At 43.0% G+C, this 71,834-nt stretch overlaps 2 protein-coding genes across 7 annotated transcripts in view; both read left to right on the plus strand.

The window, feature by feature from the left end:
• The first annotated feature begins 11,236 nt into the window (after nt 1-11,236).
• MSANTD3 (Myb/SANT DNA binding domain containing 3) lies at nt 11,237-36,923 on the plus strand. Of its 2 annotated transcripts, none has more exons than XM_032419065.1 (3): nt 11,237-11,274; nt 24,256-24,706; nt 32,584-36,923. In XM_032419065.1, exons 2-3 carry the CDS (start codon nt 24,289-24,291, stop codon nt 32,991-32,993), a joined length of 828 nt encoding a protein of 275 aa, XP_032274956.1. In that variant the 5' UTR covers nt 11,237-11,274; nt 24,256-24,288; the 3' UTR covers nt 32,994-36,923. The 2 variants fall into 2 exon arrangements, with proteins under 2 accessions (XP_032274956.1, XP_032274955.1); XM_032419064.1 differs by lacking the exon at nt 11,237-11,274 and adding an exon at nt 11,341-11,432.
• A 17,220-nt stretch (nt 36,924-54,143) lies between these two features.
• TMEFF1 (transmembrane protein with EGF like and two follistatin like domains 1) overlaps nt 54,144-71,834 on the plus strand; it is an 87,663-nt gene continuing 69,972 nt past the window's right edge. Inside the window, exon 1 of one of the 5 annotated variants that reach the window (XM_032419059.1) lies at nt 54,144-54,543. In XM_032419059.1, coding sequence (XP_032274950.1) covers nt 54,348-54,543 — 196 coding nt within the window. In that variant the 5' untranslated portion in view covers nt 54,144-54,347. Of the gene's footprint in view, nt 54,544-54,639; nt 54,804-58,583; nt 58,795-65,927; nt 66,094-71,834 lie in introns of those variants that run through there. The other 4 variants (XM_032419058.1, XM_032419060.1, XM_032419062.1 and 1 more) reach the window with 4 other exon arrangements.

The raw sequence follows: 71,834 nt of genomic DNA on the forward strand, positions 1-71,834 counted from the left end.
CGGTGGTAGATGGGGATGGTGAGACAAAGAAAAGTTTGAGAAATATGGGGAACATAAAATTGAGAAAACTTAATATATCCAATATGGTGGTGTGGGAGTGGGGCCAGTGTCAAGGAATCTGAGATTTCTTATTTGTAAAACTAAATGGATGGAAAGCTTTTTGGAATTGGGAAATTATAAAATAGTCATAGGGTGTCTGGCTGGCTCAGTCAGTAGAACATGTGACTCTTGATCTTGGGGTCATGAGTTTGAGCCCCACATTGGGTGTAGAGCTCACTAAAAAAAACCCAAATAAAATAGTCAATAAAGTAAAAAAAAAAAAAAAAAGATTTGGCTGTTTCTTTTAATGAGTTAAAGCCTGGATATACTCTGGATATAAAGGAAAATGGTTTAGAAGCTGAACAATGGGAGCAGAAACTATTTCTACAATTTAGGATTTGTTAATTATTAGGGGAAGGTGATAGGCATGGGGAGGAAGAACTGGGAGGGAGGGCAGAGGGGTGACACCAAGTAGACAATGAGGAAATAGGAACTTATGCAAAAATAGCTCAGGTTGCTGCAGATTTGAGAAGCTATAAAACTCTGGAGGATATAGAACTGCAATAAAAATAGTTTTTCACAAAAATACAAATAAGCAAGCAAAACAAAATTAATAATTTTTTACCCATTATTTACTAATTTTGCTTTTTCCTAGTTAACAGCACAGCCTACTGTTTCCATTCTTTAATTTTTTAAAAGATTTTATTTATTTATTTAAGAGAGAGAGAAGGAGCAGGGAGAGAGGCAGAGGGGAGGGAGAAGCAGACAGACTCCCCACAGAGCAGGGAGCAGGAAGTGGGGCTGGAGACTTCAGGATCATGACCTGAGCCAAAGGCAGATGCTTAACTGACTGAGCCACCAAGGCACCCCAAATTTTTAAGATTGTGAGCTTCCTGACGGAGGACCCTCACTTTCTCAAGTATTTTGAATATGTCAGGACTGTCATTACCTAGTTACTTTGAACCACAGTGATAATCCTGGGGACCAGTGTGAGGATTAATTGTCTGTCTTCTACAAACCCTCCCCAGCTATTTGCCCCTCTATTGAGGGCAGCGTTTCCTCATATTACACTACAGTGTAAGCTTCTGGAAAGCAAGACTGACGTTAAGTGCGGATGGGGTAAGTACAAGTGCTTTGAAGACTAGAAGAGGATGGAAAGGCAAGTGTAGAGGCAATCTGGGTGCCATTTACCTGGTAGGTGTGGACATGAACCCTAACTCCGGCCCATATTTCCTCCTACTGCATTAAGTATTCTCATGCATGGATGTTAACGGGGTAGGGGGTTTCAAGGAACATCTCTCACATCTCCTAGTCCGTCCCTCTCACATGTTCTATCGGTCAAGTGCGGGAGCCCAGGGAGGACAGTCTCCATGCCAGGTGGGTTCCTGCACAGAGTAGTCACTAATACATATTTCTGGAATAAATGCATGGGTGATGAAACTCTCGCGCAATGGAAACTTCTTGCGGTTCTTCCCCCCGCAAGCCTACTAACCCCCCTCGCCCCCATTCCTTCCGCAAGCCCAAAGCCCGCGCCACCCACAATTTATACAGAGGCCCCGCCCACCTCCAGGCGCGGCCGGGCACCTGTCCCCCTGACTCCGGGATGCGCGGAACCGTGGGATGCGCGGAACCGTGGTCAAGTTCCAGGCCACAGTGCGCTTGCGCAGGAGGCGCTACCGGCTGGAGGGAGGCGGAGCCTGCAGTGCTTAGACCGCGGTGATAAGGAAAACACGGAAAGGATCAGAAAGGGAGTAGACTCTGGCTCCGAGGGGTTAGTGACGGTGGGGCCGTTTAGAGGGTGTCGGGCGTGTACTCAAAGAGAACCTGTTGGAGACTGACCTGAGTTTACACGCGATGCACCTTTTACCGCTCACAGTAGAAGTTATTGATTTTGCCTTTTTTTCAGTTAAATTTAGTGGTCAAGACCTGGTGCTTTGCAGGTTCCAATCCAGTATGACTTGGTGTGACTCTGTGGACTTAGGCAGGTTACCTGCCCAAGCTTCAGTGTTTACCTGTATAAAATGGAGTTGGTAATAGTCATTGACCGCACGGGGCTCTTGTGGAGATTAAATGAGACTGCGCAATAAGTGATAACTGCTATTATTATCATTATCATTATTAATAGCGTAATAATTGTCATACTGTATTGTTTTTGGTGTGTGTGTGTGTGTGTGTGTGTGCGCGCGCGCGCGCGAGCGCGCGCCAGGATCTTTTGTATGTAACCTTTATGCTGGTAATCCTTGAAAAATATCAAAGTATGTAAGAAGTAACAGGAAATTCAAGACTGGGAAATGTTCTGATTTTAAAAAGGAGAAAAAGTAGATCTTGAAAAATGCGGTCTAGTAATCTTGACTTTTACTGAGCACCAATACAAACCCAGGATGGATCATATCAAAGGTCATTTGTGAGCATTTAGAAAAATAACTGGTGTCCATTATGAGACAATCTGCAGTAAGAACAAATAAGTCAACCCAGACTAACCTCTTTGAATGGTAGTAAACTGATACCTCAGTGGAAAAATCTTTTTGTCTTTCTGGACTTAAGTCATCTGAAAAATATCTTAGCCTGAGGTGCTGCCCCATTGTAAGTTTCTTTTCTTTTCTTTTCTTTTCTTTCTTTCTTTCTTTCTTTCTTTTAAGATTTTATTTATTTATTTGACAGAGAGAGAGAGCACAAGTGAGGGGAGCTGCAGGCAGAGGGAGAGGGAGAAGCTGAGCAGGGAGGCCCATGCAACCTGGGATCATGACATGAGCTGAAGGCAGCCGCTTAATGACTGAGCCACCCAGGCGCCCCTAATTTATTTTTTTTTTAAGTAAGCTCTACACCCAACATGGGGCTTGAACTCACAACCCTGAGATTAAGAGTTGCATGCTCTACCTACTGAGCCAGCCAGGTTCCCTCCATTTGACATCAATCTTACAAAGAAATATTCTTTTAGTTTCACAGGTAATAATGTATATACCTTTATGTTGTAAGTAATTCAGAAAGTCAAAATAAAGCTAAAGCCTCCCAATGTCCCCTCCCAATTCTACTCCCACCTCCAGTTATCTTCTTTTATCTGTTTAGTGTACACTTTGTCCAGATATTGTTAAATCTATCTATCTCTATATATGTATGACTTGTAGCTGTTAGGACTTTATTCAGCCAAATGAATACCCAACAAAAGAAAGCAGTTAATTAGTGTCATTCAGAAAGAAGCTTAGGGGCAGGCTACACATAGCCAGCAGTGCAGGGCTGCCCTGTGATATCATTTGACACCATCAGGAGCCCAGGCTTTTTTTTCATTTCCACCATCCACAAAAGCATCTGGATTTGTCCTCATGGTCACAAGGTGATTGCTGCTCCTCTAAGAATATATCCACACACTAGACAGGAAAGGACAAAAGTCCTCTTCTTGTGAAGTCATCTTCTTGGGAAGCCTACCAGAACATCTGCCTACAATTCATTGGCCAGAGCTCTCTCTCTATATATGACTCTTCTATCAACAAGGGAGTCTAGGAAAGTAATTTACCTTTCAAGTATCTATAAAGTATAGACTGGCACAGTAAAAGCAAGTTGTGAATATCTTTTGGGCGACCCACTTTTCAGTGTCTGCTATAGAAATATTGAGGTTGGTTTTGCTTTTTCCATAAATGAGCTCATACTGTATATATTTTTTGCAACTAGCTGTTTTTCCTTAGTAATATGAATTAGAACTTTGCATGTGGCATATATGAAACTTCCTTAGTTCCTTTAGCTGCTGCCTGTTACCCTCGTTTCATTATTCTAAGGCACACTTTTTCATTCACATTTTATGATCTTGAAAATTGGTATGCACCTTACAATTGCTGTCGGCTAGGCAGCATTAGCGATGGAGCTGTCATTGCCTGCTGGATGGGCTTCACAACTTGCCGAATGGATGTTAGCAGCCTGGAATATTGATGATTCTGAGTCTAAACATGATTCAGAAGGTTCAGACTCTCAGAAAAGATTTAGACATGCCTTAATTTATTTCATGAATACTTCCCTTTTAATGTATGCACAAGGATGATATGGAATTAAAAAAACCCATGTCTTAAGTCTCAGTTGGCTTTTCGAATAAGTATGAAATAAAAATTATAAGTGATAAGAAAGCTTGGTGTCATAGTTTAATTAGGAACATTTTTCTTAGTGATACATAAAATAATGATGTCTGTAATTGATGACTTCCTGAAGTCAATGAAATATGGTGTTCAACACTATGGCTATTCCAGAGTTTATCTAATTGTTTCCCTATCAATAGACGTTTTTCCTTTTTTTCACATAATGCTCCAGTAAACCCTTGTCCGTGCCTTTTTCCATATGTGCAAGTAGTATTTTTCTAGATACCTAGAATTTCACAATTAAAAATTCTAATAGTTACTGCCCTCCCCCAAATCGATAACCCCCATCAAATATTGAGAAAAACTGAGGGACATCCCATAAAATCCCTGACTAATACTCCTTGAAACTGTCAAGGACATTCTAAACTAAAGACAGTGTACTATGTTCACATATACCCCCACATCCAGTGTCTCCTATTGTTAACCTTGTATATTAGCCTGGAGACTTTTTTAAAAAGAATTTTTAAAAAATATTTTTATTTATTTATTTGACAGAGAGAGAGACAGCGAGAGAAGGAACACAAGCAGGGGGAGCGGGAGAGGGAGAAGCAGACTCCCCGCAGAGCAGGGAGCCCGATGCGGGTCTCAATCCCAGGACCCTGGGATCATGACCTGAGCCAAAGACAGACGCTTAACCGACTGAGCCACCCAGGAGCCCCGAAATTTTTCTATTTTCTATTTAATTGATCAGCTTTTTTGCCATTTTGAGTTCTAGTTTGTATTTCTCCTAAGTCCTGTCTTCCCAAGTCAAAGTTAGCAGATCTGACATTTGCCATGTGCAGCTTTAGCCACTGTCAATTTAATTTTGTATTATTTCCACCAGAAATATTTATTATGAATTGGGTTACATACTGATAGCTTATACTAATTCTTAGTTAATTTATGAGAATACTGTAAGGAAATCCTTTTAGATGCTCCAGAGGAGTAAAATTTTCTTCTACCTTTATCGTCTTCTTTCCTCCTCCTCCTTGTTCTTCCTTTCTCTCTCTCTCTGCCTCCTTCCCTCCTGCCTTCATTTACTTTCCATCATCAAAGTTGCAATGAACATGCCTCTTTGTAGCCACAGGCAAATATTTTTCCAGAAGAGTTACTTAGAATTGGAATTGCTGTGTTAGAAATTGGATAATGAAAGGAAAAAAGGAGTGGCAACGAAAGCTGTTCATGGCCATCGAGGATCAAAACCAAACTCTTCATTCTGGGCACCTGGGTGGCACAGTTGGCTAAGTGTCCGTCTTTCGGTTTCAGCTCAGATCCTGACTGTAGGGTCCTGGGATAGAGCCCTGCACCAGGCTCCACGCTCAGCGCAGAGTCTGCTTGCGATTCTCTCTCTCTCCCCCTCTGCCCCTCCCACTTGTGCGCTCTTTCTCTCTCTCTTACTCTCTCTCAAATAAATAAATAAATAAATAAATCTTACAAAAAACCCCAAACTCTTCATTTTTCAGTCGCTAAACCTCTTTCCCAAGGTTTCGCAGCCTATTCGTGGCAGAGCAGGTCTAGAAATACAGAACAGTGTCAAGCAGTTTTATGAAAAGTAATGCAAGCTTGCCTCCGTGTCTTTAGACATTTTCAAGGGTTTAGACCTGGCGCAATTGTCGCAGCTGGTGGAACAGTGTGTGCAGGCTGCCGTTGCCTGGGGTCTGGTGTTGAGCGTGGATGTAGATGAGCTCAAGGACAAATGCGCACCTGTGAGCACAAATTTGGGTCTACGAAGAACACTGGAACACTGGATTTCACTCTGGCCTCTTCCCCCATCACTTTCTGAGCTGACACTCCTCTGGATTGTTCCACCAGCACTGGCTTTTGTTCTTAACAACTCCACCTGTAGTCTCTTGTTCAGCGCTCCCCACTCCTGGCCCCTCATTCCTTCCCTGCACAGGCAGATCCCGCAGACTGAGGCATTTTCGTTTGTCTCAGGGCTCATGTCTTATGAAAGATACTTGGATATATTTGGCCATTGAAGAATAGCCTACCTTTCTCCAACTTAGGAAAGGAGATGTTCAGATAGAAAATTAACTCAAGGGGTGCCTGGGTAGCTCAGTTGGTTAAGTGTTTGCCTTCGGCTCAGGTCATGATCCCAGGGTCCTGGGATTGAGCCCTGCATCAGGCTCCCTGCTGGGCAGGAAGCCTGCTTCTCCCTCTCCCACTCCCCCTGCTTGTCTTCCCTCTCTCGCTGTCTCTCTGTCAAATAAATAAATACAATCTTAAAAAAAAAAAATTAACTCAAATGCACTCAGTGGTTAGATCCTAGGAGGAATATCTGAACTTCCTAAAAACTAGCTTCCTGCTTCATCTGTGCTTGATATTGTATTTAAAGAGAAAGGTGCAAAGAGACAGATTGACTAGCAGTCAGAGATTGCCTGACAGGATAGTTGTACCTTAGTGGGGTCACCACAGATCAGTCTTCCTCTATGTGATAATAATAGTTTATATTATAGGGGAACTACTAAAGAGCTTTTTATATAACTACCTCATTTAATCCTCTCAACAATTCTATGCTGTATGTATTCTGCTTTATAAAATCACTCACCATCTTTTTTTTTTTTTAAGATTTTATTTATTTATTTGACACAGAGAGAGAGAGAGCAGCAGAGGGAGAGGGAGAAGCAGACTCCCCACTGAGCAGGGAGCCTGATGCAGAACTCGATCCCAGGACCCTGAGATCATGACATGAGCCAAAGGCAGATGCTTAACCGACTGAGCCACCCGGGTGTCCTGATCACTCAACATCTTATAGTGACTACGATTTTCCAGAAGAGTCTCAATTTCAAAAATCTTGGTCCATAATTGTCATTAGCTATCAAAATGCTTCAAAAGTTTTGATAGTTCAGCATCTGAACTATAACTCCCAGACAACCTCTACCATCAGAGAGTGGACTACAAATACTTGTAATACAATTTATCCTGATATTTGGTTCAGAAAGTATGATTTCAGTGCATCTACCCACCCATGCTAGCTTCCAGCAAATACCCCCAGTTCCTGCTGTGCTGGGTGGTTATTTTTGTACTGGATGATACCTCCCTTGCATCCCATAACTGCTGATTGAGTTAGAAGTAGACTTCTAGTCCGAAAGCAGTCAATTCATAAGCTTCCAGCTTGTGTCCTGGCATGAAATGATGAGATGGGCCAATCACATTTTTTGTGTGGGTAAATATGAACCAAGAGACAAGGAGGAGGTTTCTACCCTAGGCCTGGGTATCCATGATGGTCAAGTGCAGGTGAATAAGCAGAGAGAGCAGTCTGGGAGATAGGGGAGAAGGAGCACAGGGACAGAGGGAGACAAAGATGGACCAAGACAAAGAGAAGGGACTGAGAGAGAAGAAAAAGTCAGAGAGGCAGAGACATAGAAAGACACACCTCAAATAAGAGAGAGAAAAATTTGGTTCCTATTGGCTTTTAAGTTCCTGTGAGGCCCTGCTCAACTTAGGTTCCTGCCCCAAAAAGCCAGATGAAAGTAGTTTCTATGTCTACACTCAACTAGATTTTAGGGGGGTGCCTGGGTGGCTCAGTCAGTTAAGTGTCTGCCTTCGGCTCAGGTCACAATCTCAGGGTCCTGGGATGGAGCCCCATCATGGGGCTCCCAGCTCGGTGGGGAGCCTGCTTCTCCCTCTGCCTCTCACCCCCCATTCTCTCTCTCTCTCTCCATCTCAAATAAATAAATAAAATCTTTTAAAAAATTGGATTTTAGGGAGACTGGATCTGGCCAGTCAAAATCATAACAGGCACATGGATAAACTAAAAACCAGTGTATTAATTTGCAAAGAGAATTGTACTTTCTCAGAACTCTGGAGTGTTCAGGTTGGATGATCAGTCTATTTTTCCTCCCGTAAGAAAACTTTTGTAGAAACCAACTCTTATGTCAAGACTGCTTGGTGAGACTGGACCTGAGCAAAGGGTAGACCATTGTCAGAGTTGCTCTCAACATGAAATCAGAGTGCAATGCATCGTGCATCTCCAATGTGGGGATGGACTGCCTGAGGCAACCATAGGGAAGGGATGAGTCACATGGATATGTTCTTTCTCTATAGCTTCCTATTATTAGACTCTATGTGGACTCCACCCTTTTGTTAACAGTTTCTTCTTTTTTTTTTTTAAGATTTTATTTATTTGACAGAGATAGACACAGCGAGAGAGGGAACACCAGCAGGGGGAGAGGGAGAGGGAGAAGCAGGCTTCCCGCCCAGCAGGAATCCCGATGTGGGGCTCCATCCCAGGACCCCGGGATCACGACCTGAGCCAGAGGCAGACGCTCAACGACTGAGCCACCCAGGCACCCCTTGTTAACAGTTTCTACAGAGAAGTTATAACAACTTTATTATTAATAAGGAAGTAATAGCTAACATTTATTGAGTATTTTCTTTGAAACTTGCATTGTGCTAAGCCCTTTACAAATACAATTCGTTACTGAATCATCAAACAACCCTATTAAGTAGGTATTGCTACTCTACTTTTCAGAGAATGTTCAGATAGGTTAAGAAGCTGGTTCAAGGGCAAGGAACATGGAGAGCTAAGTTAGGAACAAAGAGAGAGATGGGAGGGCAATGACCACATTACAAGTCTGAGTAGATACCCTGGTCACGTTAGTTTTGGAGATCATTTACTCTCTTGATTCGAGAAGGAGACACATGATTAAATGTGAATTTTTCTGTGTTTCCTTAGCAGCGTTTTGGCATGTGGCTCATGTCAATCACCATTATTTTATTTTATTTTTTTAAGATTTATTTATTTATTTATTAGAGAGAGCATGGGGGGGGGGAAGGGCAGAGGGAGAAGCAGACTCCCCGCCGAGCAGGGAGCCCGATGTGGGACTTGATCCCGGGACTCCAGGATCATGACCTGAGCTGAAGGCAGTCGCTTAACCAACTGAGCCACCCAGGTGCCCATCCATTATTTTAAATAAACAAAAATAACAATAGTGATACTGGTCATTTACTGAAGTGAGGACTAGCCAGTTCATCTACCCTGCCAGGTAGGTATTATTATTCCTACCTTAGAATGAGAAAACTGAGATTCAAGGAGTGTAACTTAGTTCACGAAGATATAGGCAGTAAAGTCAGGATTCAGACAGATCTATCCATTAAATCCACTGCTTTTCCCATACTGTACCCTGTATCAATCACATTTCTAACCTCAGTCGGCTTTCTATTTTCACACACCAATAGTTTCCTCTGGACTATATCCTCATTTAAGAAGGAAATATTCATGGATGTCTTACGTGGCCCTGGGGAGGAAAGCTATAGGTAGAAATGGTGTATTGCCTTGGGTTCCAGTGAGGTGATCGTCATAAAGTTTGTCAATAGCAACCCCCTCAAGATGGTCTTAGTTTACAGGGTCTCTGGACAATTTCAAAGCCACTTGGACACAAAACAAATTATTGTTAAGATGACTAAAAAGGAGCAGGTAAAACTCTTAGTTATAGTGTCTTTATTTTTTTTTTGGTGCTCCTGATCCTGGGAAGTGTTTGGGTATTTCTTTGTAGTCAAAAGACCTGGCTCAGTCTCTGTTCTAGGGCTGTAGGTGATGGGAGCTAGGAGGGCAGCAATAGCCTCAAATCTGTAATACAAAAATGAAAAATAGGGCAGGTTGGTGGTGGGGTGGAGAATACGAATCCCCGTACTTTGCTGGGCGGAATGTAAAATCATTCATTAGGCCACTAGGAAAAGCTTTTTGGCCGTTTCTTTTTGGCAGGTAAACACAGAATCACCATAGGACCCAGCAATCTCACTCCTAGGTATATATCTCAAAGAATTGAAAACAGGTACTCAGACAAATACATTCACAGGCATGTTAAGGGCGGCACTATTCACAAAGGTTGGAAATAATGCAAATATCCAGCAATGGATGAATGTATAAACAAACTGTGGTACACATACAATGGCATATTATTCAGCCATAAAAAGGAATGAAGTACTGATAGTACCGATAGATACATGCTACAAGAGGCATGAACCTAAAAATATCAAGCTAAGTGAAAGAAGCCAGACATAGAAGGCCACATACTGTGATTCCATTTATATGAAACGTCCAGAAGAGGTAGATCCAAAGAGAAAATAGATTAGTAGTTGCCAGAGGTTGGGGGGAGGAGGGAATGGGGAGTGACTGCTTAATGCCGCCAGTTTTCCTTTTGGGGTGATAAAAATATTTCAGAGCTAGATAAAGATATTGGTTGCTCAACATCGTAAATGTAATACATGCCACTAAATTATTCATTTTAAAGTGGTTAATGTTATGTTATGTGAATTTCACCTTAATTAAAACAAAAAAGTTCAACAGCCGTTTCCGCCCTTCTGAGCTTGAAATCTTCCCAAAAGATACAGGGCATAAGAAACACATGGCCACCATCCTTGTCCTACAGTTCGATCTGTTGTACATTCATTGATCCGCTCATGAATTTCCACTTACTCAGCACCAAGTGTCTGAGCCAGGTCCTGGGCTCCAGAGGGCACAGTCCCTGCCCTAGGTGCGCGCAGCCTAGGGGGAGACACATCCCGTAAATTAAAAAAACAAAACAAAACTCCGTGAAGAACCCAGCACATGAGGGTTGGTTGTTCCAAGTAACGGGGAATCCCCAAAGAATAGGGGGCCCTTTTCAGACAGAGGACTTAGACGGAGCTAACTCGTGTCCATGGCCGCCAAATCCCTTGTGGCAAATGCATTCTTTTGTTGTTCCCGGAGATGAAACAGTTTCTCGGACCCTCCAAGAGCTCCTCTGCAGAGGTGGCAAGAGGGAACTCAATCAGCACCGCGCCGGCCGCACGGAGGAAGAGGGTCGGGTAGGCGGGGGCCATCCCGCGCCCCGCCCCGCGCCTCAGGGGGAGCCCGGCGGCCGCAGCTTGGGGAGGTGGGGACTGCGCGGGGCCGCGCTCCCGCCCTGCTCCGCGCCGACGGACCCGCAGCCGCCGGTCGGCCCACGAGGGGGCGGCGGCTCCCGGGCTTTGTGGCCGCGGCGCGCACGGCGGGGCCTGGCCGGCCGGGGGCGCGCCGCCACCGCCACCCGGCGCTCCGGAGCCCGCGGCCCTCCCGGCCGCCCCGCCTGCGAGAGGAGCCGAGGCCGCCCGCGCTCGCGCCTCGCCGGCCCCTCCCCCGGTCGCCGCGGCCGCCGCGCCGCCGCTGCAGGTAGGAGGCTCCCCCGGCGGGCGGGCCGCAGCGGGGCGGGGGTGGGGGGGGCCGGCGTGCGGGGGCCGCGGACGGGCATGGCGGGCTTTCGGGCCGAGCCGCCGAGACCCCTGCCCCGGAGGCTGGCCGGCAGCCTCTGCGCGCCGCGATGGGACTCGGTGAGTGGGGCTGGCCTGCGGCGTACAAAGCCTCAGGGCGCGGACCTCGGGGAGATTCGGCGGCTCACCCGGGGCTGGGGGGACTCTGGCCGTACCCCCCCCACCCCCCGGGCCGGGGGAGCCGCTGGGGAGGAGTCCAGGCGCCCGCAGTGCCCGGGTCTTCCCATCCCAGGGTCCGCGCTGTTTGCCAGGCACTGTGCTCGGCGCTTTTCCATACTTGTCTCCTTTAAGACGCCCCAATGCCCCGTCCGAGGGTGTAATGGGAGGGGTCCCTCAGTCAGAGGCCGAGGGCCGAGCCTCATCACATCGGTGCCCGCCTGACCTTGGGAAAGCTTCTTTACTCCGATCCTGGGCTGCTGCTACTGTAAATGGGGGTACGGTGGAGGGGGTGTTGCGGGGGAGTGCCTGCTCTAATACTACCCCCTGGTACTGTTGTGAGAGATAATGTACATAAATGATCATAGCTAAATTTTGAGCACTTTCTCTCTACCAGGCCCCAGGTACTAAACAGTTGGCGTGAGTTATCTAAATCATCACACCGGCGCTATGAGGGAGCTACTGTAAATTGCCCGAATAATCTTTATTTAGGAGTAGGAAACAGTGAAGGATTTATTTAGCCTCCCTCTTCCGATCCAGGAGATTGGTTGTTTCTTAGATGTGGTAACATTTAAGATTACAAATGTTTCTGCAGTACAGGAGAGAGGTTATAGGATGCAGGGATCTATTTGTCACGCATTTAAAATGAGATAGAAAAATATCAGGGTCAGGGGTGTGGATTTCAGCGTGTCAGATGGGAGGCTGTGTTACCAAGGAAATTGTTAAATATGAATTCAAAACCATAGTTCCTGAGCTATGATTGAGGACTGTTAGGGGAGTTTGGGATGACAGAGAGAAAGGGGGAGGACTGGGGAGGGGGAGAGAGAGGCAAGAATTCTGAAGCTCTGGAAGGTGTTGAGGAAGAGACCAGGGTTCACCACCCCAGAAGCCTTCTGGACCAGGATTCCATCCTGCCCTTAGAGACCAGGCTTCCTGCTGGGATCAGATCACAGGTTGTCTTTTCTTACTCCCAGGCCACCCCAAAAATATTCAGATGGGTTGAGAGCCAGACTCTTCCCAAAATGTCATTGTCCCTTCTTGTGATTCCTGAAATTCTTTTCATGTGTTTGAGGAGATTGGGGTACTCACGGACCCTAAAGGTTGATAAGACACTTAAGATACAAAGGCCTACCTGATGTAATGAAGGAGTGTGTTTTGAACACAGTTCACTTGGTTAGAGAGCTGTGGGCATAAGGAGATTATTTGGGGGTTCAGTTTGGAATGGGGAGAATGGAAGGCTTTGGACCCTGAAGAAGGCAGAGAAAGGCAGGAAGGCCTAGGGGCTGTGCCCCCAGGAAAGGGACTAGTGATGGTGAAGGCAGGGAGCAGTGTGCATAGTGGAAAGCGCAGTTGCTTTGGAGAGATAGACAGTTTGGGGTTCAAATCCTGGCTCTGCCATTTATCAGCCGTGTAATTTTTTATGAGGATAAAACAATGTTTTTTTCAAAGGCCTGGTAGGGAGCTCAGCCAACACTAGTACCTTCTTCCCTGTCCATGGTGACATTCCTTCAACAAGTATCTGCTGAGCACCAGCTGTCTGCTGAGTCCTAGGTTTCCTGCTGGGGATACAGAGATGAGTCAGAAATTACGGATTCCCTTATGAATTTCCCAGTCCAGTGAGGGAGATGGACACAAAGAGCACATTACAAAAAATATGGGAAGTGCTACAGTATAGTCATATACAACTGGCAGTGAGCTCACAGAGGGGTAACTAATTCACTCTGGATAGAAAACTCAGGGCCAAATTACCTCTAACAAGAGGAGTGTGAGACTTTGTGATGGAGATTTCGAATGCTACGCCACCTCCTAACTTCTGTCTTTTTTTTTTTTTTTTTACCTTTGCCTTGTCTTTGCCCTGATATCTTTCTCTTAAAAAAGAAGTCTAGTTGCAGTGTGTGCATACTTTATAAGCTACCTCAGACTCATTTTAGAAAGAAGCTATTTTTTTTTTTTAAGATTTTATTTATTTGACAGAGAGAGACACAGCGAGAGAGGGAACACAAGCAGGGGGAGTGGGGGAGGGAGAAGCTGGCTTCCCGCAGAGCAGGGAGCCCGATGCGGGGCTCGATCCCAGGACCCCGGGACCATGACCCGAGCCGAAGGCAGACGCTCAATGACTGAGCCACCCAGGTGCCCCAGAGGCTGTTGTAAATATAACAGCCCAGGCATTAATTGAGGAGCCATCACAAAAATGTCACAAGAGTTGGACCTTGAGGGATGAAAATGAGCCCTTGGTGGGGCACATATGACTCTTGATCTCAGGGTTGTGGGTTCGAGCCCTATGTTGGGTATAGAGATTACTTAAATATAAAATTGTTTAAAAAAAAAAAAAAGGAAGAAAGAAAATGAGCCCTTGGTGGACCTTGGAGTAAAGCATTCCAGCCAGAGGAAGCCCTGTGTACAGAGTCATGAAAACACAGCAGGTTCAAGGGCATGAAGTTGAGTTTGGTTTGCTGCGTTGAAAAATATATGGAAAGAGGGGGTTGGCATGCGGTGGCAGGGGCACAGATCTGGAAAGGCCTCGAATGCTATGTGCAGAGTTTGGACTTGATCACTGAGGAATGTGGGAGATATAAGAGGTTTACACGCAGGACTGGGGCATGATCACTGTGTTTTAGGAAGAGCCCTCTGGTAGTTGTGTGGAAGAGGGGCTGGAAGTTGGGAGATCATTTTGGGAGACCAGGGCCTGACCTCAGAAATATAAGGCAATAAGGATGAGAGAGGAGGTAATAAATACTGAGGTAAAACGTATAGGGGGTGTTAGTGATTGGTTACCTGTGATGGAAGAGCATGCTGAGTTTTCTGCTTTGGGTCACATTAAGGTGGCTGAAATCATCAGAAATCAGGAGGTTTGAGAGTAGGGGAATAATTTGTTTGCTTTTGTCCATGAATAATTGGAGATTTCGGGGCGCCTGGGTGGCTCAGTCGGTTAAGCAACCAACTCTTGGTTTTGGCTCAGGTCATGATGTCGGGGTTGTGAGATCGAGCCCCAGGTCGGGCCCTGCGCTCAGCGGGGAATCTGCTTGAGATTCTCCCCCTCTGTTTCTCCCTTCCCCTCTCTCAAATGAATAAATAAATCTTTAAAAAAAAAGAATTGGGGATTTCTGAGGTGCCCACACGGACAGCTAAACAAGTGGGGATGTGTGTGGTGCTGAGGAGAGAGAATGGGGCTGGGGAGAGAGGATCTCCCTGACACCCTTACTTTCTTTTGAACAAACACTGAAAATCTACTATGTGCTAAAAATACAAATAAAATGTAGTTCCAAGCCTCAGGAATTCACCCTCAGACAGTGGCAAGCACTTGAGAATATGGATAGATTTCGGTACAGGGTAATTCTGAGTGCTGCAGGAGGGGTAAATACTTGGGACCCCTGGGCCAGAGATGGGAGTGAGCGCCCCTGATTGTTCTGAAACAGTGGGAGGGGAGGAGCGAGCACTCATAGGCAAGGAGTGGGCTGGAGTGGGAAAGCACTTTCTGTAGAGGATACTTAAAAAATGATTCCAAGGGAATCTCAGGGAGCTTGGGGTAGGGGTGGGGAGATGGTTTAGGAAGGAGCCATGGGAAGGGAAAGGAGGGGCTGGGACTTTTAAGAACCTTCTCTAGAAGAGAGTGTGAGGGTGGAAGGACGGGAGGTGGGAGCTCTTGCCTTAAACACAAGGCTGGTTCTGCTCACAGTCATACTCAGACACAGATGGTAAAAATAAACACTTCCAAGTTACAAGGCCGCCTGGGGTGGGGGGGAGAGCATTAGAGGGAGCAAGTTCATCTCAAGGTTTAAGACTGCAGAGCCCTCTGAGGGAAGGAGAGATGATGGAGAGGGCACAGGTGAGTGGCCATCCTGGGTGGTCAGCTCTGAACTTTCGAGAGCAGGTATACGGGAAGGTGGGCACAGGCACAGTAAAGTCTGATTACTCCTACCTCTGGATAAAATGAAATCATGAAGCCGTCATTGTCATAGTGTGGCTCTTAAAAATTTGGCAGACAAGGGCGCTTGGGTGGTTCAGTTGGTTAAGCCTCCGACTCTTGGTTTCAGCTCAGGACACAATCTTGAGGTCGTGGGGTCGAGCCCCACATTGGGCTCTGTCGCAGTCTGCTTCAGATTCTCTCTCCCTCTCCCTCCTGCTCACTCACTCTCTATCTCTCTCTATCAAATAAATACATGAAACCTTTAAAAAAATTTTTGGCATACAGTACAATAGCATTTACAAGAAGCAGCCAGAAGTAATTTCTGTTATAAACCCTCTGTCAAAGGAGAAGTTTTAGATAGTAGAACAACTAGATGTAATCAGTAAAAAATGCAAACGGCAAGCAGGTTAGTTTCAACATATATTCCACAAATATGTATCAAATGCCTTCTGTGTACCAGGCCCTCTTCAGTTTGCTGGGGCTACAGTAATGACGAGATCCCATCATCTGCTTTCGACATTTCACCTGGAACTACTTAACCTCTAGGTTAAACCTGTGTGTGCTCCTTACGTGGTCTGATGTGCTGAGATCACTTTATTCTGTTTCAGTGTTCTCTCTCATTGGCCAGTTGCGCCACCAGCTTCATAAATAATCAGGAGATACCATCTATGCGTATTTGGCAGAGAACTGTGGAAATCAGGTTGCAGGAAAACCATCATAGCCGCAGAGCTATCATGGACGGCCAGCGCTGGATGGGACTTTAGAGAATACCCACTTTAGCTTTATAATTTGAGAGGAGAAACCAACAGGGAGGAAAGGGGACTTGGCTAATGTCACACATTTGATGTCAGAGTTGAGAGCAGTGCCCTTCGAGTTCCTAGATGGGATAGTGGGGAAGGCTTGAGGGCACCTCACAAAAGAGCCTCTTGACCATGAGAAGGTTCCGAAGAGATGTTGAAAGCAAATGAGGAAGCTTTGCTTTTAGGTCCTCCTGTGTTATTGGAAACCCAGGAAGCCCCCACTTTTGCTCTGAGCCGCAGTTTCCTCATCTGTAAGAGGATTGGACTTTTAGTTCTTTTTTAAGATTTTATTTATTTGAGAGTGAGCGAGAGCATGGGGGGGAGGGGCAGTGGGAGAAGCAGACTCCCTGCTGTGCAGGGAGCCCGAGGTGGGGCTTGATTCCAGGACCCTGGGATCATGACCTGAGCCCAAGGCAGACGCTTAACCAACTGAGCCACCCAGGCGCCCCCTGGACTTTTCATTTTAACATGTTAGGATCAATGTCGCTTTGAGAAAATGTTGTTTTGGGGATGCTGAGTCAGGGGACTGTCAACAGGCCAGAATAAGAAATGGCTTTTCACCTCTTGAGAGCAAAATGGGTCACCCATAACGTGTTGCCTTCGGCTTCAAATTTCCTTCAGCTCACTCACACACTGCTATGCGTTCTTTCCACCTTTCCCAAGTCCTGGTCTTCCTTTGCTCCAATGCTAAGTCTAATTCCAGTCTATTCTAATGGGAATTAAGGTTCTTAATCTAGATCCCCCCAATCCTGGAGTAGTGTCCCTGGGCACATCTCTGTCACGATGCTTATCACCCTGCCTTGTCACCAGCCTGCCTTCCAAGATGCTGTATTATGTTAGGTCTTCATTGGACTGTGACCTCCTTGATCCTAAGGAATACCCCTCTCTCTGGTTCCTGCGCAGGGTGGGAGCTCCTGGATCCTCTGCTTCCTTTGGATGCCCGCCCCCCCACACGTGGACACATACACACGTCCTCGTAATTCCTCGATTTGAAATAGTCTCTGGTGTGCTCCTCCTGTCCGTTAACATTGCCACCACTCAGCATCGAGGCCCTTCTCAATTATTTATCTGAACGATCTCCTTCAACTCTGTGTTCATATCCTATACATTCTTAAAGATCTAGCTCAGATGTCCTCTTGTTCACGAAGAATGCAAATTAAGCTCTTCCTGCTCTGCCCAAGGTGCTTTGTCCTCTTTTGTGGTGTCTGTTTCAGCGTGCTTTCCTTGTAGTTAGCAGTGTGTGCAGGCCAGCTCGCTTTCCAGGCTATCACGTTCAGCTCGTTTTTGTGTCTCCCACACAGTCTAGGACAGTACAGAGCCTTTGGCAGTTTCATGACACATCCGTTGAATTGTGCGTCTATGCAGCGAGAGCCAGTAAGTATCTGAGTATGTCTTGTAGACTGACCACTAGTGTATTTTTGGAAGTGATTTATTTTTTTTTAAGATTTTTATTTATTTATTTGAGAGAGAGAGGGAGAGAGAGAGAGCACGAGCGGAGGGAAAGGCAGAGGGAGAGGGACAGGCTGACTCCACACTGAGCGTGGATCCTGACGCGGGGCCAATCCCAGGACCCCGAGGTCGTGACCTGAGCCGAAATCAAGAGTCGGACGCTTAACCAGCTGAGCCACCCAGGCGCCCCTGGAAGCTGTTTAATATGGGTGGGAGGGGTAGGAAGAACTAAAATTTATTGAAGCTTTAGTCTGTGCTTCTTCTTTACTCAAATTGCAGGGTAGTTGTGCAGATGGAGTAAGGCAGAGAAGGAGGTTGTAGCCTTATTTTACAGATGAAGCACTGGAAGTTAATTGACTTGGCCAAAGTCACAAGGCTCGGTGAGTGCTGAAGTCAGGATTTGAGCCCAGGTTTTCCGCATTTCTTGGTTCATTTCACTTCACTTCATGAGCAGGAATTCATTAAGGTTTAAAAGATCCTGATACCTGCCCCAGGTCTCAGCACTACCCATCTCCAGTCATGGTTCCTGTTCTGAGTACTGACTTCAAAGAACTCCCCTTTCCATGAAAGGCAATAAAAGTAAAATCTGGCCAAGTTGCTCTAGTCTTTGCTCAAATTTTAGGACTTAGATTGACCCTTGGTGGACTTAAAATATCATTAGATGGTGTATTAGTCAGCCTGGGCTGCCATAATAAAATACCACAGACTAGATGGCTTAAACATCAGAAGTGCATTCCTCTTAGTTCTGGAGGCTGGGAAGTCCAAGATCAAGGTGCCGGCAAGGTAAGTTTCATTCTGAGTGAAGCTGCCTCTCTAGCCTTGTAGCTGCTGCCGGCCCTCTGTGTGCTCACGTGACCTCTTTGTGAGCCCTTGGGAAGACAGGGAGAGGGGAGAGATGAAGGGAAAGGGAATGTTCTCTGATGTCTCTTATAAGGACACTAAATCTCCTTGAATCAGGGCCCCACCTTCATCACCTGATTTAACCTTAATTACTTCCTTAAAGGCCCAGTCTCTAAATACAGTTATCCCAGGGATTAGGACTTCAACATATGAATTTTGGGGGTGTGCAGACATTCAGTCCATAATAGATGGATTTTTGTTTTAAAGTGATATCAAATGTACTTACTACAATCTCTGGTGGTTTAGTCAGTGTTAGTGTTTGGGGAATTGTGCTGTTTCCTCTATTCTTTTTTGGTATTGGATTCATGCTCTTATTTAGTCCTGTCTGTGAGTCTTTGCCTGGCCCAAGGGGAGTTTTCATTGCATTTGGATTTTTTTTTTTTTTTTTACCATTTTTACTTTAATGCAGCTTTTGATGTACAGACTGTTATCAGGTATGATACTCATTCTGTGCACGATAGGCAGTCTGATGCCTATATCAGAATGTATTCATTCATTAAATGTTTAATGAAGGTCCATGACGATTGTGAGGGTCACTGGGCTGTTAGTTGAACCACAACTTGCCTTAGGACCGGTAGCACTGTTGTCTAGCACAACAGTGGACAGAAAAGATGACCTGTGTTGAACAGAGTTGAGGGGCGGGGAAGGCCCGTCTTTCTCTAACAAAAGCTGATGCAGCAGGAAAGGCTTATTATGTTGTCATCTATAACCAGTTATGGACATTGCTGGGTAGTTTTAAGCTAGAATGTGCTTTCTGGCCTCAAAGTTTCTATTAACAAGCTTCGCCTGGAGATCTTACTTTGAGAAGTGTTTGTTTACTTAGGACTGTCAGGTGCTCAAGCAGAATGTCAGGGTTCCCCTGAGGCGTGGACCATCTTGAAGCTACCTATCATCTCAACAGTTACTTTTCAAACATACATTCTTATCAGATCAACAGCAGAAATTATTTCAGAGCTCTGGTTAGAATGAGAGTGGTTCACCTTGGGGCGGGGTGGCTGTGGGCCCTAGGTTTGAGACATGGAGGCCGAGGTGATGGGGGGAGGCGAAGAGAAGAGCCAAGAGCCGCCAAAAGGAGATGGACAGAAGCAGGAACAGCTCCTCCTGAGTAGCTCTACCCTAGGAACTTTCCCTGCTGACAGATTGCTAATTGACATGTAATTTGACATGTAATTTGAGCAGGGACAGGAGCGGCAACCAGGTCTGAAAGAGGAGAGCTAAGCAGGGTGAGGACATTGGATCTGGGTTTGAATCCTGGTTCTGCCACTTACGTTTTGTGTGGCCACAGGCAGGTTACCGAGCCTCACTTTTCTGATCTGAGAAATGGAATTGGTTGGTGGGAATGAACAGCTTACTTCATGAGGCTGTTGGGAATCCATAGGGGACCTTTCGGGTACACTGTGTCATACCAGAATTCCTTTACAGCCCTGCAGAATGCAACCACATGGCCCAGCGACACCTGCTGTTCTACAAAATTAAGCAAAGTAAATTGGTAACTCTGGATTTACTTAGCTAGTGATTAAATAACAGTTTAGTTAATAGGCTATTAATGGTCCCCAGGTGTTGGTAATTCTGAGTATTTGCTTTTGAGAGCAGTCCGGTACTTTAATAAAGTTTTTTTTTTTTTAACAGAAAATACTGTAGTGTAACAAATGGGGTCTCAGGGACTATTTTTGGGAGGATTAAATGATATAGTGCATGTTAAGCACTTAGTATAGCGTCTGACCCACAGTAAGGACTCAGTAAAGGTTATCTGCTATTGTTAACGGCAGTTACTAGAGACTCAACTGGTTACGCGGGTCAATATACTCCCCACGAGGTCACCACCACCTGGTGGCAGCGAGCGGTACTGCATACATTGTAAGGTAGAATCATTTAATTGCTTGAAATTAATTCCATGGAATTTCAGCTCCACCAAGTATCACAGGGACTTTGTTCAAAATGTGACTTATTTGCCTGAGAGTAGGAATTCATATTTCATTAAACAGTGAAGTGACATTTTTCACCTCCATAGTTGGCATAGAATTAAAAAAATGTTAATGGCACCAGTAAATGAAGTAGGGAAACAGAAGTGCTCATGTGCTATTAGTAGGAATGTGAATTGGTACACCATTTCTGGAGGACAGATGGTGATGTAACAGAAGTCTTAAGTGTTTTCGTCTTTTGTGGCAACCATTCCTTTTCTAGGAATTTATCTTGAAGAAGTAAAGTTAGGAAAAAAATCTATTTAGAAAGAAAAAGTATATAAATAAATACATAGAAATAGCATTGCCTATATCGGAAAAACATAGGGAACAATTCCTTTTTCATTTGCGAATGATAGCAATGTTTTTTTTTTTTAAAGATTTTATTTATTTGTCAGAGAGAGAGAGAAAGAGAGAGCACAAGCAGAGGGAGTGGCAGAGGGAGAAGCAGGCTCCCCGCGGAGCAGGGAGCCCGATGCGGGACTCGATCCCAGGACCCTGGGATCATGACCTGAGCCGAAGGCAGACGCTTAACAACTGAGCCACCCAGGCATCCCGATTCTTTTTTTTTTTTTTTAAGATTTTATTTATTTAAGGGGGGGAGAGAGAGAGCACACGAGTGGAGGAGGAGGGGTGAGGGGCAGGGGGAGAAGCAGACTCCCTGCTGAGCAGGGAGCCCGATGTGGGGCTCTATCCCAGGACCCAGAGATCAAGACCTGAGCGGAAGGCAGACCCTTAACTGACTGAGCCACCCAGGTGCCCCTTTATAGCAATGATTCTTAAAAAGAGTGAGAGTGTAAGGGAAGGTAGGCATATTGACATCTCCTGGTGCGGAGGAGCTGGGATGGGAGGATCAGAATTTGCTCTAGGATCTGTGTCGTTTAAAACATTCAGTTGGGCATAGATGTCTTGGTAGTTAGAAATAGTACAGAAGAGCTATATTGTAGCAGGTGTATATTAATAAATTTCTGTTTAGGGAATGTTGATTTATAGGGAATAGGAATATTGATGAATGCAAAAAATTTTGGACCTTTGGGGAGGAAGGGGCCTGGATTGGGTTATTGCAGGGACATTAGACCAATATGATTGAAATACAGGCCTGGGACTCTAGGGGTGCAGAGATATATCCCTAAAGATAAATTTCTCCTTGTTTAGCTTTGTCCAAGACCTGAGGGTCAAAGAGCCTTGGCATATATCTAAATCTCTTGATCTCTGATAACTGATATTCCCCACAGTGAGTGTGGGGCAGGGTACCTGGTATGTGGAGACACTAGTCACATGAGTACTTCATTCTAACCTTAACTTTGGGGATGAGGCGGTGCACAGTGAGAGACCCTAATCGGGTTCTGTTGCCTTCATGGAAAGCCCATGCTCCTTGGCCTCAATCTCAAGGCTCTCTGATATGGCCTGGTCCTCTCCAGCCTCAGGTCTAACAGATTTCAGCTCTTCACAACTATAGTAACCCCTCCCTGGGCATAGTATGTGAATAGCTGGCTTGTAATAGTGTGATTTTAAATTAATATACCATTTATTTAAAAGTCACAGCCTTTTCCCCTAACTTTTTATGGTGGAACTTTTCAAACATATGCAGAGATGGAGAGAATAATTTAATGAATGTTTGTGTACCTGTCACCCTTGTTGATGTTCAAATGTTTCATTCCTTTCAAGTTGGTTCCTAATTCTTTTGATATGAGTTGATCAGTTTTAAATGGACTATATCATCAGTATCTTGATGCTTGCCTGTTATTCCAAAAAATCAGAAGTTTGGAAAATATAAGGACTGAGGTGTGTTGGCCCTTTCCACAAAGGGAAACATGCAACACTCATTTTATTGCTGTATTCAGTGTTGCTTAGTGACATTCTTGCCAGAATGTTTTTGAGAGGTTAATTGCATAGGAAACTTCCTGGTATTAAGAGATGTGGGAAACACGTGGGGTCACAAAACGCACATAGGTTCAAGGGAGTAAGACATCTACTAAGCACGTTTTGTGTGAAAGATGCTGGCTCAGTACTGGGGAGGATGGTAAGATGACCTAAGGAAGTCATGGTTGTTGAGTAGTTTGGAATCACCCAAGGTGAGAGCCCAAGAGATAGTTGTGAAATGATACTAAGAATACTAGGGTATTTGAACTGCTAGCGGCAGCAGATTGTAGAACACAGGTTACCAGAGAGTGAGGACAGAGGTGGGGGAAATGGGAAGATAATAGACAAAGTGTCCAAAGTTGCAGTTATGTAGGATGAACAAGTCTATGTCTATAGAGAATAATACTTTATCGAATACTGGAAATATGCTGAGAGAGTAGGTTCCAGGTGCTCTTAGCACACACACAAAGATGGGAACTATGTTGGGGTACTTGGCAGCTCATCGGTAGAACATGTGATTTTTGATCTTGGGGTTGTAAGTTCAAGCCCCATGTTAGGTGTAGAGATTACTTAAAAAATAAAATCTTTAAAAAGAAAAAAGGTAACTGTGTGAGGAGATGATATGTTAATTAGCTTGACTGTAGTAATCATTTCATTATGTATATGGCTATCAAATTAAATTTATGTATATTAAATGTATTTTTTCTTTTTTTAAAGATTTATTTATTTATTTTAGAGAGAGGGTGGGCAGAGGGAGAGGGAGAGGGAGAGAGAATCCCAAGCAGACTCCCCACTGAGCAGGGAGCCTGACATGGGGCTTGATCTCATGATCCTGAAATCACGACCTGAGCGGAAATCAAGAGTTGGATCTCAACCGACTGAGCCACCCAGGCGCCCTTAAATATATATTTTTAAACTAAATATATAAAAAGGTATGTAGACTTATTCTTAAAAGAAAATGGAGGAACAGAGTATTTCAAAAATTATAATATATAATTGATAACTGTTATTATATGCGAACAAAGACTTTAAAGGAATATCCATAATAAAAATGAATATTTGGTGTGTTAAAAAAAATATCAGATTATAGGGACAGTCTAGATTCTTGACTCCCCAAGGTGCCATCTTTGTGATCTTGGAAAGTCCACTTACTGGCCCTTAGTTCCCTCAATTGAGAAAAGGGCTGTTGGCCCTTTCACCTCTGAAATTATATGAATTATTTACATAGGACTGTACACTTAAAAGTGGCCCTCAGACCTTAGGGATCACAGACTCCAAGCCCTCATTTTAAAGATGAAGAAACAGGTTCCTCTAGGAGCATGGCCCTGTCCAAGGTCACAGACATAGTGATGGAAATGTCTGGTCTTTTGGGGTGATTTCTTGATGATTCTGAAATCTCAGGGCTTATGTTATCCATTCCATTGGGTTACACTGGCTTTTCTCATCTTCAGCTGTGACAAAACTTTGAGAAAGCTGTTTAGTTGAAAAGCTGCCTAACATTATGAATGTGGGGAATGATCAGTTCCCTGACATTGAGCAGAAATAAATGAACAAAGTAAGAGTTCCATGTAGATGTTCAACTTTTCTTCTTTGCCGTTACATACAAGATATTCTCAGAATGTCCAAGACGTACAATAAAGGACCTACTTGAAAATCTTCTTTGAAGTAAAACCCCACTTCTAGTGACCTTCTGAACGTTTTTCCTGAGACTATCCTAATTCAACATTAATGGGACAGAAAGTCCTGCGTTTCAGGCAAGGGAATCATGTCAGGGATTAAGCTGACGTGATCTGTGGCCATTTTCCTTGCTGGAGTTAGTAATGATTGTTTCAAACTTCCTTTTACAGGATCGCTAACAGCCAGGAGAAATAGAGTGGAAAATGCAAAACAACGAAATCATAAAACCTGCCAAATACTTCTCGGAATTGGAAAAGAGCATCCTGCTTGCTTTGGTAGAAAAGTACAAATATGTGCTGGAATGCAAGAAAAGCGACGCGCGAACTATTGCACTCAAGCAGCGCACCTGGCAGGCGCTTGCGCACGAATACAACTCTCAGCCGAGCGTGTCACTGCGGGATTTCAAGCAGCTGAAGAAGTGCTGGGAGAACATCAAGGCTCGGACCAAAAAGATTATGGCCCATGAGAGGAGAGAGAAGGTGAAACGGAGCGTCAGCCCTCTTCTGAGCACCCACGTCCTGGGGAAGGAGAAGATCGCCAGCATGCTGCCGGAGCAGCTCTACTTCCTGCAGAGCCCTCCCGAAGAGGAGCCCGAATACCACCCTGACAGCGCGGCCCCAGGTACTGGTTCCTGAGGCCAGCCTGCGTGCGTGTTCTCACCGGGTGCCTGCTGGGCGTGTTCGTTTTACAGTCTCTTAATTCTGAGGGTGTTTATCAAAGAGAAGCGCTCATGTCAAACTTGATTCTTCCCAATTCAAAATCTGCAGGTTATACAGAACAGGCAAGTCCTAGAAGTACAGAACGACAAAAGGACTTGTTGCTGTCCTTGTGCTCGAGGTCTCTCTTGCCTTTATCATGAAGAATAAAGGAAAGATAAGGGGCTATGCTAATATAGTTATGAATGAAGTACCTCAGTTGCTTATCTCAACCTATGTCATCTCTATTAAAGAGAATTTCTTTGAGAATTTATATTCATTCATTCAATCTTATTATTTTTAAGACTTTATTTATTTGACAGGAAGAGAGAGAGCACACAAGCAGGGGGAGCGGCAGAGGGAGAGGGGAAGCAGACTCTGTGCTGAGCAGGGAGCCCGATGCGGGGCTCGATCCCAGGACCCTGAGATCATGACCTAAGCCGAAATCAAGAGTCGGATGCTTAACTGAGCCACCCAGGCGCCCCGTCACTCAAACTTATTTTTTACAAAAACGATTTTTTAGGACCTATTAGGCGCACATTACTGCATTAGGTCACTCAGAGGCCACATTAAAATAGTGAACTATTTCAAACTTGAGAATTAAGTACTAAGACAAATATAGCAAACATCTGTTAGCATTCACCCAGATTAAAAACCAGCATTTCGACCCATTATAATATTGTGATCCACAGTTTTGGTTTGTGGCACTCGAGCAAAGTTGAGAAATTCTGGGAAAAATTCATTTTAGTTTTAATATACTTTCATTGAAAACAAGAAAAAATACAGAATTTTTAGGGAAGGAAAAGACTGTCATGGAATCAAAGGTGTTGTGTGTCATATGATTATCATAGCTTGAAAAGGTTGGAATGAAGGGGCTGTTGAAATGTCTCTAGGCAAGGGGAGGGTGGTAATGCGTATAGATAAATTGCCAATAATTCTTGCCTCCTTTAAGATAGGAATGGCCAGTTTACATAATGATTCATTGCAGTTTGCAGAAGACACCCCTTAAAGCAGAGGAATATTCCTGGGGAGGCCCGAGGGCTGCTCCAAGGACCCAGCAAGCATTTGCTTAGGAAAACCATGAACTTTGGCTTGCAGGAGGAGAAATTAGTGTGCCCAGACTAGATTGAGCTCTGTGGGAGTGGTTAGTTATAAATCACAAGAAACTATCTAAAACCAAGAATGTTATCCATATAGAGTGAAAAAGATAATAATAATAACCAAGTGAACCAATTACATGTTTTCAATTAGCACATTTTTTCGCACTGTAGGCAGATCATCCTAGGAAGCGACATTGTAATCAAAAATCTGTTTGCTGATCATTTGACCAAGATTAAGCGCAGGGAGCCAGTTGGATGACCATAGTGTCATGAGCCTCACGTATTGTTTTCCAGTGTGGAAACCCTGCGTGAGTTTTGATTCTTGAGTTCCCAAGCCAGGGTACCTCCCAGTAGACAGTGTTGATATGGACACTGTTCCCTCTCTCTCTTACCCTTCCTTGTTAACTTCTGTTGTGGATGGGACCCTCTGCTAATTGACAGCATCCATCTCCTGGCCTCAGAGCCATTCATGCTTCGTGGGCAGTGAAGAGAGCAGTGCTGAGGGAGCGAGGCAGGTGAATCAGCAGGGCGGTTTTTCACATTGCTTTGTTCCCTGGGAGATGTTGCCAAGGAAGATGCTGGGATAGACTGCTTTCAGTTAACATTGCAAATCTTTGATCTGGATTATTGTGTATCAGTTTCATAGGGTTATTCTAAGGGGACAGTCTTATTTCCCCATTTTCAACTTCTAGAGTAGGATCGAGCAAGTTCATTCCAAAAACCTTTTTCTTTCTTTTCAGAGGAAATGATGTAATTCATCTACTCATAAACACAATTATAATTTCCAGCAAGAAGGGAATAAATATGGATTCTCAGTGTCCTTCTGTGGTGACATTTCTAGAGACTCATACTTGTAAAAGAGATTGATTTTAAATTGAGTGTGTGTACCTATATGACATGGGAGACTTCTCTTTTTGCTGGTGATGACCAAAGTACAGCCTATGCTGACTATTCCTGTTTCTAGGTCACATCTGGAGGGCGGTGGAGAACCGTGGTGCTTTGTCAGTTGGGAAGTGTGTCCAAAGTAATCTGTTAACATTAGTAGTTAAGGTACTGGAACTCTCTTTATACATTAAAACAGCCTTGAGGGTACCTCATTTTGTATTTCAACTTACTTTCGAGAAAGAGGAAGAAAGCTGTAATTGTCAGTTATCCCTTCCGGGTCTTGGTGGGGGAAAAAGCTGAAAAGTTGCAATAGGATATGGCTTTCATTTTGTGGTGTGTATTTTGTTTGACACATAGACTGTGTGTGTGTGTGTGCGCGCGCGCGTATGCGCGCACGCTTTAATTTAGTATCTCTAACCCTGTGCTGTCTAATACAGTAGCCACAAGCCACAAGAGGCTAGTAAGCACTTGAAAATGTGGAGAGACTGAATTGAGATATGCTCTAAGTATACACACTGTATCATTAAGACTTAATACCAAGAAGAGAATGGAAAATATCTTACTAATAATTTTTATTTTGATTACATGTTGAAATGATAATACTTTAAATATATTGGTTCAAAATATATTATTAAAATTAATTTCACCTCCATTTACTTTTTTTAAGGTGGCTATGAGAAAATTTTGAACTACAGAAGTAGCTGGTATTATATTTCTATTGGACAGTGCTGTTCTAACACCTTACAGAGTGCCTGTACAGAGTTGGGTGATTAGAGATTTGTTGAAATTCGTTGAACAGGATGGAGCCTGGCAGCATTCCACTAGAGGCTTCCCTCCAGCTATTTCTTGTGTGAGATGGTTTCAGCTGTGTCATCTTGATCACCATCCCCTGGATATTCTTAGCTTTGTCCATGACTTTCTTGAGATGTGCATCTGTATTTTTGAACACATAGTCTTAAAATTTAACACTAAGGAATGCATTTGCAAAAAACCCAGCATTTTCCCCTTAAATATATTGAAACAATTTGTATCCTATCAATTTATAATATGTGATCATTTGGCTGACCGGTCTTTCCCATTATCTTGGGGGAACAGGTTTGCAGAACAAACTAAGGGAGCCAACAGAATGTGCTAGGGGTGGGAAGGAGGTTAAGCTGACCAAATGTCAAATACATTTAAGAAAACTAAGCTTTCAAAAAAAAAAAAAGAAAGAAAGAAAACTAAGCTTTCAAGTAGTATTCAACTATCTTAAGAGAACTTATATATAATTTCATATGCTATTATATAATAGCTATTATTTCTCTTTATAAAGCTACAAGCAAATAATGCAAACATGGGTATACAAAGCTATAATTAAATAATGTAAATATTTATTAATAAATTCCATTATTAATCACTTTTTAATCCAATCCTCTTCTTTTGGGGTGGGAACTCCAGTACAGAGACTGAGTTATACTTCTGGTCATGGCACATTAACATCATTGGTCTGTGAAAAGCCCCTTTTTTGTGTTACTTACATGTTTATTCTCTTGTTATTTATCACTGTTAACCACGTTCATTCTTTTCTTCTGCCTCCTAATCATTCCAGTGTACTTGTGTATTCTCTCACATGTTCTTGAGAGCAGGCTTTGGTGTTTTGAGTGAATATATTTTAAATTTACATAGATTGAAAATTGTGCTATAGATACCATTCCTTTTTTTTTTTTTTTTTTTTGGCTTTTTTTCATTTAGAATTTTTTAAAAAGATTTATTTATTTATTTATTTGGGGGAGGCAGGGGGGAGAGGGAGAGAGAGAATCTCCAGCGGACTCCCTACTGAGTGCAGAGCCCATCATGGGGCTCAATCCCATGACCCTGAGATCATGACCTGAACTGAAATCAAGAGTCAGATGCTTAACCAACTGAGCCACCCAGGCGCCCTTCATTTAGAATGGTTTTAAGATCTATTCCCATTGCAGTGTGTAAATCTAATTTGTTTTAGTTGATGCACGATACTCTGTAGTATGCACTCACTGCATCTTGTTTATCCATTTTCCTAGTCAGTCCTCTTTCCTTTGTTCTATGGAGAAGGGCTGGGGTTTGGCCTGTACACAGTTTCCTTTCCATCCATATACTGCCGCAGTAGGTATTTCCTGCTGATATTAAACTTACTCCAATTGCCCAAGTGGAAGAATACCTCTGAGTGTTCTCTGCTCCCGGGAAAGCCCTTAGGCCTTCCGATCCATTTTGTACAAGATTGAGTTGTTTTCTGCTTGGGGTGGCTTTGTTTTACCTGGGAGAGAGATTACATGGTGTGTGTTTGCAGTGGGTTGCCATGCCCAGGATAGTCTTTCCAATTAAGAGAAGATTCTCCCCATCTGAACACTAGCTTCCATTCATTGAAGCTAATATTTGTTTGAAAGTTAATTAACTACTCCATCAGGCTCCTCTAGTTTTAAGCCCCAGCTTCTGCCAGAGTTTTCTTAAGAGGCCTGGATTTTTTTTTCTTCTTCAAAATTTATATGTTAGCACACATTCAAACTAAAAAAGGATAGTTTGAAAGTAGAGTCATTTCTCTGCTCCCAGACGTGGCCATACTTGTCTTCATGTTCACAGCTCTATAGAAACAAATTTGGAGATCAAAATTTGGAATAGGTGCCCGTATTCTTAATAGTAGAGCGTTTTGTAGTGGATATGACTTGGAGGCAGCATTTTTAAGATGCGTAAGTGATCAGCTGAGCAAGTGAAGTAGAGAGAGGCTGGGTGTTGTAGTAGTGGAGCTTGGATTTTGGCGTCATGCAAGACCTGGATTAGAGTCCTGGTTCTTTCAATTAGCCAAATGACTTGGGATATTGTGTTTGGTTTTCTGTAATAATACCTCCCCCTCAGAAGGTTGTCTTACAACCTTAAATGAGGTGATGCTGTAAAGCACTAGCCTCGTGCCTGGTTCGCTACTCAGAAAATGGTAGCTGCCTTCATCATCATCATCATCATCATCATCAGACCCCTAAAGCCTGGAATAGTTGAGATTAAAAATGAGAATTTAGAAACGGGGAGAGATGAGCAGCATCATGAAGGCATGAACTTTTTTTGTTTTTTTAGATTTTATTTATTTATTTGACAGAGAGAGAGACACAGAGAGAGGGAACACAAGCAGGGGGAGTGGGAGAGGGAGAAGCAGGCTGTCTGCTGAGCAGGGAGCCCGATGCAGGGCTCCATCCCAGGACCCTGGGATCATGACCCGAGCCGAGCAGAAGGCAGACGCTTAGCTTAATGACTGAGCCACCCGAGGGCATGAACTTTCAAGATTTAGAGAGCATACAAAACTATCTGCTGGAATGGAATCACAGAAAAAAGAGGCTAGAGGTATCAAAAAATGTCTCTGTGTCCAGCTTCAAAGAAGACACTTTGAGATCTAAGACTAGACGGGAAGCAGATGAGGTAATCCTCTTTACAGTTGTTTACATCCGAGGGACCCTCTTCTCAGGGCAAAGCCTTTCCCATTTTCTTGTCCTTGCCTTGGCTCTCCACTCAGAACACTGTCCTGTCTACACAGTTGTGCTGGGTTGGGAGGGATGTGACCCACTGAAACCAGTTCATTCCCACACACTTCTGACATGGCCAGCAGTGTCCAAGCCCTGTAGTGGGTTCTCCACAAGGATGAGTAAGAGCCAGGTTCTGTCTTCAAAGTATTCAGAGACTCGAAGGGGAGGTAGTTAAGCCACCAGTTTTAACAAGTGCTCTGCCAGAGGTGGGCTCAGGAGGCAGCAGGAGCGTGAAGGAAGGACGTCTAATTAAGGCCACAGCCCTTGGAGTTGGGAAAGATTCCTAGGGAGACATCTTCACTATCTCTGGATGACACAGAAGTACTTTTAACCTTCTCTTTCAGAAGCGAGACTTCTACCTTTCCTTTAATCTTAATTAGGGACCGGTTATGGTTGTTACCTAACCTGTTGGAGTGAAATAATCTAAACAGTAGCCATTTCCCTTTTATTAACAAAGTATTATGAGTTAGGTTTCCCCCAGTAGCCGTTAACATTCCCGGCATCCCATCTTCTGGAATAATGGAGTGGGCGTAATAATGTAATCAACTCCGTTAATAAATTGATACTATTTTTCTCCAAGGAGACAATTCTCATTATTGGAAACATAAAGCTTCCCAAGAAAGCCTTGGAGTCACAGCAGGAAGACTCCATGGGTTAGTGGAGTTAGTGTCTTCCTTATTGAAACTCCTTAATTGATAAAATGTCGTGGCCCCATAAAAATACTAGTGCAAATGTATAAGCTCTTCTCCCTTTGTGTTCAGAGCTTCGGCCAATAAATATTTACTAGGCATCCTCTGTGTACCAAGCAAAATAATTGGTGCCCAAGGATAAAAGAAATGAATAAGGCATGGTCCCAAAGTAATACTGGGATGCGGTAAGTGCTGTAACAGTAGAGTACTTGTAGAGAAAGGAGAAATCTGGGGTTTCATGGATCCTGAACAAAGTACGGGTTGGGGGGAGGCTGAAAAGGAGAGTCTGGAGTAAGAGCACAGGTTTGAGGGAGTGTGGGGTCTGGGGTGGGGAGGCAAGAGAGATGAATAGTTAGCCCAGCCTCAGGCTGAAGGAACAGAGACAGAATTGTGAAAAAGAGCTTGGCCTTTATTTTTTAAATATTTTAAAAGATTTTATTTATTTATTAGAGCGAGGACAAGTAGGGGGTAGGAGCAGAGGGAGAAGCAGACTCCCCTCTGAGTGAGAAGCCTGACGCAGACTCAATCCCGGGACCCTGGGATCATGACCTGAGCCAAAGGCAGATGCTTAACTGACTGAGCCTCCCAGGCGCTCCATTTTTTTTTTTTTTTTTTTTTTTTTTAGAGAGAGCATGGCCTTGAAAGAATGTGAAGTTTGTGGTAGGATTGTAGGGTGCCCAGAGTATTTTGAAGAGTAAGTCAAGAAAGATAAAGGAAGGCCAGAACAGATTATGAGTGTTCCTTAGGGTGCAATGAAAACAGAGCCAAAGATGGGAACCCCAGGGGAATAGTAAAGGTGTGAGGAGGAGTGGGTGAAGCAAGAGTCTGAGTCCTGGAAGGAGGGTTGAGGAGGAGCAATCAGAGGGGAGGTGTAGAAAACTTGAGCAGAGAGCCATGGTACAGAAGTAATAAATTTCAAGATTGTCAAGTGCTAGGGAGAGGTTACATAAGAGGGGCCCTGAAAAGTGTCTTTGAGATCTGAATATTGACCCCTAGATGGCAGTGCTAGAGGTAACAGCCAGATATCTGAGATTGCAGATGAATGGTGTGCTGGGAGGTTACGCCGGGGAATGTAGACTCACCTTTCTGGAACATCTGTAAGATGGCTATCCAGGATTAAGACCTGTGACCAGAAAACAGAGCAGCAGGACCCCCGTGGAGATTGAACATAATACAACTTCACAGCTGGATGAGAGACTGAGAGAGGGCGATCAGACTGAGGGAGAACTTAATCTGAAAACCCACTGTTGGCCTCGAGTGTGGTCTTCTGCTTACTCTGAGTTGTGCACCCTCGTTGAGAACTTAGATCAACATAACAAGGTCTCCAGTTCTTTATCAGCACAGTCTCGGACCACTGTTCCCGGAGTTCACAGTTATAGACATGACAGGACAAAACCCTTTATCATGACTTTTGAAGGGAACGTTGGTTTTAATTTGAGGGTTTTTCAAAATCCAGGCATGGCAAGGGTGCCCGTAGACATGCAGGCCAATGCAGACGCCGTTTCGGCTCCATCCTGTGACGGGGGACCTGTCATTTGAAATAGGATCGATTTACTCTCTGCCTGTAAAATCTTTGAACGTATGTTTTCTGCTACTGTTTTTCAGAATCATTTGCTGTTTCAAATAGAGAACTGTGCGATGATGAGAAAGAGTTCATACATTTTCCAGTGTGTGAGGGGACCTCTCAACCTGAACCCTCGTGTTCAGCTGTCAGAATCACAGCCAATAAACACTACAGGAGCAAAACCTCTCAGGAAGGTGCTTTAAAAAAGATGCATGAGGAAGAACACCATCAACAAATGTCCATCTTACAGCTGCAGCTGATACAAATGAACGAGGTGCATGTGGCCAAAATCCAGCAGATAGAGCGGGAGTGTGAGATGGCAGAGGAGGAGCACAGGATAAAAATGGAAGTTCTCAATAAAAAGAAGATGTATTGGGAAAGAAAACTACAAACTTTCACCAAGGAGTGGCCTGTCTCCTCATTTAACCGGCCCTTTCCCAATTCACCCTAAGACTGCGGGGGCGGCTCCCCTGTAACCGATCCGGAACGTGAACTCGCGGTCAGGAACTCGTAACAGAGCTACAACTAGGAAACTTAGAGTGGTAGTAGTCTCGTATTTAAGAATACATTCAGGTGAACAGCCGCTCCCCGTGTCCCCCGTCAGTGGCAAAGAAGCTGTTCCAGTCTCCTGAAAATGATCCCTACGAGTGCTAGAATTCTGAATGTAATGTCTCTTAATTAGAATTCATACAAGAACCATGTGCGAGTGTTGTTGTTGTATTTTTTTAATCAGATTGCAAGTGTGACTATAAAGAAGTGTGGCTGTTTTTTTTTTTTTTAAGTAGACAGCAGAACTTTTCTCTCCAAATGAATCGGCTGCTGTTGAAAGCGGCTGAGAGCCCCGGGAGGCCACACGTTGCTTCTGCGGTGGTAGGGCTGTTGCTCAGAGCTCGCTGGAGGTCTTTAGGGGACCTCCCTGAGAGCCACGCACATAGCACCTCTTGTTTTTTTGTTTTGTTTCATTTTTGTTTTTGTTTTCCAGTGGCGTTCTTTGAGTGGCTTTCCCGATTTTAAACAGTCCAGCATTTGGAAGGATATTTTCTAATGTGGCTCATAAGCTGCCTTTGAAGGCCTTTCCCCAAATAGTGGCTCCAACAGTGGTAGCTTTGGTGGAACTAAAGCTGTAACTGCTTTGAGGGAGACACGTTCATTTAGATTTCTACGATCTGTCATGTCTCTTTTATTAAAAGATAAGACTTGCAATTTTATAGTCACACTGCGTATGTTTTTTAAAGGTGCTGCCTCCCCCACTGTGCTCGTTTTTTGCTTTCCTTCTGTAGTGTCCTCCCAACTTTGTGCTACTGAGTTAATGGTGCCCTGTTTTTAATCTCCAGCCACCTAGGGAAAGGCCCTTCCTTCACCGTGCTCATGGTGCTACCCAACAGTAATGCTATGTAGTTTGCATTGCACAGTTAGCATTGGGCTTCTTAAGAACCCATTACCAACGTCCAAATATGGATGGGAAAATGGATATTTTGGTTGAGTTGTGATAGAGCTTCTCCTGTAGCCTGGTGTTAAAAACAGTTCTGGGACGTTGGGCACGGCAGTCGCTGGAACAAGCAAAGTGACACCACGTGCCAGGGCAGGTCAGCAGTTTCTGAGTGTGAAATGTCAAGGCCATGTGGTGGGAAAGAAAAGTATGTGTGGCAGAGGCTATGTCGGGAGTGCAGGGCCAGGAGTCAGGGCCTGAATTCTGATCGTGGCTCTGCCTCAACGTGCTACGTGACCTGGGGTAACTCCTTTTAATCCGTGGCTCTGGTCTGTCCTGTCCAAACGACAAGGAGGTCGGTCTGGATAATGTTCAGAATCTGCTGCAACTCCTAGACTGGTATGGTCTGCACAGCCTTGGATGGGTACCGCTAAGATCACAGTTGTCCAGAGGGTAGGGGCCAACAGGGAAGAATTGATTACTGCATTGGCTCAGCTTCCAGCCCTCATAATTTTGTATTTGGGTCCCAGGGACTGTAAGTTGAGTAAGATAAACATACACATGTTATTGATGCACTGCATAAAACTTAAGTGGATATCAGTTTATTCTCTACTCTGATATTTTAAATATCTTAGAGGAATCGGTGATTTGAAGAAAAGGTGTGAAGACTAGTCTTTGAAAGGAAGGATCCTTTTGAAAGGATATGTGTTCTTCGTTTAGTTTTTACCAAATGGACCCTTTAGACAAGACACATCTGGATAAAGTCCCAAGCTTAAATGGTTTATGGGAGACAGGACTTGACTCTTCATGCCCTCCCACCCCCTCAGGATTAGGGCAGGGAACAGCAGGCCCTCAACACAGATGTGAACTGAGAGAAGTTTTGCTTTGCTTTACCTACTGATCCATCTGGAAATCTTGTTAATATGCAGCTTCTAGAGTGGGACCTGAGATTTTGCATTTCTTACAAGCCCCCAGGTTATGCCAGTTCTGCCTGCCTGGTCACCACACTTCCGTGTAGCAAGGTTTCAGAGGACTCTCTGAAGTTTTTACTTATTCTCTCCCCGCCCCCCCCCCCCCCAAATTGGGTTAGGTATACTTTGTGTACAGCAGTGTGCCCGATATTATCCTCTCTCAGAATTTATCACTTAAGCACACAACTATGCAGAACACAACACAAAACATGCTCACACACATAATGAAACTATAAAAACATGGAACTGATTCCTAACCAAATAAAGGATAATGAAACCAGAAGCCTAAAGCACCTTGCTCTACTGTTAATGGTATTTATGAGTCTATAACAGTAGTTTTCAACCTGGGCTATGCATTAGAAATAGTATTTTATAAATAATTAGTCCCACCTGGTCCCACTCCCAGAAGATTCTGATTCTGTTAACCTGGGTTGGGGCCTGGTCCTCCACATTTTTTGAAAACTTTATTGGAGATTACATCATTGGGACTGAGAACCAATGGTGTAGAGCTCACAGATATGTCTCATTTGATCCTTAATCTTGTGAGGTCGTGCAAAAGTGAGGAAATGATGCTCAGAGAAGAATCATCTGGTACCAAACCAGTAGCTAGTAAACGGCAAAGCAGAAGCTCAGTCCCAGGTCTCTCGACTCCAAAACAAATAGTCCCACCTGTCTACCCATCCCATCCCTCAGTTATATCAAGGATTTGTTTTATCCTGAGAGCCAGATCATCCCTATAGTGTACTTTGGTGTCTCCATTCATGGACAGGTACATGTTCATTTCACTGTTGAGTAGCTCCTTGCCTGAGGTGGAAATGCAAAAGCATTTCTTGGTAGGTGCTTTAGGGAACAGACAAATTTTAAGACTGTTCAACATCCCCCACCCGGCCAAATCATGGACACAGCCCAGTAGGGGAGGTGAGACTTGTACACAGCTGTCCTGGATGCCATTAGTGCATGCCTTCAAGTGCATCTGCAGCTCAGAGCAAATGGCACTTCCTCCAGGAGGAAGGAAAGCTTCCTGGAGGAGGGGCATCTGAGCTAAGTTCTTTAGAGCTGGCATTTGGACAGGCGGAGATTCAGAAAGAGGAGAACCTTTGCTAGATGCAAGGTCCTGTTGAAGATTCAAGATGATGAGACCCATAACCGGGCGGCAGTGAGAACATGGTGAATTTCCAAATTGGGCAGTAGCATGATCAACACTGTGCTCCAGGAGGAAGGTGAGAAGGTGCAACTGAGTTCAGAGAGGACTGGAGCCCAGAAGATGAGGTAGGAGGGTCTGGCCCTGGTTAGGATGAGATGATAGGAGGATCTAGAGGAGGCTGTAGTCAGACTGAGGGAGACCAATGTGAAGGGCACTGCAGAGGTGGAATCTGTCAGGCTTGGCAGTTGATTCCTTTTGTGGGAGAGGAGGGGTGAGGTGTTAAAGCTAGATGCCTGGAAGCATAATGTAGCCGATTGAAATAAAGGCAGAAAGGATGCATTTCTGGCTCTGACCCAACCCAGGAGAGGCCGAGAGATGAATGAATGCTGTTGCCTGCCACTCAGCCTCAAACGCGAGCACCTCCACCCGTCTCTGCTTTGCTTGTCCCCTCTTCGCTCTGACTTCTGCCTCTTCTCCCTGTCCATCCGACACTTTAGCCCCTCCTTGGGTCCTTGTCAGCCCCCTCATTTAGTGCTGCCTCTGCCCCCAGTACCTCCATTGCAGCGGGTGGTGCATGTCACCATCTCTTATAATGGCTTTGCGCTAGAAAGATCAGAAAAGGTTTTCTCCTTAGTGTCCCATGTTGTATAAAGGGGCATTGGCTGATAGGGGCTGGCAATCCCCATGTATGCCTAACACAGCCCCTTTACAAAAGTCAAACATGGAATCCTACCCTGTTATGCAGCAAAATTTTAGGGGATGTTTTAGGAATTTTGCAGAGAGAATCTTAAAATGCACTGGCTTTTTTTTTTTTTTAGAAGAAGAAGAAAGAGAATAGAGAAGGGGTGCCTGGGTGGCTCAGTCGTTGGGTGTCTGCCTTCGGCTCAGGTCATGGTCCCAGGGTCCTGGGATCGAGCCCTGCATTGGGCTCCCTGCTCCGTGGGGAGTCTGCTTCTCCCTCTCCCACTCCCCCTGCTTGTGTTCCCTCTCTTGCTGTGTCTCTGTCAAATAAATAAATAAAATCTTAAAAAAAAAAAAAGGGAAGAGAATAGAGGGAGAGAGGTGGTGTGGTGGCCGAGTGCATTTGAGTTGTCAACAGCCTCTGCAGTGTCAGGTCAATTACATCAGCACTTGGTCTGGACCAGGGGAAAGGAATGGCTCTGCCTCCTGGGAATGTCGGAAGGACCTGATAATTTTATTTGGCAAAGCCACCAGGAATGGTTCTGTAATGTCATTGCTAAGAATTACCCTTTTAATAGCATTTCTGGATGTCTGAGCTTTTCAGATGGAGTGACACTTCTTTTCTGCCGTGGGTTTCCTTTGTGTTGGGCTGCTTCCAGCTGGTCCTCCTGTTCTTCCTCACCCTTGCATTGATATCAGTTCATATTTTCTGTCTTTTGCCTTCCCGGCCCTGTTCCTCCAGCCCCTCCTGCACCCACAACAACTCCCACTCTCCCCTGTTTTAGAGGTGGAGTCACATGAGAATGTGTGTGAGGGAAACACCTGCCAAAGGGCAGCACATTCAACATCTGGTATCAACAAGGTAGAGTGTAGCCTTAGACTAGCCAAACTATGGACAACTGCTTCCGGGCTGCATCTGCTACTTTTGTGTTGGTGGGACTCAGAAGTCATGGGAAAGATCACCAGTGATCCGTGACAGCAACAAATTCTTTTCCTAATCGTGCCATATATTATGCCCTTCAACACAATCTATTAATCTTTGCCTCCATTTCTCCATCTGTGAAAGTGGTGTAATACTTATCTACCTCCCTTAAATGTTGTGAAGATTAGTCTTTGTTAGTAAAGCACTTTTGAAATAAAGAGTGATGTAAAGCATTTTAACATTGTTGTCATTGTGATGTGGATGCCCTCCTGTAGAGAGGCTGCCTTCTAGGGGAAGTACCCCAGGTACACTGTGGTTTAGGAACACTCAGTATAGAAAACTTCCATTAACGGATCCAAGAGTGGGATTATTTTCTTTGTGAAAAATTTCAACATGACATTTCTTCAACAGCCCTTTGGTGCATTTAGAATGAGATTCAATTTATAGAAGAGTGATTGAAGTAAGATTTTTAAAGAACATATCTATTGAACCTCCATTACCCACTATAACTGTTGGGTTTGCAAGCTGACTGTTACCCTAACAGTGCAGTTTATCATCACTGGGTAGAAAACTTCTAATCCTACATTCTCCAGATATCCAGATTATGTGTGAAGGTTTTCTCACTGTTGCCACTCCTTGGAATGAACAGAATGGTGATCCCGCTGCTTCTGAATGAGAGAATCAGAAACTCTAGTTCTACTTGCAAAATGCCCTCAGAGCACTGCCAGTGTGTGTGTGTGTGTGTGTGTGTGTGTGTGTGTGTGTGTGTGTGTAAGATTAACCATGTACCTTCATTAAAGGGCTCAGAGTGGGAAGTTCTCTATCCATAAACATGGACTCCCTTTCTTAACTCCTGGTGACTGCCAAGAGATTTAATTGGGTTCTGGTTTGAGTTTTCTTTTTACGGGTTTGTTGGGGGGAAAAAATTCCAAACCTGTTATTTGGGAAGTTGGTTATTTTTGGTAAAAAGGGTACTTGTTACAGAGAAAATACTGTAAGTAGACATAGAAGTTAAGGTTTCAGTTTTTTGTCCCATCTTCTGGTTCAGCTTCCAGAGTTAACCAAGAAGTAAGCTCAGAGGTTGGCGCTCTGCTGGTGAGATGCATATGGATCTAGATTCTTATCCTTGAGTCTCCAAGAGTATCTTTGGATGTGCTAGTATTAGATCCTCTGCAGGACTGGAGGGTGGTCAGTCCAGCCACTCAACCACTGGGAAGTCTGGGGGGTAGCTGGGCAGATCTACTCTAATGTGGTCACTCTGAGCCCCAGGCTGAAGGGGCAGGAGCTATTATTCAGGGGAAGCTCTTCTCATTGTGATGGCAAAAGTACAAGAAGACAAGCCCAACTGTGGAAGCACATTTCAAATTTCAGTGTTAAATCTGCTAATATTTCCTTGGCCAAAGCAAGTGACTGATAGTTCCTTGGCCAAAGTCAAGGGGAGGGAAGTAGAGTCCTACTAAGAAGGTGAGGGGAAGAGGTGAATATTTTGAACAACAATCTAATCTGCCACAGTATCAAAGGGAACCCATGGAATACCAAGGAGTTGAGATAATATAAGTCAAAGAACAGAGCATCTAGGAAGAAATGCATCCCTGTTTTTCATCTTCTACTGAGGCACCCCTTCCTTACTTCTTTCCTTCGTCTCTCTTTTGGGGGAGAAGGCTTTAAAACAGTGATGATAATAAGTAATAGGGATGTTGGATTAAATGAGTAGTATGTGTTTAGTTCTGTGCATTTAGAACAGAGCGTGGCACATAAACACTAAGTTTTAGTCATTATTATTTTCTCTCAAGTTTATATGGCTTCTACATGGGGCCATAGAGATTTGAACTCAAGTGGCCTGGAGCTGGACCTCATGCTTTTAGGAATCAAAATACACATGGGGCGCCTGGCTGGCTCAGTCAGTAGAACATGCAACTCTTGATCTCGGAGTTGTGAGTTCAAGCCTTATGTTGAGTGCAGAGATTACTTAAAAACAAAAAAACCTTAAAAGAATCATAATACACAGACTTTCTATTCAGAGCCTGTGTTCAAATCTTAGTTTTGCAGAGTGTGACCTCCTGAATATCAGACTAATCAATAATACTCCAATAATGTCCCAAGATTGCTATAATGATTATATGAGAATACAAATATGGAAGAGCCATATAAACTGTAAAATTAAAAATTAAAAAAAGGAGTCCCTAAAACTCTCTTCTGATATTCTGTATTACAAGAGAATCCCAGACTCTCTTCTGACATCACAGAACTTCCTCTTAGTTTCTCCTTCCAGCCTCCCCTCTCCGACACTCCCTGAGTACACTCATCAGTCTCTGTTTCAGAATCTGGCTCAGTGCATTACTTCCATTGATTCCTCTAGCTGGAGTCTACCAGCCTCTCTACAACCCCTTCCCATCACCTATGCTGCTGAAGTGTCACCCATTCTTCAAAGTCAAATGACACAAGGACACACCCCTGAAACCTGGGCTGTGCTCCCAGGTTTGCTGGTAACTCATCATACGAGTGAGGACAAGTTACTAGGTCTTTCTCAGTATTAATTTCCTTGTTTGTAAAATAAGGACGTTGGAGGAGAGGATTTCTAAATTCCCTTCCCCTGTTCTCATTAGTCTAATTCTCATGTTAAACTAATCTTTTCAATTTACTGCATGTAACCCAAATTTTCAATTTAGCATTCTCTTTAACAGATAACCTGCACATAAATGGAATTCAAATACTGCATCCAAGGTTGAACGCTCCATTTGTAAAAGTTATTGATATTAGGATAATGATTGTACTTAAATTGTTTCTAAAACAATCCAAGTACAGGGGCGCCTGGGTGGCTCAGTCATTGAGCATCTGCCTTCGGCTCAGGTCGTGATCTCAGGGTCCTGGGATCGAGTCCCGTATCGGGCTCCCTGCTCAGCGGGAAGCCTGCTTCTCCCTCTCCCACTCCCCCTGCTTGTGTTCCCTCTCTCGCTGTCTTCTCTCTCTGTCACATAAATAAATAAAAATAAAAAATCTTTAAAAAAATAAAAATAAAACAATCTAAGTACAGTCAGTACCAGAGCTTCTATATAATGGTCACAAAAGGGTTGCTGCTTCCCAAAATGTAATTTTCCCAACAAAATGTAATTGGTACTGTTTTCTTTAGCTTTCAAGTTGCCCAATTCTATAGATGATAGAATACTTCTGTTTTACAAATTGCCCTCTTCTAAGGCAATAATGCGTAAACTTTTGCATATGTTTTTAAAATTCCTATCAGTTGATTTCGGGAGATGACATACCTTGTAAAACCAGGGGTGTCTGAAACCTACTTCAAGTGAAGGAAGGAAGGGAGTTAGCATTTATTGAACATATTCTGTAGGTCTAGGCACATTTGTATATTATTTAATTTAATTCTTAAAGTACTCTGCAGGAATAGGTAATATCTTCTATATTTTATTTTTTTAAAGATTTATTTATTTGAGCGGGGGAGGGGCAGAGGGAGAGGAAGAGAGAGAATCTCAAGCAGACTCTCTGCTAAGCACGGAACCCGACGCGGGGCTTGATCTCAAGACCCTGACATCATGACCTGAGCTGAAACCAAGAGTTAGATGCTCAGCCATCTGAGCCACCCAGGTGCCCCTCATCTATATTTTGAATGAAATGAAGATTGGAGAGGTTAAGTGACTTGTTCAAAATCACATACCTGAACTGTACACTTAAAAATGGTTAAAATGGGGGGCGTCTAGGTGGCTCAGTCAGTTAAGCATCTGCCTTCAGCTCTGGTCATGATCTCAGGGTCCTAGGATTGAGACCCTCGTGGGCTCCCTGCTCAGCGGGGAGTCTGTCCCTCTCCTTCTGCCCCTCCCCCAATTCATGCTCTCTCTCTCTCTCTCAAATAAATGAATAAAGTCTTTTCAAAATGGTTAAAATGGGGGCGCCTGGTGGCTCAGTCAGTTAAGTGTCTGCTTTTAGCTCAGGTCATGACCCAGGGTCCTGGGATGGAGCCCCACATCGGGCTCCCTGCTCAACAGGGAGCCTGCTTCTCCCTCTCCCCCCTCCGCTTGTGCTCTCTCTTGCTATCTCTCTTTCTCTCTCAAATAAATAAATCTTTAAAAAATATAAAATAAAATATAAATTAAAAAAATAAAAATAAAAAAATGATTAAAATGGTAAATTTTATGTCAGCACAATAAAAAAGAAAAACCAATTACATAACTAGTAAATAGCGCAACTGGGTTTAGATACCTCAGTATGCTTTGATTAGTCTATTTACAGCATGGGAGAAAATAACCAACTTTGGTTATGTTTATCAAATATCTGCCGCCACTGAGGAGACAGAAACAAAGAGAAGCAGAGAAAGAGCTAAGTAAGGTTAAAGGTGTCAGCAACAGCAAGGGTGGTAGCCCAGTTCTGTTGGCCAGCAAGCTGAGAATCAGGACCAAGGCAAAAAAGAGAGGTCACCATGTAGATTAGTGTTTCCCAAATATTAATGTGCATGGGAATCACCTGAGCATCTTGTTGAAATTGCATTCTGATTCAGTAAGTCTGGGGTGGAGACAGATTCTGTATTCCTAACAAGCTCCCAGGTGCTAGTGATGTTGCTGGTCCATGGACCAAACATTGAATAGCAAGGATTTTAGATCATAGTAACCTCCACGACAGCTCTCTTAAGTGTGGTTTTCAGATCCCTCACACCAGAGAATCTGGGGGTGCCCTCACCCCCAAAGCAAATTCTGGGTCCAGCCCAGACCTACTGAATCAGAATCCCTGCAGGCTGGACTGGAAATCTACACTTTTAACAAGTTGCTTGTTAGGTATAATAAAATTCCAGAACCACTGCTAACAGGACATCACCATGGTGTGATAACATTAATCACTTCACATGCATACTTGTTTCCAGTTGATAAAGCCTTTTCACATCCTGTTTGTCCTGTATCTGTACAGCAGGATGATGAAGGCAGTACCATTACCCACAGTGCTGACAAGGAATCTCACATATCCTGTGGTTAAGTGTTGGACCCAAAGGTCCTCTGACTCCTAGAAAAGTCTTCTTATTATTTTGTGGCTCTCTCTCCCACTTTACCATATCTTCACTTATACTCCTATACAAATTAGAAGTTCTTTTATGTCTAAAAAGCTTTGCAGAGTAATTTTCTTGCTATGATGCTTTTAAAGATTTCAATCTAATTTAATTTAGCACATTAAGAAGCACAGTTTATGCTTATAAGCATAAAGCTACCCAAGGTCATGGCAAAAAAACGTGTTTGATGAAGTAATGAAGAAATAGACTGCATTGAGTTTTTTAAAAATCTTTTTTTTTTTACTCTCCACCTAGATTTACCAATTGTTAACAGCTTTTCTCTCTTTCAAGCACTTGAAAGCTGCAGATATTATGACACTTTGCCCCTAAATTATTCAGCATGCATGGACTAAGGATAAGAACATGCTCCTACATTACCACAATCCCATTATCACACCTAAGAAAACTGATATTAACTCAATAATATCATCTATGTGTAGTCTACATTCAAATTTCTCTAGTTGCCTTAAGAATGTTTTTTATTGCTGTTGATTTTCTTAGAGTCAATCAAGGTTTATTACATTTGGTTGTTTTTGTCTTTTTAGTCTAATTTAATCTAGAACAAACCTCTCTCTTTTTTTGTTTTTCATGGCATTAAATTTCTTTTAAAGTCCAGGCCTTGTCAATGTGCCTTACATGCTGGATTTATTTGATTACTTCCTCATGATTAGATTCAGGTTAAGCCTCTTTGGCAAGACTATCATGTCAATAATGTCATGTACTTCTCATTACATAATTCTGGGAGTCACATGGTCGAAAGCTGCCCCACCATTGGGGAAGCTAAATTTGATCACTTGGTGAAGACAATATCTGCTAGATTGCTCCATTATAAAGTTATTTTTTTTCACTCACAGTTAATAACTTATCTGTGGGGTGATACTTTAAGACTCTGAATATTCTGTCCCCAACAAACTTCCACCCAATGGTTTTAGTATCCATAAATGATCATCACTCTGATTAGTTATTTCATGGCGAGTGCAAAATTATGATTAAATCAGTCTTGACCATTTGCCAGCATTCATATGGAAAGAAGGTATGCCAGATCTGAGAAAAATCTGAATTTAGTTCACACTGACTACTCAGAGAGCAAAGGGTCCACTTTGCCCCAACCTTCTTAAGGAGCTATCTTCCTTAGAACTCTTCTGCTGGAGGTGCGTAGTAAGAGGGGTAGTTTTTTCTTTTTTTCCCCCCGCCAATGTTAATAAATGCCCACCTGAGAGAAAGGGCTCCTAACTTCCTTCTCCTAAGCACTCCTGCTTCAGATTTTTTCTCTGGTCTCTGCCTCTGGTGCTATGGATCTCTCCTGGGAAAAACACATGTTTTCTCTCCCCTTAACATCTGTGACCACTCTTCCCAAATCTGACCCCAAATTTCTCTGTAGTAGGGACTTGGCCAGTAATCTGGCTAAGAGGGAAGGCCAGGGTACTTGATTTGAAGCGGTGTCTATTACATATATTGCATGTTTTAGATCAGTTAAAAAAAAAGTAACTTTGTATAAAAGGGAGAATGCAATTGCCCACATCAACGATGGTGATGAAGGTTGGGGTAGAAAGGCTAAGAGGGAGCTGATGGGGATCACAGTGGGGCCATAGCTGACTTAAGCTACCTTTTGACCCAGCCACTCCCCCCACCCACCATCCCCACTGCACGCCTACCTTCCTTTCTCTTTGGAGAACATCAAAGCCAGGATCCAGGAATTTCCTTGATATCTCAATACCATATTTACAAACGCACACTCGAGTCAGCCTATATTCTCTCTACCTTCCCTCTTATCCATATCTACAAATGCACACTTGAGTCAGCCTATATTCTCTCTACCTTCCCTCTTATTACAAAGAAAGTGTCTTCTCTCAAGTCAATCCCTCCAGTCTTTGCTTTGAATTCCACCCCTTCCTATCTTCTCAAGTATCTTGAAATCATCCTCATCCTACTACTGATTATCTTTTACTCTATGTTGGGTATTCAACTTCCCCCACCCCACTGGATCTTTATCATCATTGGTTTTTTGTTTTGTCTTGTTTTGTTTTTTGAAAGAGAGAGAGGGAGTGTGAGGGGGCAGGGAAGGGCAGAGGGAGAGGGAGAGAGAGAGAATCTTAAGCACTCCATGTTCAGTGTGAGCCCAACCCCAACACAGGACTAGATTTCATGACCCTGAGATCATGACCTGAGTCGAAACCAAGAGTTGGATGCTTAACCGACTGAGCCACCCAGGTGCCCCATCATCATCGTTTAAATATTGTACAGTCTCATCTTACAAAGTCCCTCTTCCACCCACAGTCACCTCTAGCTTTGTTTTTCTTCACAGCCAAGCTGTCTAAATGTTCTGTATTCACTTCCTACTTCCTACTTATATCTCAACATGCTCTAATCTGGATTCTACCCTTACCACTTTACCACTTAACAGGCTCTTGCTAAGATCACTGAGGACTTCAAGTGGATATATCCACTGGACACTGTTTAGTACTCATATTGCTTGATCGTTCAGCAGCATTTGACTAGTTGACCACGTCCTGCTTCTTGAAACACTTTTTGTGTTTCCCCATTTTCCTCCTAATTTTCTGGCAGTTCTTTCATAGTTCCTTCCACTGGAGTTCCTTAGGGCTTCAGCTTAGGCCCTCTTCTCATTTCATAGTATCTCCTACACTTTTAAGTCATCACACCCACTTCCATGACTTCAATTAATTTATCCTCTAATGACTCCCACACTTCTATGTCCAGTGTATATCTCTTAAGAACACCAGATTTATAAATCCACTGGCTCGATACAGATGCCTCACTGGCCATTCAGACTCTGTGAGCCTACAACTGAACTCATCATCCTCTCTCCAAACCTGCTTCTTCTCCAGAAATGGCTATTTTAGTAAATGCCACTGAACCAAGGGATAACCCTGGCTTGACACTTTTTCCCCACATCTAGTCAGTCACCAAATTCTGTTGATTTCCCCCCTTAATCTAGTTCATTTACTTGTTCCCATCTTCCCTAATCCAAGCCACCATCATCACTCACCTAGACCACTGCAATAACCAAATAAATGGTTTTCTCAGGTACACCGTGCCTTTCTAGTCCACTCTGTACACTACAGCCCAAGTGATTTTTTTCAACAGTATCACTGAGATATAACTAACATACCTTACGGTTCACACCTTTAACTAAGTGATCTTTTTAAAAACACGAATCTGAGCAGGCAATTTCCTGTTTATAATCTTAGGATGGATCCTTGTTCTGGCTTGAAAGGCCCCACGTGATCTGGCCTGTGCTTCCCGAAGTCTCCAACCTCATTCTTCATGTCATTTGCCTCCTCACTTTCCAAAGCTTCAGCCACAGCTGCCTTCTCTGCTTGTAAACTTGCCATATTCTTTCATTGTTACATGTTGAACTTTCTTCATGGAATACTGTTCCCTTTCTACCCCCTTCCAATTCTTCAGTCTTCCAGCCTTAGCTTACATATCACTTCTTTGGAGAAGCTTTCCTTCATACCCTCCACCCCTGGTGTGTGAGGGATCCCTGTCTGATGCTTTCACACATGCTTTGCAAAAACCCTTCACAACTGTAATTGTTTGTTTAAAGTCTGACTCCCTGTTGGACTACAGGACAGGGACTGTGTCTATCTTGTTCACCTGTGCATCCTCAGTGGCTAACGTGGTTGCCTGGCATGTAACAGGCAATCTCTAAACACTGGTGAATGAATGTGGGATGAATGGAGTTACTGTCACCACTCTCCGTGCCCTGCCCTGCTCCTTGCTCCCACTGTTGTTGAAACCACCACTATCAGAGCTGTCCTAAGTCTCCTCATGATTGCTCTGTGTTGAGAGAAACAGCTTCAGAATGTGGTCTTTGTTTCACCTTTATAAGTTCCTTAATTAGGAACCCAGACTAAGTGCCAAGTCTAACTGTATTGACCCTGATACGGAGTCCCGAGGCCATCAGACTGTAGGAAATAATTTTCAACCAAGAGCCAAGGAAGAAGAATTAGAAAACAGTTGACTCCATTTAAGCTCACATGTACACATACAGATGAGTTGCTATATACAGTGCACAGATACATACATGTAACTGTGCATGTACAAACACAGAGCCCAGCTGTCACACTCAAATATGCATACATACGCGCTTTCACAGAGGCAACCTGATATATATTCATTCCCTACATATGTACACAGAGAGTAAAATGACATATGCTTGGCACTTTTGCATATGTACAGAGGCAAGCTGATATACTCACTACATATGTACACACACAGGCAAATGACATATGTTCTATACATATGTATACATACAGAGGCAAGCCGACATACTTAAATATACAGTGGTAAAATTTCGTTATTTAACTCCATTGGACTCACTCTAATTCCTCTATGTACTTAGCTCTTTGCTTTATCTCTCTTTCATGCTGCTTAGCTCAGTGGATGCCATTCTTAAGTTCCCAGACTCTTAGCTGTAACCTCATGTCCTTCCCTTTGACCCACCTGGCTATTTGTCACCACTTTTCCTCCCAGTAGGTTGGCTGCCTCTACCCGTCAGCAGGCTGCCCTCCTGCAGGTCTCTCTAGCAACCAGCCAGCTCACATGAACTGTTTTGACTGCTGACTTTAACTCTTTGAGTTTTGTTTTAGATCATAGGCTTTCGTGTCAGACAGACCTTGACTTGAGTACCAGTCTCACTGCCTACTCACTGTGTCACCTTAGGCAGATTATTTAACCTCTCCAAATCTCAGTTTTCTCAGCTACAGAATGAGGATAATAATAGCACCTTCCTCATTAGGTTTTTGGGAACATTACATTAGATAATACACATGAAGCTCTTAGCCTAATATATAAATGCAGTTAATGGCTACTGCCACTAATAATAGCATTTATTATGCGCTTACTTTGCCACTACTTTTCCTACCCAACTATTTATTGAGTACTTATAATGTACAAAGCATGATTCTAAGCATTTTACCCATACAAACCCATTTATCCTTACAATAACCCTATGAAGCAGATAGAAATTTTATCTCCCATGTTACAGATTATGAAACTGAGGCAGAGAGAAGTTAAGTAACTTGCCCAAGGTCATAGCGCTAGCAAGCGACAGAGTTAAGATGCAAAACCAGATGGTTTGGTTCCAGAGCTTACACTCTTAATTACTATGCTATACCTCTTACTACCATTTATGTGTGATTGTCTTTGTCAGAGAAGGTATTTCTTTGGTACAATCCTTTATGAGTTAAACCCTTGGAGAAATTTTTGAATTGCAGCTGAAAACTTCCATTTGCTGAAAGATGGAGAAAAATCTTTATTCTGTATTCAGAGCAATACCGAACAATTGAATGACAAGAAGACCTGCAGGAAAAACCCAGCGATGCCTCCTCAGTCTCCCTACCCACTCATAGGGACTGTTTGGGTGAGATGCTTTTCAAATTGGCAGAATTACAGTGGTGAAGCCTGTTCTTCTCCAGGCAGAGTGAGGCTACTTCTCTGGATTCCCATAGCACTTTTTGTTCAGATATCTGTAACCCTTGCCTCCTTGGCTTCTGCCCATCTACGTAATTGAGGACCATTAAGGGGATGTGGGTAACAATCATAGTGCTTTCAACCAGAGTAGTAATTACAAGCAATGTAATCACATTACTGTAATCCCTGACTGATCACAAGAAGACAAAAGTCTCCTGATATGCTGGCAGGGGGCTCAGGATTGTTTGTGCACACTCCTTGGTGGCTGCCGTCTTAGTGGTGCCAATCTTTGCTCCATTTTGTATCAGATGATGACGCTTCTCTAGCTGCTGGCTCATGTTAGTGATGTGGTGGAGCTCTGGAGTCAGAGTCTGGTGACTCCAACTTTCTAGCTTTGTGGTTTGAGTTGTCACTTAACCTCATAAACCTCAGGTTCCTAAGTTATAAAGTGAAAATAATGTCTACCAACAGGGTGGGTGGGAAGATTAGTGACAACAAATACGAAGTGGCTGGCAATACCTGGGATGTGGTAGGTCTTCAGTGAGTTATAGTTGCTATTATTATGGCCTGATCCAACAATTATTCTCTCCTACCAGTATTATTATTATGGGGTCTTTTCACTAGACTGTAAGTTTCTTTTTTTTTTTTTTTTTTTAAAGATTTTATTTATTTGACGGAGAGAGACACAGCAAGAACAGGAACACAAGCAGGGGGAGTGGGAGAGGGAGAAGCAGGCTTCCTGCCGAGCAGGGAGCCCGATGCGGGGCTCGATCCCAGGACCCTGGGATCATGACCTGAGCCGAAGACAGGCGCTTAACAACTGAGCCACCCAGGTGCCCCTAGACTATAAGTTTCATGAGAAGCAGGGACTTTGTTTTGTTCACCGCTGTTTCTCTGCATCTAGAACAGTGCCTCCATCATAGTAGGTCCTCAGTAAATATTTGTTGAATCAATGAATGATGTTTAAAACAAGCTGACCTTGCTCTCTGTCTTTACCACACTGGCTGGCATTCAGACCCTTTTTACTCACAGGCATTTGCTCAGGAGGTTCCCTCTACCTGGAACACTCTCTCTTCACTTGGTTAACTTCTACTCAACCTTCTGATCTTAGACAAGTGTCACTGTAACAGGTAAACCTCTGACCTTTCCCTTCATAGCATTTATCAACATTGTTGCAATTTCACTTTTATTTGTAAAATTGGTTAATATTTGTCGGTAAACTTCATCAGGACAGGAACCAGGTCTGTTGTGCTCACCATTGTATTTTCAGGGAGGAGTAGGAGTTCAGTACAAACTTACTAAATGAATGAATGACTTCACTCATTCTTTCCATTTTTTGAAAAGACCGCTTACTCTAGGAAGGGGGGTCCAATTTCTCAAGATGGGCCAGAGGTCAACCCAGGCTTGTGTCAGTGCTGCATCATAAATCATTCCAGTGTTTCTGGACTGAGCTCAAGTGCTGTGACTCTCTCCTACCAGGGCCAATTTGTCAGTTCCAAATTGTCTCATTACCATTTATCAGGGCTTCATTATGCAGCTAGACCCTCCAGCAGGAGGTCCAGAAAAGCCAGAATTTTGGCCAGCCTGTGAGTGTGGCGTAGGATTTGCCATTTACTCCTCCCCCACCCCCATGCTCCATTTCTATTTGGTGTTTATCACCCTGAGTTGTAATCGTTAATTTTCAGAGTTCCTCCCACTCTCCCCCCAAGACAGGAAGGCAGAATTATCTTTTGCCCCCCAAGGCTACTGTGGTGCCTAGCTACAGTGGATGCTCACAAAGATTTCTTGAAGGAATGCAATGTTTTCCATGAACGAAGCCTTATTGAAGACAAAAACCGACTCATAAGAGAGGGCACTACCTTTTGCTTTTAAAAAATTTAAAAAAAAATTTTAAATCTGAGCCAATAAATCTCTCTCTCTCTTTTTTTAAAGATTTTATTTATTTATTTGACAGAAAGAACGAGTGAGAGAGGGAACACAAGCAGGGGGAGTGTGAGAAGGAGAAGCAGGCCTCCCACCGAGCAGGGAGCCCAAAGTGGGGCTCGATCCAGGACCCTGGGATCACAACCTGAGCCGAAGGCAGACGCTTAACGACTGAGCCACTCAGGCACCCCAATAAACCTCTTTTTGAGTTAATCTGGGTTGGGTTTTCTGTTACTTGGAACTGAAAACATTCTTTTTTCTTTTTTTTTAAATAAAGAGAGAGAGGGAGGGGGTGGGAGAGAGGCAGACGGGGAGAGAGAGAATCTTAAGCTGGCTCCACACCTAGTGCAGAGCCCGACCTGGGGCTCGATCCCACAGCCCTGAGATCATGACCTGAGCTGAAATCAAGAGCAGAACGCTTAACCCACTGAGCCACCCAGCTGCCCCAGAACTAAAAACATTCTGACAGAGCATAAATAATGGCATTCAAGTAGAGGATTTCTGATAGATCATTGTTCAAAAATATTCACTCCCTATTCACTCCCTCTCACTCACCTCCAGAAGAATAGAGTACCCTACCCTTTTCTTTGGGTTCACCTATGAGAATTGATTTAGTCAGTGGGATGTTAGCAGACATGTACAAGCAGGGGTATGAAAAATGCTTGCACAGTTGGTCATGCCTCCCTGCACCACTGCCAACTTCATAAGAGTTCCCCCTGGGCAGCTGCTGCCCCTTCAGTTGGGGCCCCCAAAAGAATAATACTGGAGAAGATCAGAGCTCAACCTGCACACAGGAGTCAAGCCCAGCTGGACCTGCAGCTTGAGGCAGAGCCATTCAGCCAAGCCTAGCCTAGATTCATCAACCCCCAGACCTGTGAGAAATGAATGCTTATTGTGGCACACTGCTAAGGGTTTATGGTTGTTTGTTATGGAGCAATAACTGACTGATCAACTTTAGGTCAGGGGTTTCCAAACTGGCAGTGCATCTGAGTTACTAGAGAACTTTAATATAAATAAGGGGTACTTGAGTACCCTCCCCCTCCAAGCATGTCTGGAGTGGTGTTCACAAATCTACATTCTTTTAAAACTCTCTGGGTGACGGTGCCTGGGTGGCTCAGTCGTTAAGCGTCTGCCTTCGGCTTGGGTCATGATCCCAGGGTCCTGGGATCGAGCCCCGCATCGGGCTCCCTGCTCGGCAGGAAGCCTGCTTCTCCCTCTCCCGCTCCCCCTGCTTGTGTTCCCTCTCTCGCTGTGTCTCTCTCTGTCAAATAAATAAATAAAATCTTAAAACAAAAAAACAAAAAAACCTCTCTGGGTGATTTTCATGTAGTGAGTCCCATACTCTTTTGCTATCTAACATTTTGGGGTCACCAATATTAAAGCATGTGATGGGGGTTGTATCAGATGACCAGTAAGATCTTTCCTCTCTGAGACTGGATGATTGAAATCAGAGAAATCCTATTTCTGAAGTAGAGTCCTTTTCAATTTGACAACTTTTGAGAAATCTGAGCTGAATTTTTCCTATCTAATTCGGAGAAAGATGCAGATGTAAATTAATTTGTGATTTATGGCTACAGGGTTTTTGCTTTTTATTTAAAGGTTGTCTCTTCTTAGTATTTCTGCTTGGGCTATGGGTAGCAGTCAAATGAAAATTAAAGGCAGAATACTGAGGGGTGGGAGAGCCAAGACAGAGGGCAGGAAAGAAGCATAGAAGAAGTCAAGATGAGCAGAGAAGCTGTTGAAGAAATGCTTTAAGAAGGAGCCTTTAGCTGTGGCTTAGCAGTAGGAACCCGGGATCACACCTGAATCAGAAGCCAGAAACTGAATTTTCATTGTCACAATTGCCATGCCACTGCTAACAGTTTAGAGGTTTGAGGCAAATCTTAACAAAATGTTAAAATATGAATTTATATAAAAAGCATGTTGAAAATATAATTTAAAAGAAAATAGAGTTTTAAATTATAACAATAAAAATTTTCATTGAAAAAAAAATTCAGACAATACAGAAAATATAAAGGAAAAGTGCCAATTACTCATAAGCCCACCTTTCAGAGATAATCACAGTTAATATATAGCTGTATATTCTTCTTGACTTCTTTCCTAGGGATGTGTACACACACACACATATATATTTTAGAAATATAGGATTTTCTTAGACTCATCAGTATCCTGCTTTTTTCCAAGTTATCATCATAAATAAAACTGCAAAATATTCCCTGTACAAAGAGGCACCATACCTTATTTCCCACAGATGGACATTTAGATTATATTTACTACTATAAAAAAGTCATAATGAACATCCGTATATACATTTTTGTGTGCTTGTACAATGATTTCTTTAGGATAAATTCCAATACATGGAATTCCTAGATTTAAAGGGTAAACATATTTTATTTTATTTTATTTTTTTTTTTTTTAAAGATTTTATTTATTTATTCATGAGAGACAGAGAGAGAGAGAGACAGAGGCAGAGGGAGAAGCAGGCTCCCCGCGGAGCAGGGAGCCCGATGTGGGACTCGATCCCAGGACCCTGGGATCATGACCTGAGCCGAAGGCAGACGCTTAACCGACTGAGCCACCCAGGCGTCCCAGGGTAAACATATTTTAAAGGTTTTTTGATATATAGTCAAATTGCCCTCCCAAAATGTATAAATTAATAGTGCTAGGTTTTGTTAATTCTTTAAACTATTGTTAATCATGTTCAGGAAAAAAATCTTGTGGTTTTAATCTGCCTTTTATTACTAGTGGGTTTAAATGTCTTTTCATATATATATATTATCTGTATTTTATGTTAAAAAGACAAGTCAGTTTCTCATTTTTCTGTTATGTCAACTTTTTCTTCTTGATTTATATTCTTTATATTAAGTATATTGTCTCTTATTCACACTGAAAATATTTTCCCTGATGTGGTTCTGCTTGTGATGGCTTTTCACACATTTTAAAATTTTGAGTCAGATTTATCAATTTTTCAGTGAGATTAAAAAAATTCCAAGGTGAGAAGCAGCATAATCTATGAAAAAGGCAGAGGACCTTCGAACAATTCAGTCCAGAATCTTACTGCCTGAGGTTGGGTCTCATCTATCATGATGTGATAGGAAGAGCACTGGACTGGGAGTCAGATCACTTTACCTCTCTGGGTCCCAACTTCCCCATCTGTGGAATGGGGAGAAGTATGAAAACTCCTTTGCAGGGCTGTAAAAAAACTGGAGAGAATGCTCGTAAAGAGCTTCGTCTAGGTCTTGCATATGGCAAATCCTCCCTCTGTATTAGTTGTTATTAGTGGGAGTGGGCAATATAGACTTTTAAAACCGTATTTTAAATTCAGTTGGTGTATGTAGGAAAGGGGTGGGGGGTGAGGAGCCTAGAAATTTAGCCATTTACCTCATCTCTAAGAATTGCACAGTTGGAGTCGGAACTTGGGTTCCAATTCGAGTCCTGTCCATTTCTTGGTATGCGACCTTGGACAAGTCACCTTCACCTCTCCGCGGCTCAATTTCTTCACCTAGAAAATAGATGTATAATTGACCACCTGCCCTTCTTTCCCAGCCCGGCTGCTGGGCGAAGGAAATGCTTCAAAACCACTTGCAAAGGGCGGCAAAAATGTCTGTCAGGGTAGTGCCTACGGAGCATCCCCGGCGCCCGCCAGCCCCCCGCGGCCCAGCCGAGGAGCACCCGCGACCCCCGCCCTCGGCGCTCCCGCCCCGCCGCAGGAACAATAGCTCCCCCGGAGGCGGCGCCGGCCGCGGGCGGGGGCGGAGCTGCCGACGCGGGCGCTGGGGGTGTGCGCGGGGCGGGGTCGCAGCCACCCCTCCCGCCCGCGGCTCTGTCACGCGCCCCTCACCGGGCGGGCCGGGGTCTTTGTGACGCGGTGGCGACGACCGCGGACACAAAGGGAAGGCGAGCGGCGAGTGAGGGGCTGGGCCTGCCCCCGCCCCGCGACCCTCGCCCGCCGCGCGCGCGCCCGTTCACGCCCCCAGCCTCGGTCTCCCCCCCCCCCACGCGGGCTCGCACCCTCGCGCGCACCCTCGCGCGCCCGCGACCGTCGCACGCGCCCAGACTCTCCGACTCCGTCCCGAGCGCGGCGGGCCGGGGCCTGGCGGGCGCTGCGGGTGGGACCGGGATGCTGAGGGGCTGCTCCCCGGCGCAGCGGCGCGGCTGCTAGGAGGCGCCGAGGCAGCGGCGGGGCTCCCGGCGCGCGGCTGGATGCCCCGGGCCTGCGGGTCCCTGCGCTTCCCGCCGTCCAGGGGCGCTAGTCATGGGTGCCGCGGCCGCTGAGGCGCCGCTTCGGCTGCCTGCCGCGCCCCCGCTCGCCTTCTGCTGCTACACGTCGGTGCTTCTGCTCTTCGCCTTCTCTCTGCCCGGGAGCCGCGCGTCCAACCAGCCCCCGGGTGGCGGCAGCGGCGGCGGCGGGGACTGTCCCGGTGGCAAAGGCAAGAGCATCAACTGCTCAGGTAGGAGCGGCCGGAGCCCGCCCCTGCGGCCCCTCCCTCCCTCCCTCCGCTGCCGCCGCCGCCGCCCTCCCCGTCCTGGTGGCGGCGCTGGGAAAGGCCCGGGCGCGGGGTTCCAGGAGAGCCGGGCCCGGCGGGGAACGAGGGCGGAGGGCAGGGCGCGAGCGTGCCTTGCGGGCTCGGGGCCCCGCGTTGGGCATGGGGAGTGGCCGTGCGTGCGACCATGTGTGTCGAGTGTCTGGGCGAGAGCGGCCCGGCGTGCGGTGAGGTGGTGGGGACGGGACCCGGGGAGGCGGGGGAAGCCGGCTGGGGGTCCTGCTGTGACCGTGGTTGTGCACGCGGGAGAGCGTGTTTGTGTTGTGAAAGCTCAGGGGAGGCAGGGATTGTGTGTGTGTGTGTGTGTGTGTGAGTGAGAGACGGTGAGGGGCTGGGGGGGGCGAGCCTGAGAGCCAAGGGAGTGACCATGTGCTGGGGAGGTTCTTAGGACACTGGGGTCTTGGAGTGATCCTGTGGGTAAAGGGAACGGGTGGCCCAGAGGACGTGGATTGACTATGCTAGAAGTGACCGTGTGTGTGTGTGTGTGTGTGTGTGTGTATGTATGTATGTATGTATGTCCTTTGGGTTCAGAGGTGGACTCTGGGGGCTTGGAGTGACCTGCGGGGTCTTGGATGTCAGTAGGGAAAAGTCTTGGGGCCCAGGAAATGACCCTGTGTATTTGTGCGTTCTGCATGGGGCTCGAGATATACCCTGGGGTATGCATTGAGGAAGAAGGATGGAAGTCCTGGAGTGAACCCCGTTTGTGTCCATTCAGAGGGAGGGAGTTAGGGTGTCATCCCGTGTAGTGTTTGGGTATAGAAAGAGGTAATTAGATCTCAGGAAGTGCCTCTGTGTAGCTAGGTGTGACCCTGGGTTTTTAAGGTGGTGTGGAAAGAGGGAACCAGGTCAAAGAGAATGATCCTGTGCGCGTGTTTGTATGCTTTGCGGGAGGGCCTGGAGACTGGCAGCCCCGGAGCAAGGGAGTGACCTCTCCCCTTCTACACCCCCCCCCCCCCCCCGCGCTTGGAAACAAAGAGCCTGCTGGGGCTCTAATGGAAGTGACTGGCGGTGAGGGTATCTGGGCAGTAAAGTTCCTTCTTCCTTTCAAAAGGGGTCCCAGAGGAGCCCTGGGGCAAGGAGAAGCTTCCAGGTCTGATTTAGGGGTGGGTGGGTCCTTCTGGCGCTGGCCTAGCAGATGGTAGTGATCATAAGCCACAGCCTTGCTAACTTGCCTTTTATCAATTCTTAATTCTCCACTTGTCTTCTCTAAACCTAGGGGGCGGAAGAAGAGGTATGGTGGGGGGTGGGAGGGGTGGAGGAGGAGGGGAAAGAGGATGGGCTTCAGGCCACCGGGGGATCCACTGGCCTGCCAGCCTGACAACCTTTGTACCTTTGGGCTATTGAAGGGACATTGTTTCTGGGGGAGTGAGGAGGGAGCAAGAGGGCCTCAGCACAGATGCTACCCTATGTGAAGAAAACCTTTGGCTTGCTCTTTAGATTTCAAGTTCTAAAATCTCTTAGTAATTTTCATAATGGTGTATTTTATGATAGGGGAGGGATTTTGAGCACTGTAAACAATGGCATGTCCATTAAAAGCTTTTCCATCCATGTAATAACTTTCACTTTATTTTTCTAATGTTAAGTGGGATATGGGATAATGCTTTAATAAATAATCATATTCATGGTTAAGAATAAAAACCATTTATATATTGGAGTACCTTTTTGTAGCAAATATTTGTTGTTATCAAACTTGTAAGTGATCACACCATGTCAAAATATTTTACTGGCTAATGTGCTGTGATTATTTGTTCTTGCTAAGCTAATTTGTCTTTAGCAAAATACAGTGTGTGTTGATGGATGTTTTTGTGTATGTTTTCTAATTCTTTAGTACAAAGTACAACTTCTAAGAAAGGACACAGAGGGCTGGAAACCCACATGGTGTAGGAAAAGAGGACTCATTTGGAGATCATGGCGCTTGCTAAGTAGCTGTGCTATTTGGAGCAAGTTAATTTTTCTGAATTTCCTCTTCCATTAAGAAAGGGACTTGGATTTGATAATATCTAGCCTTCTTTCAAGGACGTATTGATATACATGTCAATAAATTAGGCTTATCAAATAAAATGTTTTCTAATGCTAAGATTCATGTGAATAACTCTGGGTCTAAACCTAGAGTTTTGGGGTGCCTGGGTGGCTTAGTCAGTTAAACATCTATCTGCCTTTGGCTCAGGTCATGATCCCAGGGGTCCTGGGATTGAGCCCCGAATCAAACTCCCTGCTCAGTGGGGGAGTCCGCTTCTCCCTCTCCCTCTCTCCCTGCTCTAGCTCTCGCTCTCAAATAAATAAATAAAATCTTTAAAAAAAATAAAGCTAGAGTTTTAACTAAATCTCTATTTGTTAATATTTGTAGATTCTTGTTATAGCTGTTTCTAGGATGAAAATCCAGGAGTGATTCATATGGAAAAAGATAATTTTTTAAGAACTATAGTGTGTATCTATTAATGCATCTTGAGATTTTACATAGATTTTTTTTTGTAGTCGCTTTTATTACCCAGGTATTTCCCACATAAACTGAAGTTTATTACTTTATTCCTACATTTGAGTTTCAAAATCTAAATGCTGGCATTGACTTTCTGTTAATTTTTTAAAAAATTTTTTTAAAAATTCAATTTAATTAACGTATATTGTATTATTAGTTTCAAGGTAGAATTTAATGATTCATCAGTAACAAACAACACCCAGTGCTCATTACTTCAAATGCCCTCCTTAATGCACATCACCCAGTTACCCCATCCCCCACCCACCGCCCCTCCAGCAACTCTCAGTTTGTTTCCTATAGTTAAGTCCCTGTTAATTTTCATTTTTAATTTTGAATCATCATTTCAGCCTCCTCTGACCTTTCTGGAGTCTGACTCTGTCAGGCTTTGTGTGTTTTCGTCATTCACAGCATTGTGGCCCTTGCAAATCTAAAGAGCAGGTTTATGGCTTTATTAAATTAATAGAAGTTGTCTAGATCATGGAAAAGGATGCAACTGTGACATTTTACTAGAGACTTCCTGATGAATTGGTTGATGTTGATACATTAATCAACCAGATGTTCAACCAGCTATGCATCCTCCTTATAGAGTTTAACAGATTTTTGAACTTCTGCTGTTCAACATTTTCCCATTTTGTTCACTAGCCTATTATTTAAAGATTCTGTCAGATCATCTTGTTAGAATCGGTTATGTATATGTCTGTATCATTCTCCTTTTTTCCATTTTAGTAATCCTATCTAATAGCAAATGTTGTATAATCTGCCTTAATAAAGAGCCCAAGTGGCTTTTACTTTTATGGCAAGTTTACCCATAGATGTTTTCCTGGATTGGCATTTGTCCTTTTTTGAAAATTGAGCATGCATTCCTTCATTTCTGGTCTTCTGGCATCTTGTCAAGATAGCTTAGATAATCAGCAGTCAGATCTAAAAGTTTTTTCAGTATCATGGAGTGTGATTTGTTTAGATCAGAATGCAAATTCTTTTTTTTTCCCATTCATTCATTTTTCATTTTTATTCTCAAATTGGGCATAGCATTATACCTAATTATAAAGTTCAAGAAAAGAGGTTCCCTGCCCTTGGGTTGCTCACAGTCCTATGGGATTTATTTGTTTTATTTTATTTTTATTTAAATTCAATTAATTAACATATAATGTATTATTAGTTTCAGAGGTAGAGGTCCGTGATTCATCAGTCTTATATAATACCCAGTGCTCATTACATCACATGCCCTCCTTAATGTCCATCACCCAGTTACCCCATCCCCCCATCCCCCTCCCCTCCAGCAATCCTCAGTTTGTGTCCCATGATTAAGAGTCTTTTATGTTTGTCTTCCTCTCTGATTTTGTCGTTTTATTTTTTCCTCTCTTCCCCTATGATCCTGTTTTGTTTCTTAAATTCCACATATGAGTGAGATCATATGGTTTAATTGTCTTTCTCTGATTGACTACTCAGCCATCAAAAAAATGAAATCTTGCCATATGCAACTGCGTAGATGGAACTAGAGGGTATTGTACTAAGGGAAATAAGTCAATCAGAATGCAAATTCTTTTGAACTAGCTCTGTATTCTGTTACTATCCTTTCTTCATGCTACTTACCTCAGATGTTAGCTTCCTTTTATCAGAGTTCTACCCTTCAAGATCAAGCTCCTGATGAAGATTACCAAAGCAAAGAAGAAGCTGAATGGGTCTGTATTTGTTCTTATCATCTCTTGATATTATAACATCTTCCCATCTTCTTTCTTGTTCTAAACAAGCCTTTTTTTTATAGTCCTCATGCCTCAGCTCTCCAATCATTCTGGACTTTATAATTATTGCTTTGGTGTTTTATATCTTATTTGTACTTACTCTTTTAAAATCTAACTTTTTTTAAAAAAAAGATTTATTTATTTGACAGCGAGAGAGAGAGAGAGAGAGCGCGCGCGTGAGAGAGCGAGAGAGCGAGAGAGCGAGAGAGCGAGCGCACAAGCAGGGGGAACAGCAGAGGGAGAGGAGGGAGAGGGAGAAGCAGGCTCCCTGATGAGCAGGGAGCCTGATATGGGCCTCTATCCCAGGACCCTGGGATCATGACCTGAGCTGAAGGCAGACGGGCAACCATCTGAGCCACCCAGGTGCCCCTTAAAATCTAACTTATTAGAAAGTTCCCTGTTCATCCAAAGAGAAAAAAGTTTGGAAATACATGATTTATGTGAGGAAAGATGAACTTTGAACCTAAGGGACGAGGTGACCTTAAACATGGCATTTTTTTTTCTCATTTGTAACATGAAGATAATGACGATGCTTCTTTTTGACTCTAGGTTGTTTGAAAAGAACAGGTGAGGCTAAATATGTGAGCATTTCTATCTTAGGGAATGTGGTTAAAGAAGTGGAAAAACCTACTGAGAGACCAATAAGTGACATTTGGTGATAGATATAAGGTGGAGAATTTGAACAAGGTTTTTTTAATGTCGCAAGTTAGAAGTGGGTCCTCTGGCTTGTGATACGGTAGTAAGGATGGTACAGGTAGTATAAACTTCATATTAAGAGACATGCCTTCTTAGTGGCAATTCAGGAGTTGGGGGACTAAAAAGTGAATTTTTTTAAATCTGTGTGGAATTTCGATCAGGACTTCTAGATCCCTGGTATGTAATTTGTGGGTATTTATTTATGAACCTTGATTGAGTACCTGCTTTGGGTACTCCAATATGCTAGATGTTAAGGGAAATAAATGAGAGGCCATTCCTGCCTTTAGGGGCTTTATATTCTAACAGAAGTAGTTAGCCTCTTATAAATCCATATGAAGAAATCTCTAATACATCTGGGCTTTCTCTCAACACCCCCCCACCCCCCATAAGCATTTATTGAACACTGACAGCACTGGAATTTTTAAAAGGTGTACAATTAAATATAGTCACAAAGTTGTACATCCATCTTGACTATCTAATGACAGAACATTTTCATCACCCCAAAAAGAAACCCCATATCTATAAGCAGTCCCAGTCACTTCACGTTCCTGTCTCCCCACAACCCCTGGCAATTGCTAATCTACTTTCAGTCTCTGTGGATTTGCTTTTTTGGACATTGCATATAAATGGAATCAAACACCATGTGGCCTTTTGTGATTGGCTTCTTTCACTTAGTATAATGTTTTCAGGGTTCATCTATGTTGTAGCATGTGTCAGAACTTCAATGCTTTTTATGGTTGGTTGCATAATATTCCATTGTATGGATACATACCACATTTTGTTTATACATTCATCAGTTGATGGACATTTGGGTTGTTTCCACTTTTCATCTACGATGAATAATACTGCTAAGAACATTCATGTGGATATTTTTGTGTAGACATATGTTTTCTTTTTTTTTTCCTGGAAAGTCTTGACTTTATTTCACATGAGTGGGAAATCGATTAAAGGCTTTGGAAATTATATGTGAACCAGTTTCTATTAAAAACTATTAATCATATTTTCATCAATGATTTTATTTTTTTATTTTTTATTTTTTTAAAATTAACATATAATGTATTATTTGTTTTGGGGGTACAGGTCTGTGACTCATCAGTCTTACACAATTCACAGTGCTGGACATATGTTTTCAATTCTCTAGGGTGTGTACCTAGGAATAAAATTTTATTCTAGGAATAAAATTTCTGAGTTAAACTCCATGTTTAACATTTTGAGGAACTCTCAAACTTTTTTTTTTTTAAGATTTTATTTATTTATTTGACAGAGAGACACAGCGAGAGAGGGAACACAAGCAGGGGGAGTGGGAGAGGGAGAAGCAGACTCCCTGCTGAGCAGGGAGCCCGATGTGGGGCTCAATCCCAGGACCCTGGGATCATGACCTGACCCAAAGGCAGATGCTTAATGATTGAGCCACCCAGGCACCCCCCAAACTGTTTTCTAAAGCAGCTGTACCATTGTACATTTTCACCAGCAATGAGGGTTCCAATTTCCCCATATCCTGGCCAATACTTGTTATTGTCTTTTTGATTATAGTCATCCTTGTGGGTGTGAAGTTGTATATCAGTGTGGTTTTGATTTGCATTTCCCTAATGACTAGTGATCTTGAGCACATTTTTATGTACTTATTGGCTATTTACGTATCTTGTTTGGAGAAACGTCTATTCAGATCCTTTGCTGGGCTTGATGATAACATTTTGGATTAGACATTCCCTTAGTTAGTAAACCATACTAACCAATTCCTATAGCACACAGATGCTTAAGCTGGTAGGTTAGCTCTAGTTTGCTTGTGTTTCCTTTATTTCTCTGCTTACCAAGAAAAAAATCATTTGTGTTCTCAAACTTATTTATACCAGTGGCCCTTTGAGTATAAATTAATAAAAATTACTCAAATTGGTGCAATATTAATGCAAAAAGTTGTTTTTTTATGAAATGCTTTGGAAAGACTTGATAAAGATTAGAGGCTGAGAGAATTGCCTTTCAATGAATCTGAAACAGATTGGGGAAACCTTATAAATCTCTGGAAGGATTCTGCTCTTACAAAAGTTTCAAGTATTTTTAGGTCTCTCTTTTACTTTAAAGGAAAGGAAAATGGACATTGTAGATAATAGGTTATAGGTGTAGCTTATCCAAGAAAGGAGGGAACTGCATTTGGTGCTACATGAGGAAATGTATGTATATGTGTGAAGTTCAAAATGTGTATGTCTCATTTTTAAATGATTGCCTACTGACTCATTTTAAATGATTTCCTACCTGACTCCTGATTAATTGATCAGTGGTCACTCATACATGCTTGAAAAGAAAGTTTTCATTATCCAGGTGACCTAAGGAAGATACGAGTACAGTGTTGAGAGAGTGATTAATTCTGATTTGTAGGAATCAAAAAACAGTCCCTGAGTAAGTGGCACTCAGTTGGGCCTTACAGGCAGAGTAGAATGTTAGCTTCAAACACTAGGCACACTTTTTTTTGCCTGAGGACTTTGCTGTTGTTATTCCTTTTGCCTGGAACCTTCTTATCCCAGTTATTTATCCCCTCAGCTCCTTCAGGTCTTTAATGTCACTTTCAAAATAATGCCTTAAAATTTCAGCCTTTTCCACCTTCCATCCCCTCTGCCCCTCTTCCACCTTAATCTTTCTTAATGCTTTTTTCCTGTTCCAAAGCACCTTTTCCTATGTGACCTACTCTACATGTTGTTATCTGTCTCCTCTGCATAGCTCCGAGAGGGCAGGGAGTTTTGTTTGTTTTGCTCACCTCTCTATTGACTATGCCTAGAATAGTGTCTGGCACAAAATTAGGTGCCCCTTACATATTTATTTGTAGAATGAATAACTGAATGAACATAGAAACTGAGGAGAGCTGGGAAGGGTGGGTATTCTAGGCCGAGGGAATGGAGATAGAAAAAGCACAAAGGTGGGGCAGCAGAGGGAGTCTTTTGGGATATTAGGGTGTGGGGATTAAAGCAGGAGATGAGTCACAGTCACACGTTGCCATATTAGTGGAAGGCCTTGAAGGCTGCACAGAAGGTTTGGTACTTGCTCTGAAGACGAAGGGAAACTTAAAGGATTTGAGTGACATCATGGTTTTGGAAAGCAAAGTCTAGCATTGATGAAGGTGATCGGGAGAAGAAAAGAGACTGAGAGCACAGTGACAGAGAACGACAGTGGACGTGGGGAGAACTGAGAGCCATTGTTTGGACTGCACAGTGTTTTTAAAAATTGCATTGGTTACTAACCATTAAAAATTCGGAGGTTTCACTTAAAAGTCTGGATTATGGTCTTCCCTTCTAAACTGTGGAGGTATTGGCAACATTGGGCTCTTGTTTCTACATGGCAAAAGTCAGCCATAGCTGTCCGCTGGGGCGTGAGCACTTCGCTTTGCCAATCCCCGCCCAGCTAGGCTTTCATTGATCTCGTTCTCCCTTAGTTTCTGGATCTTGTGCTGTAGGAGGTGGTGTGAAGTGTGATGCTTTTAATTTGAGATGGAGAGCCTGTTTGGAGGAGAGTCAAATTGGTGTATATTTCTTTCCTCATTCCTGTTATTCACCATGACCAAATTGGATGCAAATCCTTATTTCTGCAGTGCCCAACCCTGAGCACCTCTCCTGCCAATGCTCCTTGCAACTTCTGTACTCCATTCTTTTCCTTCTCAACCCTTTCCTTGAATCCACCTTCTGCCTCTTCATATTTGAAAGCTACCCTGCTATTTCTGATTTTACCATTTTCCTTGAAATGTTCTCTAATGATATTTTTAGTATATCTATTTTTGCTGTATTAATTTTATATCTTAGTACTACCTTTCCCCCTCAACTTTCCCTTTTTTTTCCTCTTTCTACATTCTTTAGGTGGCAGCTGATCATTACGTGTCTTTTTCCTTACCATGAGAGGCATTTCAGATAAAATTCCTCTCATCATTGTTATAAAACATGTAAGTGTGGATATGTTACAGATACTTTGTTTTGTGGTTTTACATTATGATTTAAGAATGGGTCATAGAATTTGTAGATTTTGTATTAAAATTAGGTGTCTCTCTGCATCCCAGTAGAACAGATTTTGTGTAAGATCCTTGTAGTCCAGGAAAGAAAGTGTTACATCCTTGGCTTCTTAGTCCCCTGTTATATAAATATTAATTTTACTTAAAAATTTTTTTATTTTGACTTAATTTCAGACTTAGAGAAAAGTTCATTAACATACTCAGGTTTCCCAGTTGTTAAGATTTTACCACATTTGCCTTATCATAGTCTCTTTCTGTATCTCTCCCTATGTATCTGTCTGTCTAAATCTTTTCTCCTGAAACTGATTCTGCCAGGTTGGGTCCTACCAAAGGGAATAGTTTAATTTATGCTTTATATCAGTTCCATACTTTTTAATTCTTTTTTTTTTTTTTTTAAGATTTTATTTATTCGACAGAGAAAGACACAGCGAGAGAGGGAACACAAGCAGGGGGAGTGGGAGAGGGAGAAGCAGGCTTCCCACGGAGCAGGGAGCCCGATGTGGGGCTCCATGCTCCATGCGGGGCTTGATCCCAGGACGCTGGGATCATGACCTGAGCCGAAGGCAGATACTTAACACCTGAGCCACCCAGGCGCCCACTTTTTAATTCTTTGTTTTGTCATTTCCAATTAATGAAATAGTGAAGCCTCCAATTACAATGATAATAGGTTTATTTTGCATAGTTTTTCAGTTTTTCTTATATTTTTGTTATTCTATTTGGGACATATGCATTGAATTTTATTTATTTCATTTTTTTTCCTTGTGCTTTTATTTTTGTGTAGGGTGGATTTAAAGTGTCTCCTGTAGGGGCGCCTGGGTGGCTCAGTTGGCTAACTGTCTGACTTGATTTAGGCTCAGATCATGATCCTGGGGTCGTGGGATGGAATACCCCTGTGGGGCTCCACACTGAGCATGGAGCCCACTTCGGATTCCACCCCCTACCCCACCCCACCCCACTCGCATGTATGTGCCTTCTCTCTCTCTCTTTCTCTCAAAAAAACGAAAACAAAAGTATCTCCTGAAGTCATAATGATGTCCATCCTTTTTTGGATTTGTGTTTGTCTTGTAGTTTTTAAATGTTGGGATTTGTTTACCAATACAGATATAGACTATTTGTTTTTATAAGCATTCACCCACTTACATTAAATGAGGTAATTATGAAATTTGTGCTACCCTCCATCATCATCCTCATTTTTTAAAAAGTGTATAATCCAGTATTTTTTAGTAGTATGGACACAAGATTGTACACCCATCACCACAATCAGTTGTAGAACATTTTTGTCCTACTCCAAAGAAACTTCATACTCTTTAGCGTTCACTCCCCAAACCCCAGTCCCCCAGCTCTAGGCAGCCACTAATATACCTTTTGCTGTATATTTGCCTATTTTGGACATTTCCTATAAATGGAGTTATACAATATGTGGTCTTTTGTGATTGGCTTCTTTCATTTAGCGTATTTTCAAGGTTCATCCATGTTGTAGCATGTGTCCGTGTTTCATACCCATTTTATGTTTGAATAATATCAAATTACATGGATATATGTGCGTACTACATTTCGTTTATCCATTTATCAGGTGATGGACATTTGGGTTCTTTTCTTCTTTTTGGCTATTATGAATAATGCTTCTGTGAAAATTCATGTACAAATTTATGTGTGGACATATGTTTTCAGTTGTCTTATACCTAGGAGTAGAATTGCTGGGTCATATGGTAAACCCTACGTTTAACATTTTGAGGATCTGCCAAACTGTACTCCAAAGTGGCTGCACCATTTTACATTTTCACCAGCAATGTGTGAGGGTTCCAATTTCTCCACATCCTGGTCAACACTCATTACTGTCTTTTTATTATAACCATTTCATTTTTTTAAATCCCTCATTTCCCCTGTATATGTAGTTTCTTTAATGGAATTTAAATTCTTAGTTTCTTTTTTTTTTTTTTAAAGATTTTATTTATTTATTTGAGAGAGAGAGTGAGAGAGAGAAAGAGCACAAGAGGGGGGAGCGGGAGAGGGAGAAGCAGACTCCCTGCTGAGCAGGTAGCCTGATGCGGGACTCGATCCTGGGACTCCAGGATCATGACCTGAGCCGAAGGCAGTCGCTTAACCAACTGAGCCACCCAGGCGCCCAAATTCTTAGTTTCTTTTAAGGGAGATAATGTCAACCCATTTATCCCCTTCCTCCTTCTCCCCTCCCCCCCCTTTTTCATGGTTAGAAACATTGTTTTAACAGAACTATTTTCATTATTCCTACAATTAGTTCCATTATTAGCTTCTCTCATGGGATAAATGAGGCATTTAGGAGTTGGCATACATTCTCTTCTCATGCACTTTGAAATTCTGTTTAAATCTTAAAATTCCCTCAGTATTTGCTTTCAGTTTATTAGATGCTTTACTATTAATCCTTTGTTACTATTTGAATCAATTTCTTTTTTACAGGTGTCATGTATTTTTCATGGCTCAGTTGTCTCATCATTTTTTGAAAAGTCATTTCAGGTTCTGAAGTTCTTAACACATTCTTCTGCCTTCAGAAACTTTGGCAGGTATTATGTTTTCAGGTACAGTTCCATTTCTCTTATTTTTGTGCAGACATTCTGAGTTTTTCTCTTCCATGGTTAAAAAGAAAAAAGAAAAACCCACACTTTTTTTTTGTTATTGTTATAAAGGCAGTATTTTTTTGATGTAAAGAACTTGAGGAATATGGGGCACTTGGGTGGCTTAGTCGTTAAGCGTCTGCCTTCGGCTCAGGTCATGATCCCGGGGTCCTGGGATCGAGCCTCGCATCGGGCTCCCTGCTCCGCGGGAAGCCCTCTCCCACTCACCCTGCTTGTGTTTCCTCTCTCGCTGTCTCTCTCTTTGTCAAATAAATAAATAAAATCTTTTAATAAAAAAAAAGAACTTGAGGAATATGGAAAAATACAAAGAAGAAATCTGTGATGATTGCCATTCTCCCCAGTAATATCTTAATGTTTATGCTGAAATTGCTTCATTTTATCCCACAAAAATTTTGGACTTTTTTCTTTTTTAAAATATTTTATTTATTTTTGTGAGAGAGAGAGCTCATGAGCGGGGGGGGTGGGTAGTGGTAGAGGGAGAAGCAGACTCCCCGCTGAGCAGGGAGCCCTGGGATCATGACCCAACCTGAGGGCAGATGCCCAACCAACTGAGCCACCCACCCACCCCTCTTTTGGGATTTTTAAGTTTATTTTGCCTTGTTAGCTTTAATACTGTTTTGCAAGTGAATCTAAACCGCTGATATTTCTGTATCAGTTCTGTTGTTTATGGCCTAAATGATACATTTAGGTTCCTCATTGTTCACAAGTCATTTTAGCCCATGTTTAGTGTCCTGTGTTCATTTTTTTCATACTTTTCTTTTTCTTTAAAGTGGTTTAAGGTATTTTTTTTTTTTTAGGTGGTGCTGTGTGTTTACCTTTATTGGTCCCTTCTTTAAGTTCAGATCATAAGTATTTCCTAATTATTGCTTAATTAGACCTAGGGATTTTTTTTTTTTTTAAGATTTTATTTATTTATTTGACAGAGACACAGAGAGAGAGGGAACACAAGCAGGGGGAGTGGGAGAGGGAGAAGCAGGCCTCCGTCGGAGCAGGGAGCCCGATGCGGGGCTCGATCCTAGGACCCTGGGATCATGACCGGAGCCAAAGGCAGACGCTTAATGACTGAGCCACCCAGGCGCCCGGGATGATTTTTTAATTTTTTTTATTTTTTATTCTTCACTATTTTACAGCTGTTTCCTGGGGTTGTGATTGTGTCTTTTTAAAGTTTTGGTTTTGGGAGCACCTGGGTGGCTCAGTCAATTAAGTATCTAACTTTGGCTCAGGTCATTATCCCAGGGTCCTGGGATTGAGCCCCATGTGGGGCTCTCTGTTCAGGGGGGAGTCTGCTTGTCTCTCACTGTCTCCCCCCTCCCACTTGTGCTCTCTCTGTCTCTCTCTCTCAAATAAATAAATAAAATCTTTAAAAAAAAAAAAAGGCAATGTTTTGGTTTTGGTTGTTTCACCTAAAGAGGAAAAGTATCCTGTATAGTTTCCATTGCTCTTTTGTAAAGATCTCATTTACTCCTTGAAAACCTATGAGAGATTATTATACCCATTTTTACTCCAGGGAACTGGGGAGAGACTTAGTAGTGCTTGCCCAGTACCATAGAGTTATTTAATCAAATAATTGGAACTGCAAGTCTGAAACTCTTCCTAATGCAGCAGAATTTTGTGAAGTCCTTTTTTTTTTTTTTTAAGATTTTATTTATTTGAGAGAGCGCGTGCGAGAGAGTGAGAGTGAGAGAGAGAGCACAAGCAGGGTGAGGGGCAGAGGGAGAAGCGGGCTCTCTGCTGAGCAGGCAGCCCGATGCAGGGCTCAATCCTGGGACTCCGGGATCATGACCCGAGCCGAAGGCAGACGCTTAACGACTGAGCCACCCAGGCACCCTTTAAATGCTCTTTTAAAATGATGTCAGGTTCTCCAGTGCCAACTTGTAGCTTGTTTTGTAGATTTTTGTCTTTGTGGGTGACTTTCCTGGATTCTGGCTACTGCCTATTCACTTAGTGTTGCAGACCCTAAGGAATAGTGGTTAAAAATTGAGCCAAAAGGCGATATTGTGTTTAGATTTACTTATTTATATTTAAAAAATTTTGATGGAGGAAATGTGCTAATTGTACTTGTAAAAATCTTAAAATACGTATGTAAACACGTGTATGTTGTAAAACATAAGTTGGATTGTAGCCCTGTATAGTTTTATAACCTGCTTTTCTTCACTTCATAGTGGATCTTTGTCTTTCCATATCAGTATATGCGTTTCTACTATATACTTTAATGGCTGCATAGTATTTCATCAATAATTTATTTAATTCCCAACAGATGGATACTTAGGCCATTTTCTACTTTGCTGTTATAAAAAATGGTCCTGTTAACAATCATGTATGCATACATGTTTTTTCCTTCTGTCCTTATTATAATTTCCTAGAAATAGAATTATTGGGTTAAAGGATAAAGGTTTATAAAACTTCGTTATATACTGCCACATTATTCTGTGAGAGGTTCTGCCAATTTACACTCTCATGGTTGGTTTGAGTGCTCATTTTCCATACCTTCTCCAGTGCTGGTGTAATAATCATAAAAAAAGCTAACAGTATGGCACTTACGATGTGTCATGCAGTGCTCTGAGTGCTTTCCATATCTTTATTCTCTGCCAACATTATGAGATAGGTACTTTTATTGTCTCCATTTTACAGATGAGGAAATAGAGGTAGAGAGTGGTAAATTACTAAGGTCACAGAGCTGATAAGTACAGAGCCAGGGTACTGGTCTAGGCAGTGTTGTCCTAGGGCCTGCCTCTTAGACGTCAGATGATAAGGCCTGTTCATTTTTCTTTGTTTCGTTTTTTTCAAAATTTAATAGGGTTTTATCTGATTTTAAAATTATTTTTGCTTTTTATTGAGACATAATTCACATAATGTAAAGTTTACCATTTTAAAGTGTATAGTTCAGTGGTTTTTAATAATATTCAATATGTTGTATAACTATCACTGCTGTCTACTATATAATTATAGAACATTTCCATCACTCCAAAAAGAATTTCCATACCTATTAACAGTCAACCCCCATACTTCTCTGCTCCCATGCTCTGACAACCATTGAGAGACTGCGTCTTAATGGATTTACTTATTCTGGACATTTCATGTAAATGGAAAAATACAATATGTGGCCTTTTGTGCCTGGCTTCGTTCACCTAACATAATTTTTTTCAAGATTCTTACATGCTGTAGCACATATTTGTTTTATCTGATTTAAAAAATAAGACAAGTTCATTATAAAACTCAGACAATTCAGAAAAATATAGAATAAAGAAGAAAGTTCAAATTCCACCAAGAGATAACTGTGGTTCATATTTTCATGTATATACTTTTCAGATTTTTGCATATAGGCATTAAAAAGTAGTTTGTGTCATACATTTAAAAAAATCTGCCTTTTAAAAAACTTAATGTGTTATGTCAGGAAATATGGAGATTCTTCATCAGTCTTTTTAATAACTGCAATGTAACAGTTTATGGATCTGCAAGAGGGAAAATACAGGTTTGCCAAGACAGTCAGAAAAAGAAGTAGGAGAGAGTATTGCAGTTTGGAATCTATGATTAGGACTAGATAGGACTGGGAAGACCCTGAGTGCCTTTACTATCCAGCTCGGGATCTGGGTCTTGCTTTCTTTCTGATCCTGCAGTAGACCATCCTCCCCATCACCTTGCCTGAAGCAGAGGCATTTAGGATGGAGGCAGCAGGGAATGATTGTAGGTGTTGGGTGGAGGATTGACACTTTCAAAGTGGTACTTAACAGAGGGTAGCTTGGCAGTAGTATGTAGCATGGGGTGAAAAATACCAGAGTCAGATAATTGTGTGGCATATGTGAAATTTTTTTGTTAAATATAGCTTAGAGAGTTTTAGTCATCTCTGCCATTAATGCTTTTTAATATTAATGTAAACTACTTTTGGTTTTATATCATGAAATACTGAGTACAGTTTATTTTCCCTCTCATATCTTTATGGTAGAGGATAACTAATATAATATGGTTCATGAACAAGTTGAAGAGAATTTAATTTCTAATTCTTCTCATTGCTTAGACTCAAGTCAATATTTACTAAATCTGTTTGATTTTTACCCTGAAATGTATTTTCAGTGATTTGTGTCATTAGAAGTGTCCCTTAGATTGATCTGGAGAAAGAAAGTAAATTTTTGTTGTATACCTACTTTTTCTGGGAACTGTTGCTTTTTAGTACATATCTAATCATTACAATATCTAGGGAAGGTAAGGTGTAATTCTAAAAGGTGAAGAACTAGCATGTGAACCTGCCCTTGTCCACCCTCAAACTAATAATGCTTTGTTCATTATATAGCAAACTGTCTTTGGGATTGTGTTTGAAATCACATTTTTTTCCCTGTTAAAGATAACCAGTATAGAAACTTGAAAAGAGGAAAAAATCATCATCCATTGTTCAACTGGTGTAAACACAGTCCCTTTACCATTTTGGTTTTTTTCTGGCTGGGTTTTCCTATATGTGTTTTTTATACATAATCTTAGTGCATGTGTATAGTTTTGTTTTCTGCTTTTTCACTTGACAATAATAAGCATATTTCTATATCACCCCATATTATATACAACCTTTTAAATAGCTCTACCGTATTCCTTGGCTGTACCACACCATTTTCTGGTGTGGGATATATATATTTTTTAATTATTTATTGTTATGTTAATCCCCATACATTACATCATTAGTTTTAGATATAGTGTTCCATGATTCATTGTTTGTGCATAACACCCAGTGCTCCATGCAGAACGTGCCCTCCTCAATACCCATCACCAGGCTAACCCATCCTCCCACCCCCCTCCCCTCTAGAACCCTCAGTTTGTTTTACAGAGTCCATCATCTCTCATGGTTCTTCTCCCCCTCCGATTTCCCCCCCTTCATTCTTCCCCTCCTGCTATATTCTTCTTCTTCTTTTTTTCTTTCTTAACATATATTGCATTATTTGTTTCAGAGGTACAGATCTGAGATTCAACAGTCTTGCACAATTCACAGTGCTTACCAGAGCACATACCCTCCCCAGTGTCCATCACCCAGTCACCCCATCCCTCCCACCCCACCCCCCACTCCAGCAACCCTCATTTTGTTTCCTGAGATTAAGAATTCCTCATATCAGTGAGGTCATATGATACATGTCTTTCTCTGTTTGACTTATTTCGCTCAGCATAATACCCTCCAGTTCCATCCACATCGTTGCAAATGGCAAGATCTCATTCCTTTTGATGGCTGCATAATATTCCATTGTATATATATACCACCTCTTCTTTATCCATTCATCTGTTGATGGACATCTTGGCTCTTTCCACAGTTTGGCTATTGTGGACATTGCTGCTATAAACATCGGGGTGCACGTACCCTTTCGGATCCCTACTTTTGTATCTTTGGGGTAAATACCCAGTAGTGCAATTGCTGGATCATATGGTAGCTCTATTTTCAACTTTTTGAGGAACCTCCACACTGTTTTCCAGAGTGGCTGCACCAGCTTGCATTCCCACCAACAGTGTAGGAGGGTTCCCCTTTCTCTGCATCCCCGCCAACATCTGTCATTTCCTGACTTGTTAATTTTAGCCATTCTGACTGGTGTGAGGTGGTATCTCATTGAGGTTTTGATTTGGATTTCCCTGATGCCGAGCGATATTGAACACTTTTTCATGTGTCTGTTGGCCATTTGGATGTCTTCTTTGGAAAAATGTCTCTTCATGTCTTC

Source organism: Phoca vitulina, unplaced genomic scaffold, assembly GCF_004348235.1.
Source record: "Phoca vitulina isolate PV1807 unplaced genomic scaffold, GSC_HSeal_1.0 scaffold21, whole genome shotgun sequence".
Taxonomy (NCBI): Eukaryota; Metazoa; Chordata; class Mammalia; order Carnivora; family Phocidae; genus Phoca; species Phoca vitulina.

What these genes read in the sequence shown, in the direction of transcription:
- MSANTD3 (XM_032419065.1), top strand. Translation starts at nt 24,289, where the DNA reads ATGCAAAACAACGAAATCATAAAACCTGCCAAATACTTCTCGGAATTG. An exon ending in CCCTGACAGCGCGGCCCCAG is followed by an intron (nt 24,707 to 32,583) that starts GTACTGGTTCCT and finishes ACTGTTTTTCAG; the next exon opens with AATCATTTGCTGTTTCAAAT.